The 72,089-nt window shown below is 36.1% G+C and overlaps 1 protein-coding gene across 1 annotated transcript; it reads left to right on the top strand.

Moving 5' to 3' along the window:
- Nucleotides 1–44,957: 44,957 nt before the first annotated feature.
- Nucleotides 44,958–46,856, top strand: LOC121420655 (tigger transposable element-derived protein 4-like). Its single transcript, XM_041615319.1, has 2 exons — nt 44,958–45,465; nt 45,556–46,856. Exons 1-2 carry the CDS (start codon nt 44,958–44,960, stop codon nt 46,545–46,547), a joined length of 1,500 nt encoding a protein of 499 aa, XP_041471253.1. The 3' UTR covers nt 46,548–46,856.
- The last annotated feature ends 25,233 nt before the right edge of the window (nt 46,857–72,089 follow it).

Raw genomic sequence — 72,089 nt, 5'->3', positions numbered from 1 at the left:
ATCACTCTTGCATGCTTTCTTCACAGAAACATTATAAAAATCAAATGCATCTGATAATAAGAAGCCGTTTTCAGCTTTGCATATTTCACTTACAAATATTAAAGTAGCATTTAAACATTTTGAAATGATATCTTTTATATCTGCTTCTTCAGAATCTTCTTCATATTGCATTGATACCTTCTGAAGTTCATTTTTAACATCATCAAGTGATTTTATTTGTTGGCCTTTACGATTTGCAAAACAATAACATGAAGAACAAATAAAGTTATCTTCTTTTATAGACAGATTTTCATTAATCTGGCTTAATTTGGCAATGCCTTCAGTGGATAAACAAGTGCTTACATATTTCTTACCACTTAGCTGACAATCACAAGCAGCACAAATGTTGTTCTGCTTCACAGAAAAATTCAAGAAGCGTGCCCTGTGACACTTACAAAGATATATAGTTTCAGGTATGTTTTCAAGTTGAAGTGAAAATATTTCATTAAACTGGGAGACACTGCACTGCGTCTGAACTGCACCAGCTAAATCACAATCTAAATATACTGACAAAAAGCATGGAGAATCCTTCATTTTTTTCTACTTTTTTCTGGTGTATAGGACTCATTCTTCAACTTTTTTGAATATTTTTGCCTGCAACTGTTACATATACAGGAAAAATCTGAAATGTCTGTAAACTTTGATGTGATTAAATCTTTAAGCATTACAGACTTAATTGAATTCAAATGGGTGTATTTGTGGGATGTTTTTTTACAAAGGCTACATGGACCACATGAAAAATTCCCACAGGGCTGCTTACGTTTGGTAGCCTTTTCTTTCACCCCAACGAAACATTTGTATGTTTGCTAAACAATATTGTATGAGGTGCGATCGAAGTTGGTAGTGGTGGTGGATGGGGATCAGGAGCTAGGGGTGCAATTGAAGGTGGAACTGGTGGTGGATCAGGATGGGGATCATTATTATTATTATTATTATTTATTTGGCCATAAAAACATACAAAAATTGTACAATGCAATTACATAAATACAATTTGAAATTGAATAATTAAATATAGATAAAGTAGAAATGAAAAAGAAAAGAGTAAGAAAACGGTTTTTCCGTGGGCCAGGGCTCGCAAAAGTAAAATTCAGTACTATTGCCCAGAGGCATGCGAGCCCTCACGGAAAAACCGTTGAGAGAATATTGCACATTCGATATAAAAAATTGCACATTATTAAAATTCAAATAAAACACATTGACAAACATTCTAAAAAGTATGTAACGCCAGGCAAGATACAGTAAAAGAAATAAAGACGGGTATTAGAAAGAATTTGAATACCCAAGCCGGACTGATTAAGGAATGTTTGTAATGCTTAACATAATATAGCACAAAAATAACTTAGAATTGTGTGAGGTACTAGAGCCCGAAAAGCAACAATGAAATGAAATGAAATAAGGAGGAATGCCCTAGACAACAGCAAGAGCATGCCTCCACATTCCTATTAATGGCATGTGTACTCGCCAAGCTCCAGCACCTAATACATAACACTCATAAAGACAACAAATAGTAAAATTACAGGAAACTCGCCTCCTTTGATAAAGAAAAAGAAGAGAAATTATAAAGAACTGCAAAGTAATAATAATTTAAAAATATAGTAATGATATTGATATTCTTAGATTTTTATGTGCCCCCAACAGTTTTGCTAAAGAGGAATAAAAATAAAAAAATCTAATGTACCAAATGGATATAACAGATCATACAGCCTGTACTACTTGAGCATTATTCTGAAATATAAAAAAAAAAAGAAAAAAAAAGATTTAATTATACATTAAATCCTTACTGACAGATAATTGAATCAAATCAAAATAAGGAAAACACAATTGTTGGATGCACACCATAGAATTAAATATGCAAAGTACATGTAATTATTCAGGTAATATGGCAGCAAATCAAATCACAGGAAAAGTGTAATGGCAAAAATTAATTTAGTATAACTGTTCTAGAGTTAATAAAGGTCCAACTAAATAGAGGAGAAAAGAGGGGGAAGAGCTATATGCACTGATATTGCAGCAGACAAAAATAATTCTTAAAGAAATGTCGTTGGAATCATAGCACAATTAATGAGGTGGTGAAAAGAAAGCAAATAAAAAAATGGAAAGAAAATTGAGGTATTTATGAGTTGGACAAGAGTGCTAGGAGCTAGGGGTGCAATTGAAGGTGGAACTGGTGGTGGATCAGGATGGGGATCGGGAGCTAGGGGTGCAATTGAAGGCAGAACTGGTGGTAGATGGGGATGAGGTGCGATTGAAGGTGGAGCTGGTGGTGGATGGGGATCAGGACTGACTGGACAAGTGACACGAAGAGCCGAGGATCTTACATCATGTACTTCTGGAGAATCACATCTGTTTGAAGCTCCTTGGTCATAGTGATGTTGGGCCAGCAAATGGACATCCTCATATTTGATCTGTGGTTAACATGAGAAAAAAAACATTTAGACAAAAACATGTTTAAAAAAATGTTCCTTACAAGTCAATATCATACACAGAAACATTTCTTAATCAAGTTAAATTAAATGAGTTTTTTTTATTTGTAGTGCAAGATCATTTCTAATGATGCCTAAAATGGTGACAATAAACGGGCTTTAATGATTTCTCAGGCAAACAGAGCATTAAGGCCAGTCTAAACCGCATCCATGGGAAAAAAGTTAGGAAAGTGTAAAAAAAAATGTGGTCATACATTTTACTAGCCGGACTATCATTTAAAATACCCTGCCCCACTTGCCCCCCCCCCAAAAAAAAAAAATATAATCATGCCCAGCCACCAAAGTTATTAGACCTAAATACCTTCTTCCTTTTCCGGTGTTTCTTGATCCTCTGCCGCCTCCTCTTCCTTTCTCTGGCCTTCTTGCGTGAAGTAACATATGGAGTAGGGGACTTGGGGAGTGGGGAACGGGAGCATGTGTGGTAGCATGATGATTGTGCTGGGAATCTGGTGTATGGAATAAGGCTCAGGTTCTTATATGCTGGCTCGTGATATTTAGGGGGAGGAGGGAGCAACACTGGATCTTGTTTTTTTACAACTTTCTTTTTTTTTCTCTTTGGTTGTTCCAACTTCGGTTTAACATAAGGCTTTCCATATCGTTCCCTTTTTCTGTATTTTATAAGGGCTTTTTCCTTTTCTGAGAGGATTGGTTGTTGATCAGTTGATTTTGAGCGGGAACTTCGGGAAGTATTACTCAATTTTTTTAATTCTTTAGGTATTCTAGTGGTTTGCTTGGGTTTGAAGTTTTGGTAGTAAACAAAGCGAGATATTAAATTTGTGAATTCAGAAGCAAGTGCCGCCTTCCCTTCAAGAGTTAGATGAACACCATCAACGTAAAAAAACCTATCACTGCACAAAAAGGGGGAAGTGGCATCTATCACATAACAATTAAAAAAACTTGAACACAATTGGTGTAAATTATTATTATAGTATCTCGACTTTGTGTATAAATCTTCTGAATCCCAACGGGGTAAAATAACACTAAAAATAATATCAGCTGTGGGAAACTTCTCTCGCACAGTGTAATACAATTTAGCAAATGATTTGTTATCGATCTCCCAGATGCTATTCTGAAGATTATTTGTTCCTATGTGTATTAATATGATATGGGAATGAGAGTTATCTCTAAAGTTCGAAATGTGATTATGTAAGGATGAGATAGATGCGCCGGGAAAACAATTTATATCCCAATCCAAATATAAACTAAGTTCTTGAAAGTATGAAAGAGAGGGAAGATGCTCCTGGACACCACGTAAAATAGAATCACCAAATCCAGTAACTTTTAAGGATGAGCACTGGGGCAGCCTGTAATGTGAACAGAAAAAGTAGTCTTACATAAGTAAAAACCCATATTTTTTTACATCGCAATTCAAATCAATTTAAAGTCTTCATGAACAGATTCAAGTTGAATGAGATTGAGCAAATGAACATAAAAATTTCATGATTAAAACATGATCAGGCCCAATGATATCATTTTACATCAAGAGACATCTATTCCACAGAAGAAGGAACAGTTTCAAGGCACAGCTACAGATTTCTGAATGGTATAAAGTTGGCCACATATCCACTTTGATTGATGACTTTGAAGATAATATGCATGTTAATTTGATACCTAGAAGCTCGAGATTGACATGCAAGGAAAATATTTTTTGTTCATTTCAACGTAAGTAATGCTAAACATTATTACTTAGTATTTTATGCCTGTCGCATGTTGTCTTCCGCATTTAAAAAAAAGGCAATTTAAATAATTTTTCTGATCAAAAGTTTGTTTTGAAAAATAGCAGAGAGAATTTAAGATATTGGCAAAGTTTTGAGGAAAATCAATTAAAGATTAAGAAAGTTTTTATATCACAATTTTTTATTTGTGATGTCATATACGAGCAGCTGCCCTATAAACGTTATGTAATATAATGGGCATATATTTTGAATTTTTCAATGGTTTGTGATGATTTTGTCTCTTCCAGGAACAGTTGTGAAATAATTTGTCTATTGATGACGGTAAAATAAAAATAAAAAAATCTGAGAAAATTAAATGTACATTGCACTATTTTTTTACCATATATATGATATGAGATAGCTGCTAGCAAATGATGTAAAAAAATTATTCTTTTTACTTTTAATTGGTTGGATTTTCCTTGAACTTTGACATATATTTTTTCTGCTTTTTTTTTACAATAACCATTTTCAGGGTGAAGTTCTGTTATTAATTAGCTTAGATTTTTAATTGACCTAAACTCCTTTCTAATTCATATCTCATTCATTTTGCGTACCATTTACTAATATTAGATTTAAAAAATTGCAAGTCACTGGGCCGAGTTTAGCATTGGGGCGATTTCGCCCCCCCCCCCGCGAAAAAAAAGGAAAGTATGAGCCCCAGAAAATCCCAATTTTATTCACATGCTTAACTTAAAAATAGCCCCCAAACCTTACCTATACTATAAGAAAACTTTTGAAATCATTTCTCAGTTAAAAATATAATGCATGATCATCATCATGACATCTAACCGAGGGAGATCCCTGGGCCTGGGTTAATCATCATTATGCTCAACGCAATGACAAGCAGCCAGAACCTCACGCCGTAGTCTCTCACTCTCTCTACTCTCATTTTCAAAAGTTAAATCAGCTCAGCGCCTCAGAGATCAAGTACAATACAAATACTACAAGTAAGTTAGATTTAACGTAATCAAAGCAGTCTAACATTTTTAAAAAGACGAGTCGACCATACCCAATACTATCAATAACAAAAACATAACACGGAAATACACGTACGGGACTAGACTCTAGTTATTTCGGTCACAAAACCCAACGTCGACGTCACAGGTTTTCGCGCGGTTTCACCAATTCTACCAAGCAAACGAAGGCTACTTCCGGTCAAATTTGATATTTTAGTCACTTTGCAAACCAGTTTTTAAGAGAAAAGAACTGGTGATTCGATCAAAATCCCCGATGGCATCACAAAGCAACATTTCATCTTTTCAGGTAAGAAGTTTCAATATAAAACAGTTTTTATACCAGTCAGGAGCTAGCAAAACGTAAAACAACTTCAAAATACGAGGAAATAATCAACGAAAATGACATGATATCTTACTTAAATTTCGATGACAAAAAAATCCGTAAATATGATGATCAATATACCAAAATTTAGAGGAAAGATCGTAGATTACTTACCTAGTCATTTCGCCATGATTTCTGAATTAGCCTTGATGCAAGGCACTTTTGAAATTGCCCTGTCAAAACCTCGCAATATCTCGCTACATCTCGGCACGGATTTTGTCCCGGAAGTCTGGATCGAGAATATGTATAAATTCGCACCGCTGAGCTCATTATAGCGCACGCTGCGGCCTGACTTCTCAAAAGTTATATGTCCAAAGTCTTTTTTCCAGACCCGGTTGTTTAAAAAATTCTAATATAAGTCCAAAGTCTTTTTTCCAGACCCGATTGTTTAAAAAATAATAATATAAGCCCAAAGTCTTTATTTGAGACCCGATTGTTTAAAAAATAATAATATAAGTCCAAAGTCTTTTCTCCAGACCCGGTTGTTTAAAAAATTATAAGGTAAATCCAAAGTCTTATTCCTAACCCGATTGTTTAAAAAATTATAATATAAGTCCAAAGTCTTTTTTTCCAGACCCCGTTATTTCAAATATGATATAAGTCCAAACTAAGATACGATAATGATGTTCCAGTGGAATAAACATAATAATCAAGCTTAGTCTTCTCTCCAGACCCAGTTAATTAAAACTGGTGGAATCAATGTCTTTGTTGTTGTTTTGAATTATACGGAATGTATTGTGAATATATTCGCCATGAGTAAATTGAGAATCAAGCATAGTCTTTTCTCCAGACCCGGTTATTTAAAACTAGAAACTGAAACCCTCTAGTAATGCCTTCATATAGCACAAAAGTCCAAAGTCTCGTTTCCAGACCCAGTAGTTTCAAGAAATTATAATATAAGTCCAAAGTTTTTTTTCAAGACCCGGTTATTTCAAAAATTATAATATAAGTCAAAACTTAATAGATACCATAATGATATTCCAGTGGGGGAAAAAAGAACAAATCGAGCTTAGCCTTTTCTCCAAACCCTGTTATTCAACAATTATAAATAACAAAACAACAACAACAAAAACTGTATAAAGACTCCATAATCTTATTAATGCTGGATAACATGGACATATAGCGTAGTCTTTCAGCCAGACTCAGTCATTTGTTTTTCAAAATAACGCTAATAGTAAAATTAGAAATAACTCCAAATCTAAGACCAAGCAATCCTTGAACCTAAGAACCTGTTTTTAAAAAGAAGTTTAGAACGTTGTCTTTATTCCAGACCTAATCATTACAAAAATTACGAAAAAGAATCTTCTAACATAAGACCCTATCACATTCTTTTGGAATAACACAAGTTTTAAAACGTTCTCTTTCCTCCAGACCAGGTCATATAAAAATGAATTAAAAAAGAAAATCAAATCTAAAACCAATTTTCAAAAGTTACACCCACTAAAAAAATATGTCTTTACCCCACACCCATTTTTTTTTATATATAATAATACTAAGACCCCTACAAAACATTGTAATTATGCATGGATATAGCAAACGTCCTTTCTCCAGACTTTGTTATTATTATTTTTTTTAATAGTTTTTACCCATATTCTAAAACGAATACCCAATAATCTAACTACTGTGGAATAACATGGAGATCGATTGTAGACTTTTCTCCAGACACAATTATTTCATGAATAAAAAACCCAAATAAAACCTAACTCCCAACAGCGAATCTAAGAACAAACAATCTTCCAAATTAAGACCAAGTAGAAAAGCACATGTTTAGAGCGTTGTCTCTTTTACAGACCCAGTCATTAAGAAATTAATTTAAACATTCTTAAAAACATTAGACTTTGTCATATTCTTATTTCTGTTGAATAACATGGATATTATGCTTAGACTTCGTCTAGACCCAGTTATTTATAAGATAAAAAATATTGAAAAAAAAAAAAAAGCTAAGACGAATTTTTTAAAATAAACCCAGTTAAAATGCTTGGGTTTAGAGAGTTGTCTCTACCCCACACCCAGTTCTCTTAAAAATACAAATTAAGCAAAAGAGTAATCAGGAAAATTTAGACACCAGCCTCTCCCAAACTATAAAAAACCTGTGATAACGCATACCACAAAAACGACAAATTAACAAAAGGCGTAAATATTCAGATCTGAATGGCACGCGCCTTAAAAACCCAAAATAACAACGTTATTCTACATTAATTGTTAATGATTTTGTGGCGTCTTTGTTAATATTGTTTGTCTGTTTTTATCCTTTCTAATAATTTCCTATTTTGAAATAACATGGTCTAGAGCAAAGACTACACCATATTTAAAGACGTTTGTCCCCTGGAAAGATCAAACCTCAAGATGTTGATGGACCTGAATCCATCGACGGGACAGCCTAACCCCGTAACTCTGGTACGGGTGTGGGAGGGGGCTCCTCTTTCTTTGCCTGTCTCTCTTTCAGTCATTTAAAATCATTTTTCCCTATCTTATCACTTCTTGATCACATAAATCCTCTCTCTCTGTCTCTCTCTTTACTTTACGGGTCAATATAACCCCAGAAAATATATCTTAGGCCTCTGAGATTATTGGAATAATAAAATCCTCTCTCTCTGTCTCTCTCTTTACTTTACGGGTCAATATAACCCCAGAAAATATATCTTAGGCCTCTGAGATTATTGGAATTGTAACTAATAAAAAAAATGCTGAATATATTACAAATGGTGCTTGCCCACTGAAAATTTAAAGTACCGAAGAACTTGTTAAAACGTTATCCCCTATTGTTAGAATCATTTTCTTTTATATAATATCTCATAGATCGTCGATCAACAACCTTATCGTTTTGGGGAAGTAATCCTCATATTGTGTGCTGATATCTTATTCCTCAGCTTTTTGTTTTATATTTTAAGGTTTTGTTTTATTTTTTTCATAGAATAAAAAGGAATGAATATATAAGAAATAATAATGATAAAAAAGAAGTAATAAAAATAACACTAATTAAAATTGTTACCCTACTTCTCATACAGTGGGTGGCAAAAATAGTCAATCATGACTTATTGCCAAATGAAAACATGGAATGGTTATCCCCGCTTAATCGAATGTTTTTCTTTTATATACTATATCATAGATCGTTGATCAACAACCTTATCGTTTTCGGGAAGTAATCCCCCTATTGGTTACTGATATCTTATTTCTCAGTTTTTTTCATATGTATTAAAAGTTCTGTTATTTGTGTTTTTTTCATAGAAAAAAGGAAGGAATATACAAGGAATTATTTTTTATGGTTTGCAGGGTCGTTCTTTTGTTGTTATTGTTGTGTTTTTAATGATTTCTATAACTGGGTCTGACAAAAAGACTACGCTATATTTTCATATTTGGCGCAAATATTCACTACTGAAAGACACGCGCCGGATAAGCCAAAACACAACAACAACAACATCTGAATGACCCGCGCCTCAAAACCCAAGGTAACAACAACAACGTTATTTAGCATAAATAGGATCATGGGTCTTTTTTTAGAATTATTATAATTTTTGAAATAACCGGGTCTGGAAAAAAGACTTTGGACTTATATTATGATATTTGAATTAAGCGGGTATGGAAAAAAGATTTCGCATTTTTGTGCAATATAGATGCATTACTATAGGGTTTCAGCTTTTAGTTACCGGGTCTGGAGCAAAGACTATGCTTGATTCTCAATTTACTATTAGCGGCTGAAGAAAAGACTAAGCTCGATTCTCATTTTTATTCCACTGGAATATCATTATTGTATCTTAGTTTGGACTTAAATTATATTTTTTAAAACCGGGTCTGGAAAAAAGACTTTGGAATTATATCATAATTCTTTAAACAACAAGGTATGGAAAAAAGACTTTGGATTTATATCATTATTTTTTAAACAACCGGGTCTGGAAAAAGAGACTTTGGGTTTATATTATTATTTTTGAAACAACCGGGTCTGGAATAAAGACTTTGGATTTATATTATAATTTGTTAAATAACCGGGTCAGGAAAAGAGACTTTGCACTTGTGTGCTATATGAACGCATTACTATAGGATTTTAGTTAAGAACGGATTTGCCAAAAAGCCCTTCAAATTTATTACATTTGTGGGTATTACAAGTATTACATTTGTGGGTGCAACAGTTCCCCCCCCCCCCCTGCCTCTCTGAATAGCTTTTCATTGCCGATGTCACTGTATAGCTTCTCCCTTATGCAGGCATGTTTCTCATTTTTAACAGTAATTTTATGAAACATTTCATTAGAAATAGCCTTTATATGGATAAATGCAGTGATTTGCACATATCCCGGAGGTTTGCACTTTTCCCGTGAAAATTGTTCATTTGCACATATCCCGTCGTCACGTTTGCACAGATGCCGTTGATAAATTTTGACAGATTTGCACATTTCCCGGCGTGGCGTTTGCACAAATTCCGTTGTTTGCACAAATCCCGGCGAAATTTTGCACATATACCGTTGTTTCCACATATCCCGGCGTTTGCACATATCACGGCTCCACAGGGGGCCTTCAGCCCTACACTTGTTTCCAAAACCATGTAAAAAAAGTTAAAATGACCATATGATTCTATTTTTTTGCATGTCCAGCCCCCCCCCCCTTGAAACCGTTCCATGGCCCCTGTCAAGGTACTTCGGTATGAGTTAGTTCTTTAAAATGTTCATTGTAGAAAATGCACTTTCGCACCTTTATCCAAACATGGTGAGAACAACGCTGGTCATGTAATGAGAAAGTAGATCGAACAGATAGAAAAGTCTCCACTAAGCTTTTTTAAGAAGTGAAATTAAGTTGACAGCCACTAATTTTATTACGGTTAGGTCTACATGGATACATAATGTAATCAATTTGAGCTATGTAACTTATAAATGATTTTAAAAATCCCCAGCAGAGTCTCGCGGGCCGGATTGAGAAGCTCCAAGGGCCGGATCCGGCCCGCGGGCCGTAGTTTGAGAACCCCTGTTCTAGATGGACAGGAACAAACCTGGTAAAAAGCGATGAAAGTCTATGATGAACGTGATCTCCGGGCCTCTTGGATAACGTTCTATCTCATCGAGTGAAGGCGAAGAACGACATGGTACAAAGAACTTTCTTTCCTGCTTTGAAAGAAAAAAGGATGACAATTGTTTAGTAATACTTGACTAGAACGCACCCAGGATTTGTTTCATACTTACTGCTTGCAAATCTAATATATGTATAGTCCTTCATTTACAGATTTACAATGTTTACTGTTCCTTTTCAGGTCACGCGTGTGAATTAATTATTTCGTAATGTTGGCGCAGCTTTTACTCCAATTTTTGACACAGAGTAATCATTCTCACCCGATTTTCTTACTTCAATGTTTAATTTGTTTTATGTTTATTTTTTCACACGTTATTCTTCTTTGATCCCAAATAAATGTATAGGTTTTACAGGTGAAGTGTCCTCCTTGCAAGTGTCGAATTACGTAATTTGAAATGGACATTGAAATTTTCCTTTAAACAGACATAACGTATGCAAATAAATGAATAACATGTTAAAAGAGTATAATATCGGCACAATGAAATTAATTTTCAATAGGTAAATAAAATATATCCACACGAAATTGTATGCTATTATTATTCATGCATGCGTTAAAGTATCAATTCATCCACTGGAAATTCAAATGTTGTATTGATAAGTCATGTGTCCATTTACTAAACCATACACCAATGATGCACACAAGGGGGTTTATATATTATTATAATTATATCTGTAAGGTGAAACAGATGGGGAAAAGGGGGTGAAACAATCGAGGGACATAAGTTTGGGTATATTGATGAGAAAAACGCAAAAAAAGCCCCAAAATCTATTCAAAGTTTGAAAAATGCTGACAACATATATTTTTCATTACAAGAGTGCAAAATAGAGCATATATATTTCGTGCCAAATGGTTTAGAACTGGTTTGTATGTTTGAATATATTTTCCCCCATCTTACATCCATACTATACCAGGCAAGGAACTGCTGGTCTTCCATAAAGTGTTTCAAAATCAGGTTAATGAAACGTTACAAGTACAAAGGTCAACATGAACACCACATCACACTGAAGTGCATTGTTCAAAACAAATAAATAACAACGTATACGTTAAATGTATAAGGAAAAGTTGAATGATAAAAAAAAGAAGGAAAGGACAGGAATTTGAAAACAAAGGGCCATTTGCCCAGATCCAGCAAAAAGAGTAGACAATCGGTTTACGGATTAAATTGCTTAAGGCCCCATCCAATTAAATTATTGTCTCATCCTGCTAGAAACATCCGTCCCGGTCCAATCGAATATATATGTGGACTTGACGTTTTTATTTTTTTTATTATCATTAGGCTCCTAGTGGCATTTCTTAAAAGACACAATAACATCAAACTTTTTATGTACTTTTCTTAAACCCATTTTTTCTTCTTTTTTTGTATAATTAAGATGTGCTTGTGTGTGTGGTGTGAATATGTCTATGAAACAATATTATAGAAATTCTTTAAAAACTGTTGATTTACAAACTGTTACTAAATATTTGTCACCTGAGATCAATGAAAATGAACACATGTTTCATTTTGGACCTTCTCAGTCTTTTTTTACCTTTGAGGAATTTAATGAATACAGTAATAATTTAGATTATGAAATATCATGTGCATTTAGTGTATTACATTGTAATTGTAGAAGTATTTCCAAGAATTTTGATAGTTACACCTCATTTCTTGATTCTATAGATGTACAATTCTCAGTCATGGGCATCACGGAAACATGGCTCAAAGAGGCAGATTCTTTTTATGATATTGAAAATTATTCATTTTTAGCTAAGGGTAGGGAATCTAAAAGAGGAGGTGGAATTGCATTTTATATCAGAAAAGATTTGACTTTTAAATGTAGAGATGATTTAGATTTGAATAATGCATATTTTGAATCTTTATTTATTGAAATTAATAATTCTAATAAGAATATTATTGTTGTAGTAATATATCGTCCACCGAATCAACCAGTGCAATCTTTTATTGAATCGTTTGATGAAATTTTAAATATTGTAAATAGAGAAAATAAATCATTGTATTTAATGGGTGATTTTAATTTGAATTTACTTGAAGTCACAACTTGTTTAAAGGTTCAAGAATTTCTTGATCTCTGCATGTCCTGCAACATATATCCACTTATTCATACTCCTACACGGGTAACCAATCATTCAGCTTCAGTGTTGGACAATATTTTTACCAATGATTTAGACGAAATATCTGCAGGTGTCATCCTAGGTGACATTAGTGATCACCTTCCAGTTTTTTCCATTTCTAATCTGAAGCTACAGTTAAAAAAAGAACATCCATTTATGAAACGTACTTTTAGTACAGAAAGCAAAAATCTTTTCATTCAGAAAATGAGTAATGTATCTTGGAGTGTTAAAAGCTCCGATCCCAATGAAGAATACAATATGTTTTTACAAAAATTTCAAACCATTTACGAATTATGTTTTCCATTGAAACGTTTTGTGAAAAAGAAATTTAAAAATAAACCATGGTTTACTAAATCATTGCGAAAGCTATGTAATAAAAAATGTTGTTTATATAAAAAATATCTAAAAGAAAAAACTCAAGAAAATTTTGTTAAGTATAAAAAAAGAGAAATACTGTAAATTATGAGATCAAAAAGGCTAAAAGGGTATATTTTAAAAGCAAATTTGAAAATGCTGCAGGTGATATGAAAAATACATGGAAGGTCATCAACAATGTATTAGGGCGGAGTGTGAAAAAGACTGTTATACCAAGTGCAATTCAGTATAATGATGAAACAATAAATGGGACAGGTGCAATATGCAATGCTTTTAATAAATATTTTGTAAACATAGGTCACTTACTATCTTCTTCTTTTACTGATTCTGGGGACTTTTTGCAATATGTAAATAGAAATGAATCATCAATGTTTTTTACTCCATGCACACCCAAAGAAATCATTGATATTGTTTTGAAGTTTAAGAGTGGAAAGAGCCCTGGCTTTGATGGAGTACGTGGTGAATTGGTTAAAAGTGTTATTCATATTTTATGTCATCCTTTATGTGAGATAATCAATTTATCTCTGAATACTGGTATTGTACCTGACAAATTAAAAATCGCCAAAGTCATTCCAGTTCATAAAAGTGGATTAAAAGATAGTATATCTAATTACAGACCTATATCTATTCTCCCTTTCTTTTCTAAAATCTTAGAGAAATGTGTGTATATACGTGTATATAAATTCTTGGACAAGTGCAATATCATTACTCCAAAGCAGTTTGGTTTTCGTGCAGGTCACTCTACATCTTCTGCCATTATCGAGTTAATACACAAAGTATCAATTGCCTTTGAAAAAAAAGAAGTAATGATTGGGTTGTTTTTAGACCTTAGTAAGGCCTTTGATTCTCTGGATCATAATATTTTATTAAAAAAGTTAGAGAGATATGGAATTAGAGGTGTTGTATTTGAATGGTTTAAAAATTATTTAAGTAATCGTAAACAGTATGTATTATTAGATGAATGTGAATCTCAGATGATGACAGTAAGGTGTGGAGTGCCCCAAGGCTCAATATTAGGCCCATTATTATTTCTTTTATTTGTAAATGACTTGTGCAATATTTCTGAACAATTTGAGCCAATATTATTTGCGGATGATACTAGTGTGTTTATGTCCCACCATGATATCATTACTCTACAAAATAACTTTAATACTGAATTTGACAAACTGGTTGTCTGGCTTAATAATAATAAACTTGTACTTAACATAAAAAAAACAAATTTCATGACTTTCACAAAAAAACATATTGATGCAACCCAAATAAAATTAAAAATCAAAGACTCTTTCATATGTCAAGTCAAACAGACAACTTTTTTAGGGGTAACTATTGACAATAAACTAACATGGAATGAACACACTAGTGTCATCTGCAATAAAATATCCAAACGTATCGGTTTATTTTATAAACTGAAATCTTTTCCCAAAGAAACTCTAATGATCTTATACAACACATTGATATTGCCACATATGTATTACTGTATTCTTACATGGGCATGCTCTAGTATGCAAAATACTAATAGACTTTTTGTGCTGCAAAAGAAAATTATAAGACTTGTTTATCATAGCCAATACCTTGCCCATACCAGCCCTACATTCTTTACTCTAAAGACTCTGAAAATGCCTGATATATATGTTTACCAATGTGCAATATTCATGTATTTATGTATCCACAAATTATTACCAACATCTATCATATCATATTTCCAACTGAACAGAAATATTCATGAATATCAAACTAGGCATTCAAACAATTTTCATTTTCCCTTAACAAAAACTTCAACTTACCAAAATACAATTTTTTATAAGGGTCCATTAATCTGGAATGAATTACCATTAACAATAAGACAGAGTCCAACGCTGAATACTTTTAAAAGAAAAATGAAATTTTTACTATTACATAGGTACCTTTAAATTGTAACAGTTTGATATTTCAAATAAGAATGTATGTGTGTGTGTGTGTTTGCTGGTGTTTGATTATAAATGGTGTATGTGTGCTGATGTGAATGTATGGGTGTTAGATTTAAATGTACTGTTTTCAATTCATTTTAATTTGCTATTCTTAATCAACAATTCAATTTTTAATCTTTTATCTGTATGGAGATTGGCTTTTATATAAGGCTTTGCCTTTCTGCCTCTCCTAATGCTTTCATTTGTACATTTGTATTGTTTGTTTTTATATGTTTTCTTTATACTCCTTTACATGTGTGTATGTATATCTACATTGTTTACATGTATATGTTTTTTAATGAAAGTATTGAATAAATGAAATGAAAAAAAAAATATATAATTACATTAAAAGGGAAGTAATAATGGTAAGGATTTGAGGAAAATCCATCAAAGATTGAGAAAATCATCAAAATTGAAAGTTTCGAGCCGTGACGTCTATATACGAGCAGCTGTTCCATGTAATATGATATGCATGAATTTCAAATTTTCAACGGCTCATGATGACTTATTTACTTCATTCAGGGGCGGGTGTGAAATGATTTGTCTCCTATAATTTTATAGAAAGTACAATAAAAGAACAAATTTCCATTATCTGAGTAAATGACATTTTATTGATTTTTGCCATATGATATATGACGTGACAAATAAAAATTAAGAACCTAACGTAATATATATTGTTTACAAAACATGGAATATGCAGTTTAACTCACTTACATGTAAACAAACTGTAAAAAAAAGGTTTTTCCATATCCATAGACTATGTAAGTAGACATAGTCTGACATTTATTGTGATCTGATGAATATGAATTTTGTGAATAAACAACAGAATATTAACAAAATGGTGATTAAGATTTAATTTAAAAGGTATTTTTGAATAAATAATTAATAGATATGACCTAAAAGAATATCTTCTCCCAAATAATCTAATACCATATTTATAAGGTAGGTCTTCACGCTTGGATATTTTTTGTATTATTTTTGTATTACTTTTCTTTTTTACTGTAACGTAAAGTTGGATTACCGCCAAAATAAGGAGGGGCTGTAGTTTATAAATCCAGATGCCAATGATACACCTATATGAGTTAGTAAACATATATAAAAACCCTATTTATGACAGTAACTTAAAAATTGATTCAAAAAGTGTTTATCAAACAATTCTAATGTTAATATTAAAACCTTGTCAATGAGTATCACCGGATAGGCAACTACGTTCAATTAACACAAAATATGTTCATTCCCCTAAATGTAAATACGATGTCATATGAGCAGAGGGCATTTCTATGTTCATTCCTCAACTATGGAATAACCTTCCCGATAATACCAAAGAATGTTCTTCTCTTGATAGACCAGTTCGTAGTTACTTCATGGACAATTTCGATCAAATGACTTTTCATTTAAATATTATTATACTACACTTGGCAAGGGTAGGGGGAAAACGACATTTCGCTAACCAAGATACTTTTATACCATTCATTATCATTATTATATTTTTTATGGAATTGCGGTCTGGAGATATTTTTTGTTGTGGGGGCAGGGTGTTTTTTTTTTCTTCTATATCATTGTAAATGAATAGGCGTTTTCCGTGTGCTATATGTAAAAACAGCGTGAAAGTTACCAAAAAGGGGCTACTTTGTACATTTTGTAATTTATGGGTTTATATTTATTGCGTCAAAATTCCTTTGAGGATTTAAAACGATGATTCTGAACTTTCGTTAGATTAGAAATGTAAAAAATGTATAAAGAAAGAATTAACTTCTTATAATTATATTTCTGATACTTTAAACCTACCGATTTATAATAAAGTGTTTGTTGAACATGGCGTTAAAACATAAATATCGGGAGTTATTATTAAAGGGAATACGTTTTACGAAGTTGAATGACGTTTAACTTAGCTTATTGAGGAATATTGATGAAATACGTTCGATTCTCACTGACAATCAAATTCACATATTTGAACTTAGTGAAACTAGATTAGATGATATCATTAAAGATGGTGAGGTACTTATACCAAATCATGAAATAATCCGTAAAGATAGAAACAGAGTAGGAAGTGGAGTTGCAAATTACCTCCACGGCACTTTAAAATTTACGCTATTAGAGCATGATTATTTGTGCTGGATAGAACAATAGCGATTATTTCTCATTTGAAATGACTCAGCCTATTATATTTTTTTAATTGGTACAGACCTCATATTTTCCACAGTGCAGTTCTCGATTACTATGAACAAATGTTATCTCTTGTTAGTGGATTTAGCTATCCAATAATAATAATGGGATATGCCAATTTCGATTTAAACGCCAGAGTAATTTAGAGACTATACAATCAAATCAATAGTATTTTTTCGTTAGGACAAACTAATACTTCTGAATATACACGATTAGTGCGCGGTTTCTCAACACTAATTGATCGTATGCTTACAAATGCTATAAATAAAGTAATGTCTTTGGGTGTAATTGGTAATGGGCTTAGTGATCACGCTATGAGCTTTCTCATTTGGAAATCCCATTCAATAGGTACCCACGAAAAATATATAACTTATAGAAAGGGTAGAAATATTGATATCAATCATTTTAAATCTGATGTTAAAAACCTAAATTGGAATGAAATAAGAAATTTTGATGACATAAATGATGCAGTAAAAAGGTGGGAGGAATTTTTGCTAGAGGTAATGGATAAACATATGTCTTTTAAGACTAAATGTGTGAAGAACAATCTCCCTGGCTAAATGAACAACTCTTCAACTTAATGAAACAGAGACAAAGAGGTCGAATTAAACGTAAAGCTAAATCTAAACAAGAGGAAATGGTTATGGGTAGAGTATCGGCGCTTAAGAAATAAAGTTACCTATGACATAAAAAAAATGTTATTATTATTATGATGAAAAATTATGTCAAAATCAAAATAGATTCTTGGAATGTATTACAATCGTTTATATGTATCATCTGCTGACCATTCATGCACTGGTGACGCTTTCGATACTGCTAGTGAATCTAATCTACATTTTGCAAGTGTTGCTAACAACGTATCCATTGGTGAAACGCAAGATTTAACAGATTTTCCTCAAGTACTAGATATTGATGATATATTTAATTTAAACGAGATACAAGAAAGTGATATTTTGAAAGAAATCAATACACTTAAATGTCAGTTGGAGTTGATGGTATATCTACATTTAATTCAAAGACTTATGAAAATGAATTAGTTCCCTGAATAACCTATTTGATAAATAACTGTATAGTAGACGGAAGAGTAGCAGGTAAATGAAAAGTTGCCAAGATAATAACTTTGCACAAAAAGGGGGATAAATCGATTCCTGATAATTTCAGACCAATTTCATTATTCCGATGTTTTTCTAAGTTACCTGAAAGGGTCAATCAAAAACAACTATTGCATTATCTTAATAATAACGAAACCCTCAACTACGACAGCCCTATCAAAGGTGACAGATTATGTCTCAATTTTTAGTAGCTCAATAAGATGATACCAAAGAAAACTTGAAATTCATTTTAAAAAGTGAACTAAAATGGTAAAGAAAAATCACCTTTTTAAAAGGGGTTAGGTCAATTTTAGTTTAGTTGCAAAATGGGTTAGGTCCACATATTTTTTTTTTTGGAAAAGAATATATTAAAGATATGAGGACAGGTAAAATTTCTTTTATAGCCAATTTCATGTTCTCATGAAAGGGCATCATGAAAATTCACTTTCGCATAAGAATATTGCAATATGGGAGAATTACAAAAATGATTTTCTCGGAGTGGACCTAACAATTTTTGCAACAAACCTCATCTGAGGAACTCATTTGTCAAAAGGGGTTAGGTCCATTTTTCATAATTTTTTGTGTTTTCTGTCTATAAACCTCTGAATGTTTGGTCACTCTGATGATACCAAAGAAAATTTGAAATTCAAATGAAAACGTGAATGAAAGTAGCAAAGAAAAATAACTTTTTTAATCAAAAGAGATTGAATTAGTTTCAGTTCATTTGCAAAAAGAGTTAGGTCCACAATAGTATTTGTTTTTTAATATATAGAAAAAAAATGTACACAGGTAGATTTCTTTTACCAAAGTTTATGTTCACATGATAAGGTACTACATCATGACAATTTAGTTTCCTATAAGACTATTGGAATAAGTGAGAATAAAATAAAACATGTTTTTTCTCGAATGGTCAAAAGTGGACCTAACCCCTTTTTCTCAACTATACTCATCATATGCCGATGATTCTGTTTTATATTTCTCGGACAAAAATCCACTTGTGGTTGAAAGAACATTTAATAATGAACTGAAAATGTTTGCATATTGGATGAGCAAATTTCGATTGAAATTTAATTGTAAAAAGACCGTATGTTTTTAGGGACTCAGCATATGTTGGCAAGACATAAAACTCTTCACTTATGCATTCGTGAAACAGAGATTCAAATTGCCGAAAGTGTTAAATATCTCGGAGTGTTTATAGATAGTGAACTTAAATGGAATGTTCATTTTAATCACATGTGTTCACAATTTGGTAAACTTATTGGTTTCCTTTGCATACTTAGGCGATTTGTTAATGAATCTAGTCTAAAATTAATATATTCTTCGGTTATCCTTCCACATTTTTAATGGATTTGTGGGATGGGGTGATTTTTTTTATTGTCATGCATTCAATTAAGTTTTTTGTGTATTTTTGTACAATTGTTTTATATGCATGCATTTATGTTTTAAAGGACCCCACGGAAGAATAGTGGTATGTCATTAATACCACTGAAATTGGCCATCCTCCATATGATCTGTACGTTATATTAGATTGTAAATTGAACATGTACATATTTCATTTTTTTTTATATGGAAATAGATACAAACAAACGAACAATTATAGATTCCTAATTTCCTTCATAAATTTCGTTGAATTATTCACTATGTCAATGATATCATACACCTTAGTTTATAATTTACTGTTATTGTTCTGTCTACAGGATAAATATTATCATTTCAGCGATTTTCACAAAAATTTAGATTTTCTCAAAAATTTAATATGCTATCTTTAAACAATTGTTGTATTAATGATAATTCTGATTTCAATGTTATTGAACTCATTTATTACTTGTATAGAACTTGAGTTACACTTTTATCTTTTATGTATATATCGCTTTTTATATGTTAACAGGACCATGCTAAAAAACAGTCAATCTGAGGTTGTTATCCTGTATAATGATTTTTTTTTATAAATACATGAATAAATAACTAACAAAATCAATAAATGAATAAATATCTAAAACATGGCAGAATCCTATTGCTTGAAATATGTTCATTCTCAGCTTGGGTACGCTAACTCAGCACCACTGTGTTATATTCGGTTCATGAATAAAAAAATGAACTATCCGCTGCATCATGGGAGTATGGTTATAATAGGTCAATTTATATGAAATTCTTTAATATTTGAAATAAAAATCAGGCACAGACAGTCGCCTTGGGCATCTCAAAAATAACCATGACTCTGTAGCAGTAAAAGAAAAATGTCTCTATACTGTGGCATATCCAATAATTCAAAAAAATAAATCAGAATAATTCATTGGATGTCAGTTTGAAGTTGATCTTAGTCAGACAGCGATAACGAATAAACGAGATGGACTGACAACCTAAAAATTTAAATCATCCGGGGACTTTCTCTTTTGTGTGGAGGCGTAATAACATTCATAATGCTTTATTCCTTGCCCTAATTTCATATTAAAAAAATGGTTTCATTACATATCGTCACAACTCACCCCGTCTTTTGTATCTGGAATTTCACAGATGAGATCAAACTTGATCATCATATTGATAATGTCTTCAAGTTGGGCATCTTCTCCTTTATGTTCATTCCAAACATCTTTAATTATGTCTATATGTAGTATCCCTTTCTCACATAGTTCTTTGTAATGTTCGCTGAGTTTGCCTCGCTGCAAGATAATAACCATGATAGAAATACTGTGACAAATTATGTTAGTGTTAAGTTATAAGGCTCCGGATCGGGGCCTAAATATGAATGATTCAGGTTAACCTAATTAACATGACTTTTTATATGATATGTCGATGTATATATTTATTGAAATGAAGCATAATATTATCTTCTAGATCCCCCTGTTGCACCCACAAATATAATAACACCCACAAATGTAATAACACTTTACCCACAAATGTAATAATGACTTTACCCACAAATGTAATAAATTTGAAGGGATTTTTGGCGAATCTGTTCTAAACTAAAATCCTATAGTAATACGTTCACATAGCACAAAAGAGCATTTTTTTTTTCCAAAATCTGGTTAATTCATAAAGTATAAATCCAAAGTTTTTTTTCCAGACTTTGTTGTTTAAAAAATTTTAATATAAGTCCAAAGACTTTTTTCCAGACCCGGTTATTAAAAAAAAAAAATACGATATAAAGTCCACACTAAGATACGTTAATGATATTCCGGTGGAATAAAAATGAGAATCAAGCTTAGTCTTTCCTCCAGACCCAGTTAATTAAAACTGGTAGACGTAATGTCTTTGTAGTTGTTTTTAACTTATACGGCGCGTATTGTGAATATATGCGCTAAGAGTAGATTGAGAATCAAGCATAGTATTTTATCCAGACCTGGCAACTAAAACTAAAACCCTATAGTAATACGTTCATATTGCACAAAAGTGCAGTCTTTTTCCAGACCCAGTTATTCAAAAATTATAATATAAGTCCAAACTAAGATACGATAATGATAGTCCAGTGGAATAAAAATAAGAATGAAGCTTAGTTTTTTCTCCAGACCCAGTTAATTAAAACTGGTGGATTAAATGTCCTTGTTGTTGTTTTAACTTATACGGTGAGTATTGTGAATATATGCGCTAAGAGTATATTGAGAATCAGGCGTAGTCTTTTATCGAGACCCGGTTACTACAGTAATGCATTCAAATAGCACAAACATGCTATTTTTCCAGACCTGGTTACAGTGTATTTCAAATATCATAATATGAGTCCAAACTCTTTTTTGCCGACCCGGTTATTTAAAAAAATATTATATAAGTCCAAGCTAAGATACCATAATGATATTCCAGTGGAATAAAAATGAAAATCGAGCTTAGTCTTTTCTCCAAACACTGTTATTTCAAATTATAGATAAGAAAACAACTAAAACAGTGTAAAGACCCCATAATCGTATTAATGCTGGATAACATATAGTGTTGTCTTTCAGACAGACCCAGTTATTTGTTTTTCAAAATAACGCTAATAGTAATAATAGATATAAAAAACCCAAACTCTATGACCAAATAATCCTTCAACCTAAGAATCTGTGTCAAAAAAGAGGTTTAGAACTTTGTTTTTATTCCAGACCTAATCATTATAAAAAATTACGGAAAAAATATAACGTAAGACCCTATCATATTCTTATTCTTGTGGAATAACAGTGGAATAACACAAGTTTTAAAGCGCACTCTTTCATCCAGTTCCGGATATTAGAAAAAATGAATAAAAATCTTTTAATCTGAAACCTCTCTTCACAAGTTACACCCAGTAAAAAATGTATTTTTACCCCACACCCACTTTTTTAAAGACCCCTACAAAACATTTTTGCAATGCATGGGTTAAGCAAACATCCTTTCCCCAGAATTTGTTATTAGTTGAAAAGATAAAATTGTTTATACAAATATTCTAAAACGGATACCCAATAATGTAATTACTGTGGAATAACATAAAGATCGATTGTAGACTTTTTTCCAGACACAGTTATCTCATGAATAAAAAAGCAATAAAACCCACCCCCCCAAAAAAAAAAATATGAATCTAAGAACCACTCTAAGACCTCTCTTCACAAGTTACACCCAGTAAAAAAAAGTATCTTTACCCCCACACCCACTCTTTTAAGACCCCTACAAAACATTATTACAATGCATGGGTTAAGCAAGCATTCTTTCCTCAGACTTTGTTATTAGTTAAAAAAATAAAATAGTTTGTACAAATATTATAAAACGAATACCCAATAATTTAATTACTGTGGAATAACATGAAGATCGATTGTAGACTTTTTTCCAGACACAGTTATCTCAAGAATAAAAAAAGCAATACAACCCCCCCACACACACACACAAACAACAAATCTAAGAACCAACAATACTCCAAATTATGACCATGAAGAAAAGCACATGTTTAGAACGTTGTCTTTATTCCAGATTCAGTCATTTAGAAAAATAATTCAAACAATCCTAAAAACATAAGACTTTGTCATGTTCTCATTCCTGTGGAATAAAACGAGTATTATGCTTAGTCTTTCGTCTAGGCCCGATTATTTAAAAGATAAACAAATATTCATAATAAAAATCAAAGCTAAGACCAATTTTCAAAATTAAAACCAGTGAAAATGCTTTGGTTTAGAGTGTTGTCTTTACCCCACGACCAGTTCTCTTGAAAATACAAATTAAGCGAAACATTAATCTTAAGACTTAGACCCCAACATCTTCCAAACTTTAAATCCAAGGTAACTACAACAACAATAACAACGTTATTTTACATCAACGATACTGTGAGGTCTTTGTTAATATTGTTTGTGTGTTTTTATTGTTTCTTATAATTTCCTATTTTGAAATAACTGGGTCTGGAGCAAAGACTACACCCTATTTCCATGGTATTTAATGTTGATAAGATTGCAGGGCATTTGACTTGTTTTATTAATTCATTATCACTATTCATCATTTGTTATTTGAAAAATCCGGGTCTGGATGAAAGACTACGCTATATTTCCATGGTATTTAACATTAATAAGATAGTGGCGTCCTTGCTACTTGTTGACTCTCTAAAAATGATTTATAATTTTGAAATGAGTGGGTCTGGAGAAAAGACTGCGCTATATTTACATTTTATACAACATCAATAAAATTTTGGGGCCTTTGTGTTATTATTATTATATATCTTTTTGATTTGTTATTTTGAAATAACTAGGTCTTGAAGAAAGACTACGTTATATTTCTAACTGGGCGTTGTGGCGTGCGCCTGTAATCCAAGCTGTGGGGAAGTTACAAATTGATGAAAAGGTTCGAGCCCTGGTCACGTCTTTCGGATGGTGATGTTAAAGGTCGGTCCCAGACGTAAATAATCATACCTGATTGATACACGTCTGTCAAAGACTCAAAATACACACACACACACACAAGTTACTCAACATCAATGAGATTGTGGGGTCTTTGTTAATATTGTTCTTTATGATTTGCTGTTTTGAAATAACCGGGGCTGGAACAAAGACTAAGCCATATTTCAATGCTATTCAAAGTTGAAAAGATTGCGGAGTCTTTTTTTTGTATGATTTTTTATAACCGGGTCTGGAAGAAAGATTATGCTATATTTACATTTTGTTCAACATTAATAAGATCTTGGGGTCTTTTTTATCATTATTATTACTTTTTTTGCTATTTGAAAATATTTGGGTCTGGACAAAATACTACGCTAAACTTCTAAGTTATTCAACCTTAAGAAGAAATAATTTTTGGATCTTTATTTGGAAGATTGTTTAAATGTTGTATATAACCGGGTCTGGATAAAAAAAAGAATGTGACTTTGCGCTATATGAACGCATCACTATAGGGTTTTAGTTTAGAACAGATTTGTTAAAAATCCATTCAAATTTATAACATTTGTTGGTAAAGTCATTATTACATTTGTGGGTAAAATATTTTAGTTTTTAGTAACTGGGTCTGTAGAAAAGACTACACCTGATTCTCAATCTACTCTTAGCGCATACATTCACAATATGCGCCATATAAGTTAACACACCAACAAAAACATTTATTCCACCATTTTTAATTAACTGGGTCTGGAGGAAAACTAAGCTCGGTTCTTATCTTTATTTCACTGGAACATAGTTATCGTATCTTAGTTTGGACTTTCATTTATAATTTTTGAAATATCCGGGTCAGGAAAAAAGACTTTGGACTAATATTAAACTTTCTGAAACAACCGGGTCTGGAAAAAAAGACTTTGCACTTATATCATAATTTCTAAAAAACCGGGTCTGGAAAAAAAATACTTTGGACATATACTATAATTTTTTAATTAACCGGGTCTGGAAAAAAAATTGCACGTTTGTGCTATATGAACGCATTGCTATACGATTTTAATTTTAAGAAACTGGGTCTGGATAAAAGACTATGCTTGATTCTCAATCTACTCTTAGCGCATGCATTCACAATACGCGCCGTATAGGTTAACACAACAAAAAAGACAATTATTCCACCAGTTTTAATTAACTGGGTCTGGAGGAAAAACTAAGCTCGATTCTTATCTCTATTCCACTGGAATATCATTAACGTATCTTGGTTTGGACTTATATTTTATTTGTTGAAATAACTTGGTCTGGAAAAAAGACTTTGGACTTATGTTATATTTTTTTAACAACCTTGTCTGGAAAAAAGACTTTGGACTGATATTATAATTTTTTAAACAACCGGTCTGGAAGAAAGACTTGGGGACTTATATATTCTTTTAATTAACCGGGTCTGGAAAAAAGACTTAGCACTTTTGTGCTTTATGGACCTTTTACTATAGGATTTTAATTAAGAACGGATTCGCCAAAAATCCCTTCAAATTTATTACATTTGTGGATAAAGTCATTATTACATTTGTGGGCGATCAAAAATTATTGCATTTGTGGGTAAAGTGCATTATTGCATTTGTGGGTGAAATTATTACATTTGTAGGTAAAGTGTTATTACATTTGTGGGCGTTATTACATTTGTGGGTAGAGTGTTATTACATTTGTAGAGGATTATTACATTTGTGGGTGTAACACCCCCCCCCCAAAAAAAAAAAATTATTTAATCGTGTACGTCTTTGTATGAAATGATGCAATAAAGTACTATATAAAGGAGGTGAGATAAGAACGAGTGTAATAAATCAGGTGCAAAGGGGGAAAATGAAAATAAGAAGACTTGGGATAAAGGTCTAACAATTTTACAACATACTGTTAAATGAGTCCAGATCGGTCCTCACCATTTTCTCGCTGTCGACGACCGTTATGATATTGCTGACGATGCTGTTCAGGAACTGTGGCTTTAATACGATAAGCTCAAACCCTTGGTGATATATGATGTAACCTGTATCGTGACACCACTTCAGCATTTTCTGCAATTCATCCTTATCCTTGATTCCCCATGATTTCTGCATTGTTGACAGCGCCTGTTTGAAAGATTGAAAAGAAAGGTATTATATATCCGTGACTGGTTTGCCGAGCAAACCTTTTTCTTTCGATTTTTTCCTCTTAGATTTGACTTTTTAAATCGACCGCATGAGGTCAGCGCACTTGCCGAAGGCTAGAAAACGCGATTGTTTTTTCTTCGACGATATGTCAGAATAAACAATAAAGTACCCCAAACTGAAGCAGTTAGAATGCCGAACGAGAAGTATGTTTGTATAATTAATACTCATTGTATCTGTATATGTCTTAGAAAAAAATGATGTTTTGTTTAGTTAACGTAAAAAAAGGAAATTATTTTTGCTCCATTTGATAGAAAGTCAAGGTCAATTTAGCGAAAGGGTGATTACGTGTCAATGAAAGTGAATCGGGCAAATTATGCCAATGCGAGTAACCTCTTCTTCTTTGTTGTTCTTCCCCCGGTATTCGAGGATCAGCGGCTGTCCGCAGGTTGGTTGTTGTGTTAAAGTAATTTCTCTAAGCGAATATAATGAATTTTAAGAATGTTTCTAATGCAGTGGGTCATAACGTTAGTAGCAAGAGTGACAGATAGGACTGCGAGGAGGGAAATAAGATATCAGTGGCACGGATGAGGGGATGAGCAGAGGTTAAAGCTTGGTTAACTGAAGCGGGGAGGCTTAGAGTTAGGACTTGCTGAACGAGAATAGACTGTTGGGATTTGAGGGTTGGGCAGGAAACAAGAAAGTGGGTGGAGCTTTCTTCCTCCGTTGAGCAAAGTCTGCAGGTGGCGCTGGGAGACTTGCCTATGGTCTTCAGTCTTTGTTGTGTTAGGTATGTGCCTGTCAGAAGTTGGGAGAGAACTCTTGCAGCAAAATACGGAGGAGTAAGGTAGTGCAGGGGGGACAGACTGCTATGGCTTGGAAACGTTGAACATTGCCTCCAGTAGGCAAGAGTGTGCTTCTCCTGAATGGCATCAACTAGGCCAGCATTGTGTTTCTTGAAGAAGGCCTGGCGGCACAGCCTTTTCCAAGTGAGGTATTCGATGCTCAGTATTTGGCAATTAGCTGCTTCCAGTAGGAGATGAACATGACATCGGCAGCGAGAGCATTTAGAAGTATTCCAGTGTTCAAACCTATCGAACCTATCGCTTGGTAGAGTACCCAGTTGCCCGAGAGTCACCAATGTGTAATTAAGGTCGATCTGCATACAGAGAGGGATAATTCCCGTAAGGAGAAAGACTTACTCGTTTGCTGTGCTTCTGGGGAGCCCTAGAATTTTTTTTGAAGAGAAGGGCCTGCGCTGAGTCTAGCTTATCCATTAATCTCTTAGTAACTCTAATGGCAGCAATGCCATATAGCATCCTAGGAATGCAGTAGGTGGTCCATAACTTGGCAATGGTTGGAGGCCAGAAGTTGTATCTTGAAGCCAAACCACCTAGCAGAGCAAATATGGAGTTATATCCCTTGGCAATGATGTTCGGCGCAGGATCTTGAGAAGTTGATGACTTGGTGACACAAAGGTGGAAATACTGACTGACTTCTTGATCTTCCTCTTCATTCAGGTACCAAGTGTTCTTGAGGTGGTCTTGCCCATTAAAGACGAGGATTGCACTTTTTGATGGGTTGATCTTGTACTTTCATGTGGTTGCATAAGTATGGGTGAGATTCAGCATGGATTGAAGTTCTTTGGCTGAGGAAGCTATGAGGGCCACATCATCAGCTAGAACAATTACCCCAGCATACAGGTTTTGGCAGTGACATCCAAGATCTTCGTCTCTTAGCAACTTTATCAAGCCATCAATAAAGATGTTGTAGGGAAGAGGGGAGAGGATTTTTCCTTGTCTCACACCCTTCTGAAGAGGAAAGAAGCAGCTGGCATCCCCTTTCCATAGTACTCTGCTGGATGCACCATTGTACATTTCCACCAATGTAGACTGAGCTTCGAGTGGTATAGGAGTGTCAGCTAGCTTTTGAAAGAGGCCAGGGTGTCAGACACAATCAAAAGCTTTAGCAGCATCCAAGAGGGCTTCCATAACTAAGATATGTTGGCTTCTTCCGAGAGGTATTCAGCTCAATAAGCATGTCAAGGGTCATTGAAGCGAGAATACAGGAATTTGAGGCTTGGAATCAAAACTGAAGTTCGTCAGGTGTGTTGACTTCAAACAAAGAGTCCTCAATCTTAGGTTTTAGGGCAATTTCCAAGATTTTTGACAGAGTTTGGGTCAGGGAGATGCCTCTGTAGCTAGAGAGTTTGCTGACCGGTTTGCTCCCTCCTTTGTGCAGAGGGAAAATCACTGCTTCCTTCAATGACACTGGAAGATGTGCCAGTTTGATGGAATTTTGGAGGAGAAGGAGAAGAAGGCGAAGGAAAATTGGACCTGAATGAACCAGATGTTTAGAGGTTATGTCGTCGAGGCATGGGGCTTTGTGAATTTTGATTTTTCTAATGGCTGTGTCAAGATCATCCGAGATGAGAGGAAGCAAGATTTCTTCTGCATATTGTGATTGAATGGAGGGCAGGTGAGGAGAGTGCTCAGCCATGTGTTTGGCTCCTTCACCAGTCAAGGAAACTCCCGCTTTTGCGAGAGCGACAGAATCTCGAATAACAGGGATTTGTGGTCGCATGACGTAATCTTTTAGGATCTCACCGAATAGCTCTCCTGTACAAAGTGAATGGGGTTTTCTGACATACCCTCACTAAAAAATTCATATAAAAAAAGCACCACGGTGGCGGATTTTTATTTTCAAATATGTTAAAGAAAACTAAATTTCTCATCTATATTCAAAAAAAGAGAATTCGCCACCGTGGTGCTTAGATGCTATTGAAGAAAGAAGACACATTTATGATGGAAAAATGCAAGTAAAAGTTCTCGTAAGAGGACGTTAGTCTCTGCGTTCAGCCTTTGTGCCGAGATACTCCGCTGTATGTTGTAGCCGAACGTGTGGTGTGTGTGTGTACTGCGTGTACAAAGTGTGCATAGAGCTATGGTACTACCATGGACCTTCCATGATCATGCTGAAAGTTATTTTGGGTACGGCATTACATAATATCTGATAAGAAAGACTTGGAAAATATATTCGTTCCCATGGTATAACCTCTAACCAGCTCTCCGGCGGTTAGTGCTATCATGGACATGAATCGATAATGGTCATAAACCATTGATCTCACACCTGTTCACTGCTAGCATGGATCATGTCGAATGGAGAATGGTCATGATCATAACGACATGACATGACATCATGATATTGCTTTTAACTCATCTGGGCTGGACGTTTGGGGGAAGTTTGGACATGGATGTGAGCTGACAGGCAGACTTTTATAATGCACTTTATTTGGTGACCGCTAGCCCCAATACTTTGCAGTATGTTTGTTTTGAAGGTGAATACAGTATACTTTTTTCCAATTCGTTGGCTTCATCAACAAGCCAATGAATGATTGCATGTTTTACGACGTACAGACCTGTTTGGCATGTTTTGAAATTGCATATCGACTTGATAATTTCCATGACTTCCGCCGGCACTAGTGGAAATAATATTATAATGTATTGATCATGGATTGTGCAGCATGACAGATCATAAGCTGAAGATGAATGCTCAGGAATTAACATGAAAGTTGGATATTACGGATATACATGACGGTGGATCCAAAAATATGGTCTAATTACGGCACATTTAACGTCCGGATTAAGGGTAAGTGATGAACGAAAATCAAATTGAATGCTTGACAATAAATGAGAGAGAGAGAAAGAGAGAGGGGGGAGAGAGAGGCGCATGTTTTACAGATAACAACAATACACAGTTGTATACACGCGTACACATTTTTAACCGCTCTTACCGAGTGTTTCGCACACATACATAAGGGTCTGAAAACAGCCGAGAAAGACTACACAGGGCGAAGGTTTTCAGCGGTGATTCACGCTTCGGTGAACGCAACTATCTCGAAAAAGGGACATTTCAAACGATCTCGGAAAACCGGGAGTTTCCCTGACTGTTCACAGTTGGTTGCATTAGGATCTAAAGAGAGATCTTGGAAATAAGATTTCCAGCCCTTAAAAACATCCTTGATCTGGATCAGAGTCTCCTTGTATACCATGAATGGGAGGTCCACTGTTGACGGTTTGCCTGCTTTGTTTGATTTTACCAGGCTGTAGAACAAGGATCTGTTCATATCATTTGCCGACTCTACCTTTCCTTGCATTTTGAGTCTGTTGGAGGCTTCAGATTGTCTCAGGGCTCCCCTGAAGTCCTTTTTTGGCTTCCAAATAGGATTTCCAAGTAGGATGCCCATCTATTCGTTTACCTGCCTGTTTCCACTTCTTCCAGTGGGCTAAGGAATGGAAGTAGGCAGATTTGACGTCCTGATTCCACACTGGTTTGCCTTGTTCCTCGTCTTTGTGGGCTTTGTGAGGAAGTCTCAAGGAGAGCTCTAGCATCAGATCTTGAAGACGGCCAAAGAGCAGATCCACAGTGGCATGGTCTAAAAATAGTGAGTGTAGGTTTCGGAAGATGGTTGCTGCTTCTGTTCCAGTGGGTTGGTGTAAAGTGAAGCAATTTCCTTGCGGTTACTGGGCCACAAGACGGAGTATCTCTGGATTGGTGTGAGATGGTTAGCGGTTGCCTCAGGCATGCGCTTTAGGAACTAGGGAGCTCTGCTGTGATGAGAACAAGGTTATGATAGGAGGAGTTGAGGGGATGTTCTGCCATTTTTTTTTTTTGGGGGGGGGTTGAGAATAGAGCCCTATATCCTGTGAGGGGTGATAAAGCCATCGATCCTGGATTTCTTAGAGACATCATCAGACATGAACGTATAATCACTAGGAGAGCAGCTAAGTGAAGTAAGACTGCACAAATCTTCTGAAGCAAAAAAATCTTGAGAATGTCAGCCGTGCATTTCCTGGGAGGGGTCTGCATATGGTCAGCATTGAAATCTCCTGCAACAATCTTAATGTGGTTACGTGTGTCCATGGAAGTCAAAATGACAAGATAGTGGACAAGCCTTAATGGTATCCATTCACTTCATCATGGGAGGTACCGAAGGAAGGTAGTAGTTAATGATGAGGAGGTTTATTGATGTTGATACATGCTTGGTTGAGATGGCTTGAACCCTTGGTGTGGTGCTTTTGAGATCTTTGGAATCTATGAAGAGTGCTTTACGTAGGAAGATGGCGAAACCTCCTTTGCCTCTACCAAATTTAGGAATGCCAGGGTAAGTCTCCTCTTCATGCGCGTAGGCAAAAGTGAGAAAATGGGAGTCTAGACGGGAGAAGGAGTATAGCCCATGCTAGTTTGCCCAGTGCTCTTGGATGCAGGTAACATCTGAGGTGCATAAAAGGTGCTGGATGAAAGGAGTGCTACTGGTGGTGCCTCGAGAGTTGAACGTGCAAGAGGTAGAGCACTCAGGCTGCTTTGAGCTAGGTGGATTATTTAATGGTGAAGGACGTGAAAGTTTGAAAGAACGACCTGATCCTGTGGAGAGTTTTGGTGGGAGAGAAGGTACATGTAGAGAGATTTTGATGCGGCAAACTGGAGTGTTTCTAGGAGGGACGCGTGTGTGAGTGCCGAGGTTCTGCCCTGGTAAAATCCCGAAGGGGGATGACTTTGGGAGGTGCTTTGATGAAGTAGGAGCTCCATGGATTGTCACACGTTGGGCGGGAGGAGGATGTGGAGGGTTCTGCTCAGAGGCACTGCTACTAAGATGAGGCACAGAAGTGTCTGTGTGGGGGGGGGGCTGTGAATATGATGGAGCAGACCTTGAGGTAGCTTGGGAGGTAAGAATAGGGGGTACTGCAAAGGGGTGGCGACCATTTCCTGCATGAAGGATTGGCGTAGGTGAAGGGACATTGCATGGTGAAGTGGCTGGTAGAGGGTTGGTAGGAGACCGGACAAAGCATTCACTTCATTGAGGGGTAATGGAGTTGTCTAACCTAAGTAGAGTTTTTGACCTTGGGTAATCGAGCCTCTTTGACTGTTTTTTGAAGGATTCCTTGACCATCTGGTCGAGTGTGTAAGAGCACTGGTAGGCTCAAAGAGATCAGGACTATGAGTGTCTGCAGCATTGGTAGAAACACGACTCTGTATGGGTGCAATTTGAGTTTGAGCTGCTGAAGTAGGACTCTTCTGAATTATGATCTCCATAAGAGGTGGAATTTGGCTAGGTGTTGTAGGGTGATCATGTCTGGGAATGGAAGTAGCTTTGAGTTCATAGGTATCTGCATTCTGCCTTCGTGACATGGCATCTTTGGATCTGTTGCTTCGGGGATGGGGACTTCCTAGGCTAGTAGAGGACTCATTCTGCTCACTCGGAGGAGAGACTCTAGATCTGTTGCTCCGGGTAGCCGTGGCCCCTTGTCCAGTGCAATATTTAGTCTCTCCACTATTAGGGGAGTCTCTAAATCTGTTGCTCCGGCCAGGAGTAACTCCAGGTGCATTGGGGATCCTATTCTCTCGTCTATGGGGAGAGTATCTGGTACTGTCGCCCCGGTTGGTAGGGTCTCTCGGCCCAGTAGAGGTATTTTTCCGTCCTCTCAGGGGGGAGGGATTGGTCGCTGAGGAAGATTAAGCATGGATTAAGATTACAGGGGAGGCAGACTTAGGTACGAGACGCTTCTTGGGCGAGTTAGATACATCTACTTTGGTAGTAGAGGTTGGAGTCTGACTTTAGAAGAAGAATCTTTAGAGTTCAATGGCTTAGGGTGGCTTTGGAAAGCTATCCTTTGAAAAGGATAGTCAGCTGGCTTCTAATAGCTTCCACGGTTAGGATCTTGAAGTAGTCAGAATCATCCTTCTGTCTGTGTGTCTCAGCTGACACGTGACCAGACTTTCTATATGTGTTGTGAGTTATTAGATGCAGGATGAGGCTTAGCAGAATTGCCATGTTCCTCCTCTGTCCCAGCAAAGGAAGCATGGTCTGAAAGAATGCTGAAGCGATTCGATGTGGAGACAAGGGTTCCTTGGTGTGCAACAGAAAGTTTGTGAGTGGTGGAAGTTTCCAGGTGAGAATAAGGAGGGAGATATGATGTGCCATTGGCACCTTGTTCACCTTGCTATGTCCTCGCTTGTCCTCTAGAGGATACGGAAGTTCATTCTCATCAATGTCATGGTTCAGGCAGATAGCAGCAAAATGATTATTTGAGGATAAGAGCGACACGATTTCTTTTTCCTTCATATTGAGCTCTGAAGTTAGGACTGCTATTGTTGTTTGTGCCTCCCTCTTGTGATTGGAATCTGCTGAACAGAGCTTTTTGAGAGACTCAATTTTGTACCTGGCTTGTTGAAAGTTGGATATCACTTGTTCATACTGCACAAGGAGGACATCTTTCCATCAGACGATGTTATCGAGTTTATCCTTGGTGTCCCTTAGTTTCTTGGAGAGGCTGGCACATTTGCAAGCAAATGGAATTGGTAACATATCCTTGGGAGGGTCACAAGCAGCATCGTGTTTAGAGGGGTTTAGTGGATAGAGTTGGGTATGCTGTTTAGTAGGGAGACTGGTTTGAGATGCCCTCGAGATTTTCAGATCTTGCGGGATAATGCTGAGTGTAGTTTGAGTGGCCTTTGGATGCTGTCTCATGGACTGGTTCTGAGTAGATATAGAAGTAGACCCAAAGCGGGAGGGTGGGTTGGAGTCAGTAACATCTGAGTAGTAGCAGCAAGGGCATTCACAAAGAGTGTCAAAAGATGAAGGATGGAGGGAGGCAAGCTCCGTAATACCATGTGTCACAAAGGTTACATTTCATGGAGTCTGAAATAGGTAGATGGTGACATGCACATCAATTCAATTTATTTAATGCCATATTGGGGGGCCCAGAGGCCTCCGACGTGGGGGATTTCTAGATTAGGTCACGGCAAGGGCACACAAGAATACATATTCAGGCTTGGAGAGATTTTAAAGTCATCTTTAGGAAGTTCAGTGCAATTGTAATGTAGCCATTTTTTGCATTAGATAAAGAAATGTTGACCTATCACGAGAAATTGACGTTTAGCTTAAAGCGAGGAATGAATATATCAACAATTTTGCATTCATTCATAAACCATGATGGTGGTGATGTTGTTGGTATTTTATTTAATTTTTGCAAAGAATGAGGGTGATTTTATTTGTAGCTTATCAGCTCTCATATTATATGATTTGATAAAGACAAAACCATTAAGGACTATTGAGAACGGATTTTAATATTTTTGAAAGCAAAATGTATAAGGTGATAATTTACATAAAATAAGCCATATTTTTACTGTTCACAGACTCATGAATAATTATACGAGTCATCAGCGGTAAATTATTTTGAAGAATGTTTAAATTTGATATTTAGGAAAAAATAGTTTCTTTACACAAATAATTAGTCAAGGAAGACTTGATTTCAGTTTAAACAAATTTATTTCTAAATGACAACATAGTAAGGATTTATGATAAGGTGTTACATATAAACATTATTCAGTTTAAATACATAAAATAGTTGTCATAAAGATCAAGGCATGAATGTTGAACGATAATTAGATTCAAGTACTCTAGTCGTAAACAAAGTGAGTCATATAATGCTTTTTGTCAAAATAAGTGTGTTTTGCAGCAAACTTATGATGTTTTCATTTCTTTTTCTGATTATGCAGATTGAATAAAATGTACCTATACAATTATCGGTACTTCTAACTTCCGAACTTGAAAGTTTCCTTTCTCCGGTGATCCAGATACCTTTTGAAAGAAATGTAGTGAGGTGTTGCGGCTCAGTGGATTAGCCTCCCTGCCAAAAGGTCCGGTATTCGAATACACCCATGACGCTCGCGTCCATTGACAAGGCTTTTATTAACATTTGCCTTTCTCCATTCAGCATGTTCAGGTGGAGTAAATGGGTACCTGGGGGGTATTCTGAAAAGTCTCGTAAGTTTCCACTTAAATTCTCCAAATTCGAAAACTCTATTAGCGCTCAATCAACTCCCTTCAGGCCACTCTCCTACTGAGCCGAATTAGCCAATCAAATGCGCTCTTACAACGTAAAATTATCTCCTAGCGCGCAGTATCTCTTCACTTTGCAGGCTTGCAGCGCAGCGCCCGGCTGCTGCAGGTGCACTGCAACACAATCTTGATACAAAGAATTTTTGCTGAAAAATAATGCTGAAAGCATTTGCAGTGGAGATTAGAGGTTCGTTATGTTGTTGAATTTTACTTTTTTTTTTAAATTTCTCTCTCATTTATTGTACCTTTGTGCTTTTCTCTTTTTTCCGAACGCGTTCTGATTTTCACATCCCCCTATTTGAATCCATTTGTAGCTTTCTTTTATTTTGATGTTTTCTTTTTTTACAATATTTTATTTGCCTCTGTCTCGGGGCCATGGTGGGGGGGGGTGTTCTCCTTCAACTTAATTCCTACTTATTTTGAAAGCTACATACTCTTCATTGATAGGAGAAATCTTCTCCAACAAAAAGCTGATTTTAATACAACTTGTTTTGAAATCTAAAAAGCATAATTAAAAAAAGGGAACATTGCTGCATCTTGCACCTTGATTCGGCGATCTAATTATTGTGAAAATAATGTGCAAAAACAAAATAGTTAATTATGCTTATAATAAAAGATAATATAGAAAATAATAGTCATATTTCCCTATAAGTACACAATTTTTGTCTCCCTTTTCCCTCTTTTCTAATTTCTTTATTACCAAATATAGTCCCTATTCCTTATTTTACTTGTTTCTATATACCACCTTTCCCCCCTTTATTCTATTCCCTTTTTATACCTCTCTCCTTTATTCTCTTCCTTCCTCCTAATTTTGGTCGCAGTATCAAACCGAATTGATGATATTTATAAGAAATGAAACCCACATTTAGCATGTTCAGCAAGATATGATGAGACTTAATGGACCTCTTATCACCATTATCTTTCCCCACTGGAAAGATCGCTAATTGAGCTCTATGAGACTTTTCAGAATACCCAACGTCTCGTAACTACTCAATTAAGTCTTCGCGCGATCATAACGCATACTATTTTAAGTGTGCGCAACGCAACCCTGCCAAATAAGGAAAGGGGCACTTGAGTGACTTTTCAGAATACCATAATGCTAATTGAGCGCTAATTGACCGCTTATTGAGCTTTCAGAATACCGCCCCTGGTAGAAATGAACTACTTTACCGTGCTAAAACAGGGGTAGTAGTATGCATGGCTTAGAAACATATTAACCCTAAAAAGACTGGGCTATTTTGGAGGCTAGAAAAACTGGGGGGGGGGGGGGCCTTAAGTTCTCGGCCGTTGGTCGTCTGATCGCAACCAAATTTGGCACACACATCCTTTGTCAAGTCCTCTAAAAGAAAACATAGTCAAAATACTGATTTTCATTGTATTTGTTAAGATATGCATAATTAATTATGCGAATATGCAAGTTTTTATCTAAAAAATGATTTTTTCATACTTTGGTACCTATTGCGGTCCACAAATTCCCGTTTCAAGGTTTTCAGCTGTAAGAAGAGGTTGTTTGTCACGGAATCGTGTTATTTCGTGCTTGAATTATTAGATATGCTTATGAAAATTAGTAATTACTAAATATGCAAATAAGTACTCTGCACGCGTTATGTAGAGAAATACAACATTTGGCATGTTTTATTGCATTACACTCTCTTACGATGAGCCAAAGCAATCTTGGAAGATAAACAAGTGATGTGTTACATGTACACTAGCTGGTGAAAACAAAGCATAAGAGATATCACGTAATTTATGCAAATTATATTCATAATTAATTATGTGAATATGTAATTTTTTATCAAAAAAACTTTAGGACATTAGATATTGCATATTGCAAATTCTTGAGTATTCTAGATATATTTTGGGTTTGTGTAATATATAACTTATTCAATATCAATTATAGCATAATCAACTAAAGTGTGACATTACTTGTCTATTCAGTGTTTCATGCACCTAAGAATATAATTGTGCAAGCGATTCTGGGATTTTGCACTACTTTTCTTTCATTTTAATTTCTTATGTATTTCTATATTTTGCATTTCTTATGTATTTCTTTATTTTTTATGCAATGTTTTTCATTATTTTCATATCCTACAACTGCTACTTGAATTCACAAGTGACATAATATAGAAAAAAAAACAAATAAAAATGTAGTTAGAAAACAATGTGTATAACATTCATTCAAATACAATACACTTTACACACCAACGAATACAAATTTCAATTTCTTACGTGACATGTGATACGAAAATGTTACGTAACTCCGCAACCGCAGCATGGGGTGTAGAAATTTGGTATCAAAAGTTGTGCAAAACTCAAGAAAAAAAAGTCATGAAATGGCGGCGCGAACGCTTCATGCGCAAAAAAACTATCGCGATTTATGTTCAGGGAGGGGCCTAAAAGCCCCCCCCCCCCAGTCTTTTTAGGGTTAAGCCCTAAATAAATGCTGCATATTATCATTTATTATTACAAAGCAACTCATCTTTTTTTTCCTCACCTTTCAACAACATATGATTTTCTTATTTATGATATAATCGGATTTACATGTATCATGTATCCATCTATCTTTGCCATTATGTTTAATGAATTGCTCTCCAAATATAGCACACAATTTTTTAGCGCGATAGCGCAACCTCCCGGTGAACTAATCACCTTGCACTTCCGTTAGAGTCAATCCCAAACAAGCTCACGCACAAACTAGCCTCTTTTCAGCACTCGGAACGTTGTCATGTTGCCACGCAAGGCGTGGCGACGAAAGGAGTGGTAGAAGACTATACAGCCGATTATATCGTAAAAAAGAAAAGCGGGTATGTAAATAATGTACATCAATAGTCGTGATGTATCCATATACTTTTAGCACGGATAAGAGGGAGGCATGTCAACAAGAAATCAAATTCTAGGAAGATGTCGAAGCAGAGGCCGTGGCGTTCGGTGCAGACGAGGCATAGCGCTCCTCGCCAAAAGGGATGCCTTTCAAATGGAAAGACGTGAAAGAATTGGAAGAAAGCCAAAAAGCTGCCTTCCCAATGTCGTCCAGAGTGACACCTTGAGCAAAGGCCCGAGACACGGCGATACTGCCTTCTCTTATCATAAAAAACAAGATGTTCCTCTCCTCTTCTGCGTGTAACCAGTTTTTCTGGCTTACAGGAAAGTCCGGTCGTTGCATGCTCATCTCATTCGTTTAAAATTGCCGCCAAGTCAATCCGTTGATGCACCTGGCACATGTCAAAGCGGCAGACTCAGGTGCAATACTTGCTCCTCCGTCATGAGAGGATATGTCATCCGAGGACCCAGAACAACATGGCTTGTCAAGGCCTCCTACACGTGCACCGACGGATACATCTTCTATGCTATACCATGTTCTCGTTGCACTAAGAGATAAACTAACCGACGTCTAGCAGACAGGGTAAATGAGCTTCTGCGTCCTTTTGACTTAACACGACTGGTCTTCCGATAGCATCGCATTTCAACCAACCTGGACATTCAATCAACGGTTTACTTGTGACCGTGACAGTCAGTCTGCAAGTACCCTTGTTAATGAGTAAATGAGCAAGATTTATCCAAATCCTCAAATTTATGTCCCTGCAAAATCTCGTTAATTGTAATACTTTCTTTCTCAAAGAATGTTAACACTTCCTTCTTGAGTAAAATTGATCATTTTTTACCATAGGAAAGGGTAAATGTTATTCTTTTATATTATCATTTATTTTGAATGGAATATTTTGATAAGTAAATTTTCGAACTGAAAAGATGCCTAAAAAGAATTTAATTCCTCTGTTTTCACTTGCAAATTGTGTAATATTTTGTGTTTTAGGCACAAACATTATTTATATCAGAAAGCTCAAACTCTATACTTTCTTACCATGTCACTTTTGATATGTGGCATCTTTTAGATCAGTCAGCAGCTGGCTTTTTACATCAAGATGCTATACGAGATATCTGAAATTTCTGAGCAGCATAAAGAAAGTTCTGATTGGCTGAATAATGTGTTCAAAACAACAGGCGCAGGTAATTTGAATAGATTACCACGTGGTGTGTCCTTGAAAAGGCTCAGTATGGGGAACATTGGAATTTGCGTGGGTGCTTAGTACCTATGACCAACCAGAGCGCAGAATTCCCTTTTTTGGAGCTGGTAAATGTACAAGGCCTATGAAAACCTGGCTGTGACCCATCTAAAATACCTCTTCTAATATAAATTATATCATATTAAAGCTTAGATCTTCATTTTTATAATGTAAAAGATTAATTGGTCTCAAGCAGAAAACAAGTGATAAAACAGCAATTATTTTGGCATAAAAAATAGTTGTTTTCTTTCGTGTTTTAGATAAACAAAATCACCTATATTACACAATCCTTTTAAAATCCAAACGGATGAACTGAAAAATGATTTATTTTCTTTATAAAGATACCAAAAACATGAAATTTGTTTAATATTTAGAGCAGCAACGGCCAAATAAAAAGAGGTGTTTTTGTCCTCACCAAATGACCAAGCTCATTAGCAATGCAAAAAACCCTCTTGTCATGAATATCACTTGGATAAAAGAAGCTACTTTTTGAGAGCTTGCCGACTGACTGGTGAGGCGGATCGTAAAGTCAAATCAGAGAGGCTGATCTACAATCTTGGGACCCCCCCCCCCGCCTTGAAGAAATGGATGTGTCTTTCCGCACTTTCCCCAGTAACCTTCCTCCGTTTCTATCTTTCTAGACTTTTTTGCCATTTCAACTCTACGTCATAATAGTTACCTGGACATTACTTTACATCACAATACCTTCGTGATGCACATTTAGCGTTAAAGCCCCTTTTACACCTTCACGGAAGCAACATGGATCATCCCGGATTGTCAATCCGGGGTCATCCGTGTACAGTCCGGGACTACCGTGTACACTCCGGCTACTCATCCGGCGCCATCCTTGATGTACCGGCATGTCCGGGAGAAAAATTGAACATGTTCAATTTTTCATCCCGGAGTACACGGACTGATAATCATCCGTGTTCATTCTTGTAGCCTCCTTGTACATCCGTGTAGCTACCGAATGCATCCGGAGGCTCCTTGTAAGAACCGGGCGATCCTTGTTGATACCGGCTTTATCCGGGGTCAAGTGTTTGTATTGTTTGCGTACATGAACAATAGTCCGTATTCATAAAAAAGCTCGAGCATGCTCCAGATGCTGCAAAAAGGGACGAAACTTCATTCTAGCAAGATGCCGGCGACAAGAAGTGGTAAGGTCTGTGTAAAAACCCAGCTACATCCGTGATCATCCGGGTATTCCGTGTTGGCTCCGTGAGCATATCAAACAGGATCCCTAATGCTACATTGCCTTTCCTTGTAGAATCCGTACTTTTCCGTACATATCCGTGTTAATAACCAGTTAACTCCGTACTCACTCCGGGAATGCTAGGAAAATACAAATTTGACACCCCGGATCATCACGGACTGAGATCCATGATCCGTGTTGCATCCGTGAAGGTGTAAGAGGGGCTTTAAAGCCCCTTTTACACCTTCACGGATGCAACACGGATCATCACGGATCTCAGTCCGTGATGATCCGGGGTGCCAAATTTGTATTTTCCTAGCATTCCCGGAGTGAGTACGGAGTTAACTGGTTATTAACACGGATATGTACGGAAAAGTACGGAGTCTACAAGGAAAGGCAATGTGGCATTAGGGATCCTGTTTGATATGCTCCCGGAGCCAACACGGAATACCCGGATGATCACGGATGTTACTGGGTCTTTACACGGACCTTACCACTTCTTGTCGCCGGCATCTTGCTAGAATGAAGTTTCGTCCCTTTTTGCAGCATCTGGAGCATGCTCGTGTTTGGTTATGCAATACGGATTATTGTTCATGTACGCAAACAATACAAACACTTGACCCCGGATAAAGCCGGTATCAACAAGGATCACCCGGTTCTTACAAGGAGCCTCCTGGATGCATTCGGTAGCTACACGGATGTACAAGGAGGCTACAAGGATGAACACGGATGATTATCAGTCCGTGTACTCCGGGATGAAAAATTGAACATGTTCAATTTTTCTCCCGGACATGCCGGTACATCAAGGATGGCGCCGGATGAGTAGCCGGAGTGTACACGGTAGTCCCGGACTGTACACGGATGACCCCGGATTGACAATCCGGGATGATCCGTGTTGCTTCCGTGAAGGTGTAAAAGGGGCTTAAGTTGTTTGGCATTTTATTCATCGTGCGTTGTATCATTACCAAAATGATGAAATTACGACCAAAACTTTTGAAAGTTATTTCTCCCCACTGCATTTGTGTATAAAAAAAAACTTGTTTATTACATTATGACGCCGACGCACAAATTTTTGGCACACACACATATATATATATATATATATATATATATATATATATATATATATAATGTCTTAAAGTTTCACGTATTGGCTTCTGTAGTTAACAAAATATGCTGAAGATAATGCTTTCATTGCCAATAGAGTTATAATTGTTTACTCGAATTTTCGACGGTCCTCCGTCTTCTTCAGGAGTATATACAATGTGTGGTATCAATCAGAGAGCGCATCCTCAGACAGATGTTGCTATGATGACTGGCTGAGGATGCGCGCCCTTCACAGAAACAAATATAGTGACAATGGCAATGACATTTATTCCCATGTCACTCATAGAGTGGGTATTGGATAAACAATCATATAAATGTACAAAATCTTAAATAGTATTTCATCAAGTAATTTACAACTCATTTAGAGTAAATTTAGAAAAAAAATGTTAGCATTAAAAATAATTTCATGATTACATTTAAAATATTACCTTGAAGCTTCAAAAATATAATCAAAGTTTACATATGATTACAAAAAAATAAATCATATAGTAACATTATCGCATCGTTGGATATTAAACCACAGCCTTTAAAAAAGCTCAAAATTTTATATTTCGAGCGTGTCAGAGTTTAGAAAATTTGATAAGGCCTACAGATGAGATAATGGATAAATTAAAGATTAAAAACCCAGGTTATTAACATTATAATTAGCATAAACATTTGTTTAATATAAGGCAAGTAATGGCATCAGCATATGATTGGCTGTTATACCACTTTTCAATTACAGCTCAAAATATTGAATTTAGAGCATAACTTAATTAGAAACGAAGCATAATTTTCTTGCAAAATTTTACAAGGTTGGAACGGATTTCTGGTTTTTCACAGCTAAATAGCTGATTCATTTTGAGTGTATTCGGTCAGTGTAATATGTTTTAAGTTGAAACTTTCTTTATTTAGCAAACGAAGGACAAACGAATATATAGTGAAATTTATCACCAATTTATTGAAGGTTGCATAATGTACAGAGCCTCATGTTTCTTTGACGGTTTTCATTTCTTCCTGAGGTAATAGGAAGTCGATGATTTCCACAACGAAATCAACAAAAAGTGATTCTATCTTTTTTATTCATATTAATGAGGTAACTTTCCAGACGAAGATTTTCTTTGAATATTCTGTAGTTAATACACTGAGAGTTTTCCTTTATGAACGTTAACCAATTTTGAAACTGTGAGTCCTTTACTCGTAGATCTACAGCTTGCTTTACCCAATTTCTGCTCGAGGAATCAGTAATGTCAAATAAATTCGTCATACCCAATCTATCAAGAGTTTGCTTTATCTTTGTTAACCAGCTTGTCTGATATATACCTTGATCAGAAAGTATCTTTACAATCTCATAAATCATACCAGACATTTTTTTTTACTACTGTGAGCTAATCCACACCAAAAGTTTATCATTCTATTCTCAATATATTTATATAATTTGAATCTTCCAAGTTCGCCTAAAACCATGCAGTTTGCCGTTGATTTATTAACTTTAAGAATATGCTTGCAAAGTTTCATGTGTAACACTTCTAAATCTCTAATCACATCAAAACCCCATATTTCTGACCCATAGAGGAGTATCGGTAAAACAAGTTGATCAAATAACTCAGTTTGGATATCCACTGGTAAATCAAGATGATAAATCTTATTCAACATGCTATACATTGCTCTTCTTGCTTGATTCAGTTGTTTAGCTTGAGCTTTCTGAAATGAAATGAATTATTGTAATTGAAGGTAATTCCAAGATATACATAGTAATCTACTACTTCAAGAGCGTGGTTATTAAATGTAAATGAACCAGTTTTCCTCACTTTGCCACGGGAGAATATAACAATTTTCGTCTTGTCTATATTCACATTTAAATACCATCTTTTACAATAATCTGATACTGCATTGAGCGCACATTGAAGTTCTTGTTCAGATTGAGCAAGGACAATGGTATCATCTGCATATAGTAATGTAAATAACTTCATGTACACATCAATTCCATGATCTAGTAATGATGACTGAAGCTTCTCAGGTAAGACATCAAGACCATCATAACGTTCACTGATATATTCTTTAAAATCATTTATGAACATAGCAAATAATAATGGTGATAAATTTTCTCCTTGACGTACTCCGATATTACAGTCGAATAGGCTTGATTTTTCACCATCTTTGATAACACACGATTTAGCTTGTGTGTACATATTTTTAACCACTTTGAAAAAGTTTCCATTTATATCACTTGAAAGTTAGTTGTTCCAAAGTGATGTCCTATCAACAATATCAAACGCCTTACGATAATCGATGAACGCACAATATACCCTTTCTCTGCCAAACAGGTATAATTCAAGTAACGAATGTAAAGTAAAAATGTGATCTAGCGTTGAATGATTATTCCTAAACCCAGCTTGTTCATTTCCAATCTTTTCACAGTCTTCAAAATATGAATTCAATCGATGATTTAAAAAAGCTGTGAATAGTTTACCCAGACAGCTCAATAAAGTGATACCTCTATAATTGTTTGGATCATCCGGTTTCCCCTTCTTTTTGTATATTGGCCGTATTAAACCAATAGTCCAATTTGTTGGTACAATACCACTTTCAAACACAGCATTAAATAATTCAAGAATAAAATGAAGCAGTGAATTAGTTGAATTCTTCAAAAAATTGATTCGGTAGCAAATCTTCACCATGCGCCTTACCGGTTTTGTATTTTTTCAACTGAGTGATTACCTCATCTCTGTCAATTGGTCTGTTTAAAACTGGATTACTTGTTGGCGATTGAATGATTGTTTCACTATTTCTTTCTTTGTGATTTAGATTCAAGTTTCTGATATGTTCAGAAATGTTTGCTTGTAATTATCAAATTGTTACGTAACAGTAAATATTGCGCAATAACATTTCTTGTTACGTAACAATAAGAGATTTAAGCGATGAGATGATAGAACGAAGATCAAATTGGTAAGGAGAAAATGGTTCTCTCGAAAATTATTAAGTACGGAAAGGTATTTTTAGCAATAAGAGAAATTCATGTGTGATACGATATCAAACATCGTGGCGCTTGTCAAAGTATTTTTTTTTCGAAAATAACGAAACTAACGAAAGAATGAATATCCGCTTAGGAATCCTAGATCTCGGTTCATATCATCACCCTCAAAGCTCCTACATTTAACAATTATTCGTAGTTCAGCGGTTCTTCTCTCCACTGATTTGTATCCTCCCCCAAATATGCACACTTTCACATCCGCTAACCAATGTCCAGGAAGGCAGAAATGTCTGGCAACAGGAAAGTCGGTACGTTTCTTCTGAAAAGATTTGTGGTTATTGAAGCGTAGTGTTCTCACTTTCAACGAATCAGCTCGCACCACCGATTGTCTGCTCCTTCGTCTGCTACGTCATTATCGCCGCCTTCACATCGCATCTTCGGATAGTCAAACTCATTCATCGCAGCCACGTTCAACCTTGCCAAGTCTTCCAAGCTCTAAACTCATGGCTCCTAACACACAGTCGTATGGAGGGCGAAATCCACTCTACCTAGAGAAAAAGATGGAATTCACCAAGATGTATGAAATGCAGAAATACCGCGCCCGTTCCATTGCAGAAAAACTGTCAATCCAAGGCCATCGATGTGGGAAGACATGGATTGTGAACATTATCAAGCGGAAGAGAGAATGGATCGAATATGAGAGCAACATGCCTCTTGATCGAAAGCGAAAGCTTCGGAAGACGGCGAATGATGAACTCAATGCCATCCTTTATGAGTGGTTTAAAGACTCGACGACACGCCTTCTTCCTGTGAGTGGATCTCTTCTCCAAGAGAAAGCAAGACAAATTGCAGTAGAGTTACAGCTCGAGGACTTCAAGGCATCCAATGGCTGGTTGGAAGCGCTCCGTCGCCGGCACAATATCGTCTTTGGAAAGATGATTGGAGAGAGTGGTGGGGTAGAGACAGCTGCGGTTGATGACTGGAAGCAGAGGCTACCCAAATTGTGCGATGGTTACTCTCTACGTGACTTCTACAACATGGATGAGACTGGACTCTTCTTCAAAGCTTCCATCGATTCCACTCTCCACTTTAAGGGAACAGATTGCTCTGGCGGGAAGCGTTCTAAGGAGTGCATAACTCTGATGCTGTGTGCGAATGCCCTCGGAGAGAAAGAGCAACCGATGATCATAGGGAAGGCCATCAAACCACGCTGCTTCGGGAGGCTTGAAAGGAAGGACCTCCCTGTTGATTACCATGCAAACAAGAAGGCCTGGATGACCAGTAACCTATTCGAACTCTACATGAAGAAGCTCAACAAGAAGATGCAGCGTCAACGTAGAAAGATCATCATGCTTCTCGACAACGCGCCTTGCCACCCCTACCTTCAGCTATCGAACATCAAGTTGGTCTTCCTGCCACCAAACACCACGTCAATCACTCAGCCAATGGACCAGGGCATCATTCAGGCAGTGAAACTTAAGTTCCGTAAGCGCCAGCTGAGGGGGATCATCAATCGGATGGAGAGAGAACCTGGCCTGACAGCTCCTGAACTGATGAAGAAAACTGATGTGCTTCAGGCTATCCAGTGGATTGACAAATCTTGGAGGGACACCACTGATGAGACCATCCAGAAGTGTTTTCGGAACTGTGGTATTGGCACTCAGAACCTCGAAGCTGAGAAAGAGGTGGAGTCATCTGAAGTGTCAGGGGATGGACTAGACGCTGTGTGCCAGAGGGAGTTTCAGGTGTCTTTGGAAGAGTTGGCTGAGATAGATGTAGGACTTCTTACTACAGATCCTGAGCAGGCATCCACCATAGAGGATTTTCAGCGGAGATTGGAGTCCAATGGAGATGATAGCGATGAGAATGATGATGATGATGAGCCACAAGCCAGTCAACCTGATCCCGAACTAAGAAATCTTCTCGAGGTTAGCAGTAGACTTGCCAAGATTAGGGCTTTTGCTGTTGCCAAAGGATTCAAGGACATTCCGCAGAAATGCTCTGACCTTCAGGACTCGGTTGAATCCGAACATCTTCGTCAGAAGCAAGTTGCTAGGCAGACTACAATGTTCGACTTTTTTAAGAAGACTTGAAGCTCTTTAGTTGCAAACCAAATGGCCCTTTTCAGGGCCAATCATTACCCAAACGGCCCTTTTCAGGGCCAACCATTACCCAAACGGCTCTTTTCAGAGCCCACATGACACTAAGTGAGATACGTCCCCGTCGTGGTGTCGGTAATGCGTTGGGCCGGGCCTGCGTAGCTGAATCTCACATACACTAAATAATTCTTTTAGATCTTCAAATCAGTTTGCTTTTATTGGCTTACAAAGCACATTTAATTAACATTGATGGTTTGAAATGGTACAAGTACATGTATAGGCAATGTTAAAATAATTAGCACTCAATAACAACACATACTGTATGTACGTACACTTTACGGCCACTTTTGCCGTTTCCCTTCGGTGGCCGCTATAGACAGGTTTGAGTGGGATGGAAAGTGGTCACTTGAGGGAGTCGTTACTTCTCAATGACCAAACGGAGATTTTTGTTTACTCTCAGAATAAGAAGTCTTGTACAAGAGCCGTGCCGGGAATCGAGCCTCGAACTCTTAAGAATGAGACTGGTTGTCACTGGTCACAGCTATTTTGCTGAACAAAGATAATATATATATATATATATATATATATATATATATATATATATATATATATATATATATATATATATATGTATGTATGTATTTTTTTAAGTGACCAATTTTCATCATAATGAATTCGATACTCCCCACCCCTGCATCCACGCCTGTCCCATCAAAACTGCTCTCATAAACGTTTAGATGACAGAGTTTGAACAAATTACAGAGTAAAAACATGTCTTGCATCTTATATGCTACCCGATTCCTCAATAAAGCACCGATGCAACATTATGCGTTGTCTGTGACATTGTACCAAAATCATCCTACGCATAATGACACAGTCAACGCATAATGTCACAATTGCGATATTATACATCGCTGCGACATTGTCGATTGTAACATGCCTAACTTTGCAAGATCTGTATTTTAATCATTTGACATGATTAGATCTCAATCTAGTCAAAACGTATAAACGGTAGATCAGAGAAAAGGAAAATCTAAATGTAGGTCATCTAGATTGAACTCTCTTAATACTAGCCTGTCACAGGGCTGGGCATGTCTCAAACGCTACCTTATAAACCAAATTAGAGTAGCTAAGGCAATGCATCTAGCAGCAGGTCTGGGTATGTAGGCCAGAGACAAAGTCCACTAAACCTTTAGGTATACTGCTAGATTCTACGCCAAAATAATATTTAGACAATTGTCAATGATAACTTTGTTTGACTACATAGAAAATTACATGTAGCTGCAGGCCTAGTTCAAGTTAGTTTAGATACAGTCCCTAGATTCAGATCTACTAAAAATAATCTAGATCCCTAGCCTAATTCTTTTTAGGCCTAGACCCTAGATGAGTAGATCTACACTACATTTAGAACTAGACCTAGATTTATTACAAGTAGATCTTCTAGACCTAGATTGATAAAGAGATTCTAGTTAGGTTATAACTTTTAGTCTAAGTTATTTAGTCTTAATTCTAGATCTAGGCCTGTTTTGGAGATTCTAGATCAAAAAGTAAAAAAAAAAACAGTCAAAACAATGTTCAATTCCCTCCAAAGACCGAACAGATTGATTTCAGCTGTAGATATTGGGCCAAGGCTAGATCTAACATTAGGCCTAATTTAGACCCAAGGCTAGTCCCAAAAGTTACAAAAGTTTTTCCTTATTGAAAGTTAGAAAAAAATGTCGACCTACATAAAGTTTGAATTTTCTGAACAGTAAAATGAAATGCACATTTAACATATTTTTGGGTATTATTAGCTTAGAAAATATTATTTGTTTTCAAGAAATATACGTGAATAAACAAAGCATATTTTCACTTAGAAATCATGCTTGCACCACATTGATATTATTATCAATGTTTTTTTATGAGTGCATAGACATTCGTCTTCACGACTGAATAAAAATTATGAAATTTAATTACATAGCAAGTTCAGGACCACAAAAAACACGGCAATATCCATCGCAAAATGATTGGAATTGCAGTTGGATTGCCGAAGCATTGCGAGGCAACAGCAGCGAACGCACTTTGTTTATATATCATTATGAACCCGGCAGAGATAGAGACACGGTCTATGGACAAATCTGTACGCACGTAGGTTTTTTTATGAGTGCGGGGATCCAGGTTCGAAACCCGTTGATTTTTTTTTTTGGGGGGGGGTTCGGGATTTCTTTTTTATTATCGTATTCCTTCCCCGTTCCTACCATCTCTTTTTTCTCTTTTTATTTTCATGTGAGATTATATTTAGTCTTGTATTTATTAAATGTTACTTCTTATTTTTTTTTCTTTTAAACTTTTTATTGATCAAACAATCGGTATGTACAACAATAATCATAATATCAATCACATTTACAATGGTATAAGATACACTCACAAACAAAACGATACAAAAACATACATCACAGTTGTACATGAAAAGTGGGTAACAAATAACATTATCTGTATATCAATGGTATAATCAAAAGATTTTTTCAACAGGGGTCCATTTTTTATAGTGCAATCCTTCAATATGCCTCTGTTTTGCAATGTTAAGTTCAATCAGTTTAATATTAGAAATAAAAGATATTAGCCCTCTTATACATGGTTGTGTGTTTTTACACTTTTCTACGTAAACATATCTTTTGAACATTAGTACCAAATGGTTTAGTAGCATTTTGTGGGGGCCTTTCCAGTCCATAATGAATCCAAATATCATTCTTTTCTTAGTAAAATCTTCAAACTTAGTATTAAAGCTCTTGCCAATTTTATAGATAAATTCCCGTCGAAGATTATAAATAACATCAGTCATAAAACAAATGAACAGGTGTCTCTAAATTTGAGTGACAGAACGTGCAAGTTTCTGAGTCGACCACTTTCATCTTAAACAATCTATGATTAGTATACAGTATATTATGAATTAATTTGAATTGAAAAACTCTAATTTTTGCTTCTATTGTGCACTTGAACGGAAGGGTGTAGATTTGAGAACAGTCATCATCTTGAATATTAAAGGTTGTAGAAAATAATTGTTCAATAACTGGTCTGGTTATCAACCCAGATAACAGGTTCTTGTAAATTGCTTTGGATTTCACATTACATAATGCAGAAGTCACTTTTTCTTGTTGTAACTGATATTCATTATTTTTATCCCAAAACATTTGTAATATTAGGGGATGGAATTCACATTTCCATTCTTTCTTCACTGACTCGATTATTGCCATGTATTGTAGAAAATAATTATTTTTCACACCTTTTCCATTCCAATACTCAAAATGTAAAAAATTTCCATCACTGTTAAATAATTGATAAATATTAGATAGCCCTGCTTCATGAAGGGCATTGCAGTACATTGACTTGTTATTTATCAATATGCATTTGTTATTCCATACACCTTGTCTCAGTATGCTAACCTGGCTTGTATCATTAGTAACCAAGTCCAAATAGATATCCGTCTTTAACCACGCTTTTAATAAAGCAATATAAAAACTCTTACTTCTTAATTGCTGCTTTTGATTTTCACGTTCTTGATTAGATTCTCTACTTATATTATTTGGGCAGCGACTCACTCACTGACTGGAGTGGAGCAACACAATGACGACTTCAGTGGACAAAATCGGTCTTTACAGTCCTCAATTCAATAAAAACGGGCAAAGAAACATAGTTCTGATTCACGTTTGGTCTGAAGTTGTCGAAAAACAGAACAAAATAATTAAACTACACTTAGACCAGAGGTAAAGTTTAGAGGAGGCTGAGTTAAACCAGGAATAATTTTAGACCAGGACTAATGTACACCTGCTATCACTAACCACTAAATAGAAACCAGATTAAAGCCAATGAAATTAGATGTTGTTTGGCTGACATGGCATTGGCTTAGTATGTTATTTGAATATTATCAGGTAAAATATTTATGGATTTTGCACCCTAAAATTAGGGGAAATTTATGAAAAAAGTTCAGAGTCTGAATTGTTTTTCCATCAAATATGGTACTTTTTTTGAGAAAAAGAGATGGTGCCATGGCAACGGGCCATATTCAACATTGATATTTATCATTACCATGATTACAATTAAGCATAACCAATGCAACCACAATTTTTATCATTCTAATGAACTAATGTGAAACACTGAAATCTTTGTTCAAAATTAAATGACTTGGACAAACTTTAGGATAATTTTTATAGCATTTTCCACCTGTCTATTATCATGTCAACGATGTTTATTTTTTTCAAGATGATATTTGGTTGCCATGGCAATTGATTCAGATGTTCTTTGCATATTAACAGCGAACATATCCATTCCTAGTAACGTAAAATTAGGGTAAGTGAAAGAAAAATTATTTGAATGTCCCTATGTCAAAACTCAAAGTTATAATAATGCAACATATCAGCTCCCTTTTTAACTGTGATCCATATCCACCTCACTTGCCAATCAGGGAAAGGGAGGCTGAAAAAAATCCGCCGCCCCCCCCCCCCCCCCCTGTTGGCGAAGGCTGGATTCGCCCCTGCTTTGTAGTTACAGTTTGGTCATTGGAAAAAAATACCAATAGACATAAGTGAAAGATGGTGATATCATGTAAAACGCTTACCATCTACCTCGTATTTCAGATGTCACCAAATTTTAAATTTTCATATCAATACATTGCTATAACCCCCACTTCTCGGACGGATTTAGGCCACTGTTATCAGTTGATATTATAGTGCTATGTGTATAACAAGTTCTACTTGGTAAAAGTACATTATAATCCTTAACTCCATTTAAAGTTATGTCTCTACTAATTCGAAGAGGAATCTCCCATTGGACATTTGTAACCTCATTCACTCATATGGTATTCAAAGGGGTAATACACGTTGAGGAACTCGAGGAGGCCGTAGAAAGACGTGATATTAAGCAGCCAGGATAGTCATCATCATCTTCGTATCTTCAGCTGTCTTCTGTAAACGTACAGTCTATTCGTAATAAGACTGTCCTTATTCACGATTTCATCTGTGACAGCAAAGTAGACTTGGTTGCCATTACAGAAACTTGGCTTAATAGAAATGACTCAGCAGTTCTGCATGAACTTACTCCCAATGGGTATCAATTTGTTCATCATCCACGAAGTGGTCGCCGTGGCGGCGGGACTGGCCTTGTGTTTAGAGAGACAATTGATGTCCGTATGGCAGCTGCTGGAGAAGAACTCTTTCGAGTTCGCTGAATATTTTGTCTTATATCAGTCATTTAATATGCAATTGATTAATATTTACAGACCGCCATACTCAGAATGTCATCCTGTAACTGTTTCATCATTCATATCTGATTTTAAAGATTACATCCAATGTCATTTGTTGTCTAATCTCCCATTGCTAATTGTTGGGGATTATAATATCCGTGTGGATACTGTCAAGGCAGGGGCAAGAGCTTTTTCGGTTCTGCTCGAGTCTCTTTTTTGCACACATTTGGTCAATTTTAGTACACATATTCATGGCCATACCCTTGACCTGATGATTCATCGACAGTCAGATGAAATTATAGTTGGCAAACCCTGGCCACATAGTTCTGTTCTGTGTGATCATATTCCTGTTATGTGCACTCTTAACTCATACAAACCTCAACTGCCTTCGAAAGTAATGTCATTCCGTAGGCTTGGAGTAATTGACATTGATGCGATGAGGTTTGATATAGCCGGTAGTGATCTTTGCAAACATACACCTTGTGATCTTGAGGAAGTGGTCTCATCGTTTGATGTAACACTAAATAGTATCTTAGATAAACATGCACCTGTTTTAACTAAAAAAGTTGTTATGCAAACTCAAGTACCTTGGTTCACTGATAATGCAAGGATTGCAAAAATACAGAAAAGGAAAGCTGAAAAGCGTTGGTTAAAATCTAGGACGGTGAGCGATTAGAATAGGTATAAGTCACTGCGCAATCACATGTTGCATGTCTTAAATGAAGCTCTCAAAATCCATCACAATGATTTGTTTATGGAAAAGAAAGGTGTTCAAAAGCAGTTATTTCGTGTGGTGAAGTCTCTGTTGAATATCGCGAATAAACAACTGTAATACCATGCATTATTAACAAACAGGACTTTGTGGATGATTTAGGCAAGTTTTTTCAGAACAAAGTAATACAGATCCATGAAGATATTGAGTCAAGATTGAATGCATGCAGCAATCTAAAGATCAATTATCTTCAGGTCTACTCCCATGGCGTACCTGACTTTATTAACTTTACTCATCTGTCAGAACATGATGTTAAGAAATTTATAACTAAGTTCAGCAAACAGTCGTGTGAATCTGACCCAATGCCCACAAAGATTATTCTACAGTGTATGGACACACTGATTCCCACCATCACATCTCTAATTAATCTCTCATTGTCATCTGGTAATTTTCCTTCGCTGTGGAAAACCGCTATAGTTAAACCATTATTGAAAAACTTGGTTTGGAAACAAAATTCTGTAATCTTCGGCCTGTAAGTAATCTGAAGTATGTATCAAAGCTTGTGGAAGGTGCTGCATATACGCAAATAATGAATCACCTCGACCGCAACTCTCTTCTTCCAATTAATCAGTCAGCCTATATATAGACAGTATCACAATACTGAAACCACACTGTTAAGAATTAAGAGTGATATTCACATGGCTATGGATGATAAGAAAGTCACCTTATTACTTTTATTAGATCTTAGTAGCGCATTCGATACTATTGATCATACTAACCTAATGCATACACTAAATAGATACTTTGGTATTAAGGGTGAAGTACTTGACTGGATAGAATCATAACTAACAGACAGATGTCAGCGGATCCAATTCGATGAAACTGTGTCTAAAATTTTCTCAGTACCTTTCGGAGTCCCGCAAGGGTCCCGTCTCGGCCCTCTACTGTTCACTTTATACACAAGTCAACTCATTATAAATATACATAGTCTATTTCCTAAAGTATATTGTCACTGGTACGTAGATAACACACAGGTCTATTCGTCTTTTACGCCAGACTTGCTTGCTTAGCAGCAGAGCATCGCTCTTCTAGACGATTGTGTTGGTTACATACGTGAATGGATGCTGCATAACAATCTTATGCTAAATGACAGTAAAATAGAATTACTAGTTATCGGCACATCTAAAAACTGAATAAGCTAGATTTTGACGGGATATCAGTTGGCAGTTCAGTCATAGAACTAAAGTCTATTGTAAGAAATCTTGGAGTATTTTTGGATTCGCAATTGAATATGGACGCACAAATAACCAATGTGTGCAAATTTTCATTTCATATGATATACAACCTCAGACGTTTACGAAACTACTTTGACATTGAAAGCATGAAAACAATTGCCATGCATGCATTATTAGTAAGGTACATTATTGTAACAGTTTGTTGTACATGTTGTATAGGCTCCCCTCATCTCAAATTGGGCGTCTTCAGCATGTTCAGCAAGTACAGAGTGCATGTGCACGGCTGATTTGTAGTCAATCTAGATTTTCAAGGATTACCCCTGTCTTAAAAGATCTGCATTGGCTTCCAGTTCGCCAACGAATATCTTTCAAGATTTTGCTTATTGTATACAAGGTACTAAGTGGTCAAGCCGCCAGTTACATTTCTGAGCTTTTACAAAGGAAAGTTCGCAGACACTCTCACAACCTGCGTAGTTCTAATGATAATTTGCTCCTTCACATCCCCGCTCGTAATACAAAGATAACTTTGGGAGATCGCGCTTTTGCCTGTGCAGCCCCAAAGTTATGGAATGGTTTGCCGTATGATGTGAGATCCTGTCCATCAATAGAAACGTTCAAACTTAAATTAAAAACCTATCTGTTCAAATAACTCCCATACTTTTCTTTACCCCCTTTTTCTAATTTTTTTTTCAAGCATTTCACCAGCTCTACATTGCAGCGCAGTAGAATATATGCACATAGTTTCTGCGCTATATAAATTAGTATATTACTGTTATTATTATTACTAAATAAACCAATTTAACATTTAGGATGATAATGCGTAATATTACATCTCGTTATTAGATTCGAAAAATGCATCTTCTCACCTCTGTCACAGTCCAAGTATCTTTACCATTGCCTTCTATTTCACATAAAAATGTATGCCACTTTACTGGAAATTTGTCTGTCATGTAAGGTGCCTCCTTGATAGATGCATCAATGCGATCTTGAACCTCTTTAACCTAAAAACATATTCAATGAAAATATAAAAACATTTATATATTAGATATTTGTTTCATCATCTTTGTTTTTATACAGTGTGGTCTATAATTCAAGAGAACTACCTCTTTAGAGAGTCTTGCGGATGTACAACATTTACGTCTACATTATGCACAGGAACAGTAAAAACATTTAAAAAATATATTAAAAAACTTACATTCACTTAAAAAGACAGATATTCATTACATCTTTTTGAGTAAAATGTACATAAAGGTAAATGGCGCTCGGGTGGTTTCAAAGTTTTCTTGACGTAGAACAACTAGCTTTATTATTCATAATTCTTCTCAACTAGAAATATAAATTGTGGGGTACATTTTCGATCTATCCTTGGTACTTTATATTTTATTCGGTACATCAAGTAATTTCTTAAACCAACAAACTTATTAAGCTCTATTTAAATGCAATTGATACATTTTTTATGATTTCACAATATTATATGTAATGAAGTCAATTCGCAACTAGGATCAGTTTTGAAGCGTTATGATTAGAGACTTATCAAAATTACGATGCCAAGTAAAAATGGCAGAGGTAATAATGGCAGAGGTAAAAATGGCAGAGGTAAAAATGGCAGAGGTAATAATGGCAGAAGTAAAGACGATAAAGATAGGCTACATCATAATAATTATCATCCTTGAGCGGACTCTTGTCGATGAAATTGGCTATAAGAACAGATTGAATATTGTGTTGTTTTTCGTCATTTTAGGTCTATACCTTGTCATTTATATGACTATTAAAGTGATTGGTTAACATTGGTTTGACTTTTTAAAAATCTGAGCTAGAAGGTCACACTTGTAACCTGTGTCTGTGATATGTTACAATAATGAAGCCAAAAAAAATTGCGTTTGAAAATAATTATTTAGTGCTTCTAAAATTGAAATATAAAGTGACCGGAAACACCATCTTAATTTCATCCTATACACTTATTTGCAATATTTAGGCGTCTATAAGATGCCTATTTACAAAATCGGGGTTAGCCTTGTAGTATAAGCTTTTCATTCTCAATAATGGTTGATTTCAGGGTTTATTAGTTCTAATACATGCACTTGTACACATGTTTCATCTTGGTTTGAGAATTTTTTAAATCGGCTGCTCACAAAGTTAAACAATACTTTCAACTGGAGCATTTTCTTGCCAAAATGATTTCAATTACTCACTGATGAGATGATCTTAAGCAAAACAGCGCTTCACATACAAACCCAGCGATTTTTTATTATATATAAACACCAATGATTAAACCTCTAAAACGAAGAAGTTCGGGTCTACTTCGAACGACTTTCATAATTTAACCTGGATAACAAAAAAAAATAACTGAACATTTTGTAATAAAAGTAATTTTCTTTATTTTCACATCATGATGGATCATGATGAACAGATATTGATGCCACTGGCGGATCCAGGGGCACAGCCGGCCCGTGCTTCCCCTCTTTAAAACATTCTAGCTCTAGTGTGAATCCTTATTAAAGTGAAGACCTTTTTTGCTTGCTATTTATTTTTGTGGACGAATTAAGTGGTACATGTTGTAGGTGGAAAACTTTTTTGCGTGTCATTTATCAGGAAAATGTGCCTCCCTGGAAGATCATGGATCCGCCCCTGATTAATATGATGCGTATAATTAAATGTAAATGATACAATTATTGTTCAGCCTTTGGAGCAATATCTTATTGTAGCTAGTCTAAATGGATGTGAGGTTTCCAAACTAGTGTACATGTATATGGTAACTGTTACCACATGAATTTTTAAATGTGTAGCGAATTAGGGATTCAAATTTATGGGTGTTTCTTATATAGGTACCCTTCTCTGGGGGGCTGTTTTGAAGAGGAAGTTCGCCATAATGAATAATAAAAATAGCAAAAAATATATTGGTGAAGGTTTGAGGAAAAATCAAGAAAGTTCAAGTTTTAGTCTGTGACGTCATATATGGGAAGCTGCCCTATGACATTTATACACTACAAAATGGTTCATAATTGTTTAAAATATATATTTCAGAAGTGCATAAGGTGAAACGATTTGTCTCTTGATATATTCTGAAGATACAATAAAAACCATTTTGATTATTGTTTTCTAGAAAAGTACATTTCATTTTTTTATATACCAAATTTGAGAAAACACAAATGACGTCATCATTGAAATATAAAAGTATAGATTTTTTAATCTTTGATCGATTTCCTAAAACCCTCACGAATATCATTTTATTTTTTCTGCTATTCTACGATGAATTTTGTGTGAAGTTGAGCTTCCTCTTTAGTGAATTAAGTACAATTGCGATCTAAAGTGTTCCTCAAATTTGAATATTAATTAGTACAGCGATTTGACATGAGAAGGCCATTTAATGAGAGTCGAGAAATATAAGATATTCCGACCAAAATATTCTCAATTCGGTGAAGACGATCTACATATGATTTTAAAATGTTACCCTTTCCCTTATTTTTTTTCTTAGAACCTTTCATAGTTAATCTATGTACGGCTTACATGCGGGGGCTTTTTGATATTTTTTTGTTGGAATAGGGGTTTAAGACCATTTTACCTTTTCTGTTATGACTTGCGATTTTACCTCTGCCATTTTTACCTCTCCCATTATTACCTTTGCCATTTTTACACCGAGCCCAAATTACATCAATAAGGGAAATCTTAACCTCGGTTAATTTTTATACAGTGCGTCCCAGAAAAAAAAACGAAACCGAGATAAAGCGAGGATTTATCATAACTTAATTACAAATACAATAAACAAATGAACTACCAATGTTAAGCTTACAATCCCTCCTTTCATCTGATATTAATAAGATTATTCCTCATTGACGCATGAGTAAGCGAAAACAATTTGAAGAAAGGATACCAAAAACTCATTTGGCGGGGGGGGGTATCTGAATTTCAAAAAGAAAATCACATGGCTCAAAAATCCATATCTGCTCTTTTCTTTGATACCTTAATCACAAAAAATGGTCAAGAAAAAAAAGTTATGTTCCCTCGAAACAATGCTTGTATTTTCATAATTTCGTTAAATAAACGAGTTTTCACCTCTTTCCCACAGAAGCTATCGCATGGTTAACAAAAGACTTAATGCATGGCTGATCGTCAACAAAACGGGGTGTTAAGTGAGTTTGAACGCTAGCCTGTAGAACCTCTTCATTTTATGAAATTATTGAAATTCAAGCCTTATTTCAAATAACCAGAACTGTTATTTCTTGACCATTTTCTGTAATTGACGTATCTAATTAAAGAGCAGATATTGACCTTTTTTAAAAATGTGGTTTTATTTTTTTGAAACCCAGATACAGCCCGCCAAATGACTTTTTGGCTTCCCCTCTTCAAATTGTTTTCGCTCGTTCATGCGTGAATGAGAAATAATCTTAGTACTTTCAGATGAAAAGGGAGATTATAAGCTTACAATGGTAGGTCATTTGTCTATTGTATTTGTTATTAAGTTATTAAATCAGCGATAAATCTCGGTTTCGTTTTTATTGGGACGCACTGTATTGATACAACAACGTGGTAGAGGTTTATTGACGCTAAACGAGCTTTCATTTTGATCACATGATCTGAAACGTGAGCAAGATGATCAATGAAACTTGATTTTTGCGTACATAATATTCTCCATCAGCAGTGTTGTCAATACATAAATAATAAAAAAAAACATGCTAATTGTCAGTTTGGGCAGGCTGCAAGCTCCACTGCTATCTGTTTGTGTGTGATCAGCTTTGCCAACAATAAATGCCGTGTGAAATATTCTAAAATCAAAGCAATTCATCTGTTGGCTTACTTCCTTCATTTGGGCATGACGATTGTCAAACTCGAAGATTTTTAACAAGACTTGCTCCCTATAAGGTTGAGATTCTATCAATTTCTTCAGCTCATTTTCTTTTGATTTCACCTGTGCAAAAAAATAGAATTGTGTTGTCATTAATAGTGGTCAGTTATGTGGGATATACTGAGGGAATATGACAATGACACATGGTGGTATCTGGATTGAATAGCAGATGACATTTAAATTGTTTTAATTTATTCATCTTAATCAATTTTCAGGCAAGATACATAAAGAAATAAACATAATTAATCGAATAAATATTCACAGAAGTACTCCAAGGAGAAGATTTGATCAGAATTGGACAAGGATTAATTATTGAAATTATGACATTTCAAAGATTTGCCTTTTTTCGGTAAAACAATTTTATGCATGTCCTGTTGAATTCTCAAAGAGCAAACTAGCGATGTCACATCCCAACTTGTTCTCTTTTTATCATATGACATTGTGAGAAGAAATAAGACAAGGTATACAACGTTTGCCATTCTTCCAAATTATATTCAACGAGTGTGGTACATGAATATATCAATGAATGTATACACCAACAATGTGCAATATTTAACAAATGTTTCACATTAACCATACCTGCATAGGAAGGGAAGGGTTTGCCACTCCTTCCCCTGGCCTCGGAATTTGAATATGATATCGCTAATGAAAAATCCACCAAAAACAGCACCCAAACAACACATTTTTGTACCGATTTTCAATTAATTTGCCTGTCCCTCGGCACACGTCGACGAGCTAAAGGTGTCCACTTTGATACTAGAAATCATTTTAGCCAGTTTACCCCTAATGATTCCTATGTAAGTAACTGCATATGTATTTGTGTTCCCAATTACCACTTCCAACATGTCAAAGTCATGTCAATAGGAATAATTCTTTATCCAGCATTTTAGTCGTATACAAGTGACCAACTCCATGACAGCTATGTAACTTTGCTTTGTGTTATGCAAGCCGAATTTGAAAAAAAAAATATATCAATGTCTCACCATTTTGTTCTGCTACCAATATATATAAGGGGTATCTCAGACGACACAGGCAGAAATTTTACTATTTTTGTTCGTATTTGGGTCAAGAGAATTTCAATAAATTGGCCGGAAGCTGAGCATGCTGAATGTAACAATAGATGTGACGTTGTAGTGGTTCCGGAGCATTAAAAAAGTAAAATCTTTTTTTCGGTTTAATTTTACATACTCTTATCAAGTGCATATTAAGAGTGAGGAATTTATCCTAGAAGCATCCCTCAACAATATTTGCATTCAAGAAATAGCCCTTGGGTATTTACGAAAATGCCATTTCCTTGGGCTTTACAATCTGTCCTAGCCTAACTGGGCTCTGATAACCATTTTCAAGCTGCATACACCGTTTTTTTCTAGGGATGTACTGGTTGGCTTAAAATGTTATAGGTCTAATTCAACATGTTGACTGCTCAAAACAAGTTCGAGAATAATTGCTTTTGAGCCTTCGTCCGGTCACAACGTATTATCTCCCTTTGGCTATCTGGTAATTCTGTAGTGCTTTAAACATCTAACATGCGACCATCTGTAGAACAAGAGGTGAACACTAGTTTTCGGGGAATCCAGGATCACCGTCGATACCTTTGTTATATGTTCATACAGTAATCGTGAACAGGACCGGGGAACAGGATAGGTATATAACTAAGTAATTGATGCGAGCGCGAATTGCTAGCGGGAAAAAAAATCGATATTAAGACCAAGAACGGGACAACATTCATGTAAATATGAAAGGATGTCTAACTGGGGATCTTCCTACATTGTTATTGCGAGCACAAAGCGCGAACAGATAATTTTAGTATTCTGATTCTGGAACTGGAAATTGATCTAAACAGAAAACAAGATGCGCATCTCAAAAGATATACATGCGCGTATACCTAGAATCTGGGCATTCTAAATACATTTTTTATGATGTAAATCAATAAAGTGAGCGCGAACGTTAGCTTAAATCATTTGATAGTCCAATCTAAAAATGTGTCAATCTAAGCTCTATATATAACAAGCAGTTTGTATAATTGCTGATGTGGTTTACGGTACACCATGTGGAGTGTTATAGAAGCAGTGGATAGAAGAAGAGAGGAAGTGGATAGGCGAGAAAGTGGAGATTTTGAGAATAGAGTATTCTTTCTTTCACTCCTGAAGACGGACAGTCAACCTGTCCGAAACGTCGAGTCTCTCTACTACTCATCATCTCTACTCGCCGACGCAAGCCAGCATCTCCTCATCAGCTCTACTACTCAAGCTGTTCTCACTCAACATTCCTTCTGGTTTACGGTCCTTTTCAGGACTATTCTCAAGAAAGAATACTCTATTCTCAAAATCTCCACTTTCTCGCCTATCCACTTCCTCTCTTCTTCTATCCACTGCTTCTATAACACTCCACATGGTGTACCGTAAACCACATCAGCAATTGTACATGCCACCATGCAAACCTTCAAACAACATCCAAGCAGTTTGTAAGAAAAATGTTAGGATGATATGGATTGTACTTAACCCTTTGGGTACGACGGGCTTCCACAAAAGCCCAGCGAGTAGTCCACTTAGCTACAGAAGCCGAGATTTGTTTGGTTTAATTTGATGAAGTTTTTCCGCTTTTTCGTAAATGTTAGGTAATAAAACCTCTGCCACTATTTATTTCATGAGCCTATTTCGATAACGGAATGAATAAAAATGTACACCTCCGTGGAAAAAAGGCAAAAGTACGATATTATTTCAACTTTACCATTTTTTTTTTCGTTGAGGTCAGATGGGGAGGAAATTTTTTGTGACGAGCACGTACGCGCGCACAAGGCCTGATCGCGAGATTTGTTCTTCGGATCGATATCGTTGTTCTGGCAATTACGCTTACATTTTTTCTGCAAAATCGTCACGTTATAATCTATGCTCTTATTCACCATTTTCGTTTTTGTTTAAAGGAGGTATTCTTGTAATATGATATCTCCTTGGTTTCATTGATTGTATTTTCATAAAAAACAACAAGCTTCTACAAGGGTAATGTATTTCTACTTTGAGCTGACCTCGGTGCACTTTTTCCCTCCCGTCACTAGTCTGCAGGCACAGACCCTGATTGAAACTTTGATCAACAAGTGTGTCTCCACGCAAAGACTAGCACGTACAAAACTTGCTGTTTCAATTCCTGAACGAGAGGTACACGGGTCAATATGCGACCAAAAATACCTTTACCCGGAACAAATTGCAATAAGTGATTTTTCAACGGCTTTTTTGTACTGTTGGACCTCAGGAATAACATACTAAAAATCTACCATAATCCGCATCCGGGAAAGTGGTTATTTTCAAGATGGCGTCCAAGATGGCCGCCATTCACTGAAAATGGATGCAACTGACTCATTATCCACCCTAGAACCTTCTTCGGTTCACATTTCACGGGTTGGGGAGAAAAAATTGTTGATAGAGGCTAGAGTAAATTATTAGACCTCCAGTGTATATCAGTGGCAAAGCCAAGATTGCGCCCAAAACGACTATTGTAGGCTTAAAATCCACAATCATTTAAATGGATTTATTTTGGTTTTTATCCAATGTTGTAAAGGGTTAAGTAGAACATCGGGACCAGTCAGTGGTGTGATGTGTCCAAAAATCTAAGATGGTGTCCAAAAATACAAGATGGCTCCAAAAAGGAGTTCTAAATGGCTGTTGATATTTAAAAGGACATAGTTCATTTCATATCCGCCTGGGACATGATTTTGGTGTCTTAAACAAGACATAAGGACAAGTTCCAGTCAGTGGTCCAGTATGTTCAAAAATCCAAGATGGCTTTCAAAAAAAGAACAGCAAAAAATCGTTTTTGCTACTTAAAAAAAGACTTAGCTTTTTCAATATCCAGAAATATGATTTTTGTGTCTATACCATAATTAGATGGGTCAAATGATACATTGGGACAAGTTACAAGTCAGTGGTCTGGTATGTGTAAAAATCCGCTATGGCTCTCATAGATTGATTACGAAATGGCTGTTTAAACTTAAAGCGGACATAGCTCATTTCATTTTGGCCTGGGAGTTGTGATTTTGATGTCAAAAATACTGGTTTAAGGGTTAAACAATATAAAAGGATAAGTTACAAGGACAGTCAGTGATCTGATATTATATTAATTAATATTTTCAATTATTAATTAGTATAACTTTAATAATTATATTAATATTAAATTAATCATTTAGGTGTTATGGCAAACTTATTTTTTGAAAAAATGGAGGAAAGGTTGTGCATGAAAGATAAACATAGTAAACTTATTGTGTGTGATTTTAGCAATCTTGTCTTCACTTTTGCAATAGGGTTTTCTAAATTGATCTGTGTGCGTATAAGTAAATGATGCAAGAGTGAAGTACTACAAGATACAATAAGTAATATGAGTAGGAAGTTTGAAAGTTCAGGTATAGAGGGTACTGAGTTCTGAAGTAAATGTTAGTGTTAAAAGTATAAAATTACGAAGTTCGTGTCATTAGAGAAACAAAGTAGTGTGAAAGTTCATTGACCTTTGACCTTAATCAAATTCAACTCACATTCGAACTTGACCTGCACATTCCAGAGATGGACCTCTGTTACGAGTTTGGCGATCCCACCTCGAAGCTATAGAAAGTTATTGTTGACGACGACGACGACGCCGCCGACGACGCCGGAAATAGTGATACCTATGTCTCGCTCCGTTACGCAGGCGAGACAAAAACGTCCGATAATTATAAAAGAACATAGTTTGCTCAATATCTGTCTGGGAAATATGAGTTTGGTGTCTAAACTATGGTTTAAACAGTCAGGACCATATTCGATTTTCCACTAAGGAAAAATTAGTACGGAAACGTTCATGGCTCACTTATGCCCATAGAGGGATTTCGATCGGCGTCGGCGTCTCTATCGATACGCTTTGTGCAATCGAAAAAACTAGCATTTTCACAGCCGTTTTCTCAAATGCGAAACATTCTACGATCTCGCATCGGCGTAACCCCCATGTGCATGGTGTGTATGAATATGAGAGTACATTGTGTACCCGTCTGCCCGTACCGTCTTGTATACACATAAGATTATCCGCTTCTCTTTCCTCTCACGCGCTCTCTCTCTCTCTCTTCTGTATCCTCTCTTCCAGCCCATGGAGAAATCACATGGGTAACCTAGCTTAGCTAAGCATTTGTAAAATAAGCGCATAACTATGATTATTAAACCACAGGAGTTCATGTATCCTACCTTAAAATGAAATCCATTGCTAACCTGCCATTAGAACAGCGATACTTCACACAAAATTATGTTATTCCAAATTAGAGTATTCCACGGTTGCATCATGAGTCAATCACTGAGAAATGCATTTCATTAAGTTGTTCCAACAAATAACAAATGGCTCATTTTTCTTCGATCGTCCCAGTTTGGGACCAATCGCTTCCACAGTCATTGGTGATAAACCCAAAAAATAATATATGTATGGTTAATGAAAGTTAATCTCTCCTTATGGCCCCTGTTCATGAAAGCACACACAGCAAATATGGCACAGGAACACCGACCGAAGAGATGTTGGCGGGAGTTTTATACTCTGGTATATCTGGGGTCTGTTGCATAAAACTCCAACCTGCCAACTGATTTTCAGGTTGGAATCCCCAAATTCTGATTGGAGCCCAGCCTCCATAATATTACCAGTTGCTCTCAGAGTACTGCCAAACTCTGATTCGACCCGAAAAAAAAAAAACTAAATTGCAGTTTATGTAACAGACCCTTCTCTTATCCGTAGATTGGTAGTCTTACCGTTGAAACATCGTATTTTTGCCAATTATTTGAATCGTCACAAAATAAATATTTTTCACCAATTCTCCTCTCACACTCCAATGATACAACAATTGTCTTTTGTATCATTTTCATTACGAATGCCTTAATGATATCTATTTAAAGAACGGGAAAGGGGACGGGAAGATAGTAAGGCACAGTGCAAGGTATTACTAAAGAATTCGAATGAAAGACTATTCCGAAAAGACAAAGCATCAGTGTTCATCATGTTCATGGTGTTATGCAATGCCAGCATACCAAGCTTGCATGTGAATAGCGCGTGCTCGCAGTCAATGCATATTGCATGCTACGCATACGTCGATCGTGTGCTGGCTGTATGTGTTAATATGGGTTGACAGTCCGAACTTACGACTGTCCTTCCTAGACTAGTGTACGAACAACCGTTGAGGATTTCTTAGCCAAAATTCAAACTTGTTGTTTCGACGCGAATTTCGCCCAATGTACAGGTTGGTTTATTCTGAAAAATTCTGAACCGCTAGTTCATTTATTCATCTTCCAACACAGGGAACTACAAAATAAACCAACCTGTACATAGCGCGAAATAATTTTTGTTTCATCGAATGTCAAAACCGGAGGTCGGTTTCCCATAGCTATAGCACAGCGGCCAAAGTATTGCGCAATGTTGCATAACAGGTTGAACCTCGAAACTAACGTTTTCGCATTAACATTCTCGTTAGTGGTATATCGAATATGGTCCTGACTGTTAAAGGGTCAAGTAGTCCAAGGCCAGTCAGTTGTCTGTATGTAAAAAAAATTGAGGTCTTAATTGACTGTTGTTACTTCAAAGTGGATATAGAACATTACAAATACACCTTGGGGATTTTATTTTGGTGTCTACACTGGGGTTTTAAGGGTAAAAAAATACTTTGGGACTATGGTTACCAAGAACTTGTGGAATCTCATCACGTTTAACACTTATCCAATCAATCCAACATCAAAACAATCTCCAATTAGTTGCACACCGTATATCAAATCAATTCAATATCAAATCATACAAACTCCCAATGGATTTAATTGTTCAAATAATAAATATTATATCAACTAGTGCATCAACTTGCTCGAAAAACAGATTTCAAATTAACCAAGTATCACAGGTATCACAGTCTAAAATGCCAAAGATTACTAATGCCTATATGCATATTGGCCAATATACCCCATTTAGAAGATTAAGTCAATTGTATTCATGAGTGTCAGTTAAATTCAGTTACGAGGTCCCAGAAGGCGCGTTCATGAACATGTGGTTGAAACTTGGATTGGAAGTGTAAGTTCAGAAATAAACGATTGTCACCAATTCCATAAGGTTTGTCTTTAAAAATGTTGATGAAAACTATAAAAAGCATACGTCACCTAATATGATTTCATTAAACCTAGGGTAGGCGTTAAAGACTGATTTTCGCTTTCGGTATTTTTGCTCCCTTTTCATAGATTACTGCAGGGAAAAACTCTTGTTTTTTTCATATTTTCGCTAGACATTTCCGAGGCGTTGTACAACACAAATAGCGAATATTCTTATTCGTGCAATGGTGCGAGATTTCGCATTCGGTGAAAGAAACGCTCTATTCAACTCGGCTAACGACTCGTTGAATAGAGCACTTCCGATCACCTCATGCGAAATCTCGCACCATCGCACTCATGCCTATTCGCTATTTGTATAATGTTGCTGCCACAAAGAAAGGGGCCCACAGGGGCGTCTCCGGTGTCAAACTAAGATTCAAAGCACGTGGCCGAATTCGAGACAATATCCTCAGTAATAAGAGCTACCTGTAAATCATAACCAATGCTTGCTGTGTAACAGTAATCATTCCTTTCATAAATCTCAGTATTCATCATAATACAACAGGATATATCTTATCATACCATAGTAATGATTATTCATAATACATCTAAACAGAAAGATATTTTATCCACTGCAAATAAGGACAAATAAAAATAATCCAGTGAATTAAGATTTCAATATTCAGAATACACATTTCAAACAGCGTTTGTATTATTACTAACTTGTGTATCATTCAATTAAATTGGAAGAAATGTAAGGGTATAATTCAACTTACAACTTGACTTGTAAAAATAGGCCGAAAAGGAAGACACAGCTCCTCTCTCTCCAAAAGTCAATACGCACAGTGCTTGCCCAAGCTATACAAGAACGGCAACCCTTCACACTATCTCTTACTCCACACATCAGCTCAAACACTTCCATTCATAATCGCTCAAGTTTCTATAGAGGTTAATTTGCATACCAAGTCAAACGGTAGCTCCTAAAGGTGGTGTTCCGCTAGGGCGCGGACAAGACCAAGAAGGGTTTGTGACAACTTTGTCATTTCGGCATGCTAACCCTGTCCGCAACCAAATTTCGTAAAATATTATGCAAATGATCTTGTCCCAGGACACGACCAGGACTGTCTGTGTATTGTCGTAGGACATTCCTGGGACTGTCCTAGGACAAGATTATCCAAGTAAATTTGTCGGCGTTCGGCGTGGACAGCATGCAGATCGAATTAGGACAGAACCGAAGACATTTAGGACAACGTCACAAGTGGTAAATTCAAGGATTGGGGCAATCAGGATAATTTTCGGACAACTTGCGAATACTCAAAGAAAATTATCGTTCATATATTTTTTTATTAATTTAGGGGTGTTATTTTGGGTTTGGGGTGCGTTTATTTAAAAGAAACCTTGATTTTGTTATTAAATCCGATTTTGAGCAGCCGAGAGTGAAGTAATTCGTCATTAAGTGCGGTATTTTTTAACATTTTTCGACTTCAAAGACTATATAGGATTGTCTTTTATTTCAAATCAAATTGCATACATTGGTGGAAATCCCAGGGGGACAGGGGTGCGCGTCCCCTCATTTTTCGGAAAGGGGAAGGGGAGCATTTGATATCAAATTCCCCCCCCCCTCCACACTTTTTGGAAAGAGTGAAAAAAAATGGAAAGAGAGGAAAAAGAAAAAGAAGGGAAAAGAGAAGAGAAAATGAAGAGGAAAAAATAAGAGGAGAAAGACGAGTGAATAAAATAAGATGAAGGGGGTGGGGGCTTCATATCACTATAATCTATGAGATACATAACTTGCTCAATAGACTTATATTGAGCTTAAAATATCAAGTTTTGTAGTAAATATACAAAACATTTCTCAGCTTTCAATTTGTTTGATTTACAAGTACATTTTTTCATAATTTTTAGTATAATTGTCTCATTTCAAATGATCTCATTAAGTATGTTGGGTTAGCATTTATAAGGCTCGTTCTTTCCTGCCACTGCCCTCACACATGTTAACTGGATTTTATTGTATATTCGTGCCATCTATCTTATCTGTTTATATGTTTGTACTTTGTTGACTTTTTTTATTGGTGAAAAATAAATACGAATTGAATTAATCACGAAATGAATTATAATTTTCTGTAAAATTGCTAAATTTTCGGGTCTAAATATATCCGCTCGCGCTGCGCGCAAGCATTATTTGATTTGTCAAGTAGCTATTCTCTTTGTGTATTCCATAATTTTGTTGGCAAAATATCCCTTTTTGTAGGCTGGTCTGATTGTGAATAGTATCTGCTAAAGCTGAGGCTTATACATGTAACAGCTAAAGGGATTTCAGTAAAAATACTCGTTAATGAAAGGCACTGAGATACATTTCTATAGAGATGCTGCCTAAGCCTTCCTCCTAGGTCTTTGGTCTGCCATTAAGCATTCCGATTATTTTCTGACGTCTTGACCCCTTGAGCTTAGTAGCTCTCCATAGAATGGCGACTATCATCTACATTTTCAAAAGTGTAAATGTCTATGCCGACGAGTGTTATGTCATGTTTGCAGTCGTCTTTATAACGGAGGTATGATCTACCGATGGGGTGAGACCTAACACACAGCTCACCTTACTTTGGCGAATCCAAGAAGGGGTTCGCCAAGGTTTCATGCGGCAAACATGCCCCAACTACTTGAGGTTCCTTTGACTAGGGAGCGAAAATAAGCTTGGGATGCCAGCACGTACGCTTAAGGGTCTCTGTATTTTTTGCTTTGTCCTGACATTAAATGTGTATGATACGTCCTAGGCAGCTGACATGAAAGGTGTTTAGCTGCTTTTCTTGGTCGTGTTGGTTGGCGTAACTTGGTTTCCAAGTGTTACTTCCGTACAGGAGCTTGGCCATGACTGTGACAGATTTTACTATCCTGGTGCTTATATACTTGTCCAGTGAAGAGGAGGTAGAGACATATAGTCGATCCAAGGTAGGTGAGGAGTCCACCAGAACTAGACGTGCTGTTTATAAAGATATCTGGATGACAGTCGGTGTCTTGAGTCCATCAGGATTTCTGTCTCATAGGCCGATGCGTAATCCAAACTCCTTACATACACAGGACAGGCAGCTGTTATGTATGATTAGGTCTTGTACTCCCACTTCTTGAATGAGAACAATCCTGACCATGGAACAGTCTTGGGGGAGCCTATCTTCCAATGTCAACCTCCTGTAAATACTTCGGTGTGATCATCACAGACAACCTGAGTTGGAACTCCCATGCACAGAAGATATCCTCCAAAGCTGCTCGTACTCTTGGAATCATACGTCGAGCATTGGGTAAATGTGACCTGAAAGTGAGAGACATTGCGTACAAGCAACTTGTCAGACCTCAACTTGAGTATGCTTCATGTGCATGGAATCCTCACATACAGAAAGATGTAAACATTATTGAGAACATTCAGCGTCAGGGTGCTAGCTTTGTCCTTCACGACTATAGCAGAGAATCCAGTATAACATCGATGTTGGGATACTCTCCAACACAGACGCCTTCTTAGCCAATGTGAGATGTTCTACAAAATTCATCACAATTTTGTTTACATCAACATGCCACATCAGATTAAGTTAAGCAGCAATTCTCATCTACAACGTTCACAACACACTGGACATCAGCTCAAGTACACCCAGCCTTTTTGTAGAGTGAACTGCTACATGTACAGTATGTTCCCAAGAACCATCCGTATTTGGAATACTCTCCCAAATGCTGCTGTAACTTCGAACTTTATAGCTGGTTACCGCGGAGCAACATTTCTTTTCATTTCCTCCCCCTCCCTTTAAGATGCTGTAAGAGGGACACACACGCACCACCCGCACACTGCACCTAGCACACTGTATATAGTGCACCAAGAATACCACCACAGGATCACCACATCACCTGAAGCACTGGCAGCACCTGACACAGCACAACCCTCTCCAGGACAGCGTGTACGCGGCTCATTTTGGGGAGAGTACTTCTTCAGAGTTGAAGGAAGCTAAATAATGACCAGGTCAATGGCTCTTGTCAGAAGGAAAAGTGCAATACAAAGGAAGTTAATAAGTGAAGTATTTTGGGGGGAAAAATACGGAGAAATCACTTTTTTATTCAAATGATATTTTAAAGTCGTTTCAGTGGAAAAGTATGGTTGGACAGAAAATAAATTAGAACTCCTGAAATCATAACCCAAAACTTGAATGGTTTCATTCTAAAGTAAGCGGTTAATGACAAAATCTATCAACCATCTGACTATTTTAGACATGACTTGACCTCAAACTAAAATGGAGTGATTAAAAGAAATGAATCATTCTCACTGAAATCCCCTTACATGAGCTCCCATACATAATAGTAACCTCTTATTACGGAAAGTACTTCGTCAAGCTTCAATAGTCTCTGGATTTTTTTTCTTAATATGCCGTTTAGTGGCCATGTTGGGTTATTTTTGCCTGGAGATGATCCTATATTGCATAATTATCAACAGAAATGGAATCAACATACCAAATAACTCACGAAAAGATGGATTCTGGGACCAAAACTTGAGAATTAATAAAAGAAATTAGTATTCTTAGTGAAATCCCTTCACATTAGTTCTAACACGCATAAGCCTCGGAAAGTGTTTTTTAAGATGGCGGTTAGCAGCCTTCTTGAATTGGATCTGAAGATTATCCTTTATGCAAAGTTAAATCATAAATTGAATTGAATCAACATACCAAATGACTCATTAATAAAGTTATTATTCATGATTCTGGGGCAAAGGGTTCAACAGTTTATATTTCAAGATGGCTTCATATGGCGGCCATCTTGGATTTGACCTGAAAATGACATTATATTGCAAAATAGACAGCAGAAATGGATCCTGCACACCCCAAAACCCCTAAACATAGATATTACTCGTCATTCTGGGGTAAGGGGATCAAAAGGTTTTTTTTCAAGATGGCATCTGGCAGCCATCTCGGATTTGACCTGAAGATGACCTTTTATTGCAAAAATGATTATACAAATCGGTTCTACACACCTCTAAACCCCTAAAAAGAGTCATTACTCATCATTTTGTGGAAAGGGGTTCAAAAGTTAGGTTTTCAAGATGGCATCTGGCGGCCATTTTGGGTTTATGCAAATTAGCAAAATTGCCCAAACGGCAACTTTGGGCAACCAAGCTGAATTTGTCTAGGAGCCATAGGAACGCGAAAAAAACTACATCGGAAAGAAAATTTGTAGGTTGGTGTATTGAGCCTATGAGAATGTCAAATCGACTATATTACCACTCGCCGTATATTAATCAAAATAAATAAAGTTCATTCACTTTCTACGTACAGCGAACGGGGGGGGGGTATACAAAACTGATCATGACAAAATACTGACAAGAAAATCAACTTCGTCTAATATACTCGATCTCATCATAGAAAACAATTGGAATGACTCTGGCCGTCTCACCTCCATCACGCGATTCAACATAGCAGCAGTACTGATTTTGAAAACTACTATAACTCGCACAAGATGTTCAGTGATACTTGGCTACTCTTATTTCCATGTTTTATGAACTAAGCCAATGCACTTTACAGAGATAGGATGGTAATTCAACAAACACCCCCAATGTGGGCAAAGTTCATTGACCTCACATGACCTTTGACCTTGATCATGTGACCTGAAACTTGAACAGGATATTTAGTGATACTTGATTACTCTAATGTCCACGTTTCGAAAGTCAGATCAATAAACTTGCAAAGTTATGATGGTAATTCAACATTATTGCCAAAGTTCATTGACCGTTGACCTTGGTCATGTGACTTAAAATGCGCACAGGATGGTCAGTGATACTTGATTACTCTTATGTCCAAGTTTTATGAACTAGACCAACATACTTTCAAAGTTTTGATGGTAATTCGACAAATACCCCCAATTCAGCCAAAGTGTATTGACCCTAAATGACCTTTGATCTTGATAATGTGACCTGAAACTTTCACAGGATGTTTGGTGATACTTGATTACTATTATGTCCAAGTTTAATGAATCAGATCCAAAAGCTTTTAAACTTTTGATTGTAACTCAATAGATACCCCCAAGTCGGTCACAGTTCATTGACCCCAAATGACCCTTGACCTGAGTCATGTGACGTGAAACTCATGCAGGATGTTTGGTAATACCTGATTAACCTTATGTCCAAGTTTAATGACCTAGGTCCATATATTTCCTAAGTTATGATGACATTTCAAAAACTTAACCTCCGGTTAAGATTTTGATGTTGATTCCCCCAACATGGTCTAAGTTCATTGACCCTAAATGACATTTGACCTTAGTCATGTGACATGAAACTCTAAAAGGATGTTGAGTAATACTTCATTAACCCTATGGCTAAGTTTCATAAACTAGGTTCATATACTTTCTAAGTTATGATGTCATTTCAAAAACTTAACCTCAGGTTAAGATTTGATGTTGACGCCGCCGCCGTCGGAAAAGCGGCGCCTATAGTCTCACTCTGC

The sequence above is a fragment of the Lytechinus variegatus genome, chromosome 8 (assembly GCF_018143015.1).
Source record: "Lytechinus variegatus isolate NC3 chromosome 8, Lvar_3.0, whole genome shotgun sequence".
In the NCBI taxonomy this organism is placed as follows: Eukaryota; Metazoa; Echinodermata; class Echinoidea; order Temnopleuroida; family Toxopneustidae; genus Lytechinus; species Lytechinus variegatus.
The sequence above is the reverse complement of the archived record's forward strand: the minus strand, read 5'-3'. Positions and strand labels throughout refer to the sequence as shown.

Excerpts from the sequence above, each read along its gene's own strand:
- LOC121420655 (XM_041615319.1), top strand. The coding sequence starts at position 44,958 with ATGGCTCCTAACACACAGTCGTATGGAGGGCGAAATCCACTCTACCTA. Across the intron at positions 45,466-45,555 it reads GCTACCCAAATTGTGCGATG|ATTGCTCTGGCGGGAAGCGT; the intron begins GTTACTCTCTAC and ends TTAAGGGAACAG.